The sequence below is a fragment of the Bufo gargarizans genome, chromosome 3 (assembly GCF_014858855.1).
Source record: "Bufo gargarizans isolate SCDJY-AF-19 chromosome 3, ASM1485885v1, whole genome shotgun sequence".
In the NCBI taxonomy this organism is placed as follows: Eukaryota; Metazoa; Chordata; class Amphibia; order Anura; family Bufonidae; genus Bufo; species Bufo gargarizans.
Window position 1 is genome coordinate 364900134 of NC_058082.1, and position 52093 is coordinate 364952226.

The 52093-nt window shown below is 42.3% G+C and overlaps 1 protein-coding gene across 2 annotated transcripts; it reads left to right on the forward strand.

Annotated features, from left to right (window-relative positions):
* The first annotated feature begins 618 nt into the window (after window positions 1-618).
* Window positions 619-38271, forward strand: WDTC1 (WD and tetratricopeptide repeats 1). Of its 2 annotated transcripts, XM_044288039.1 has the most exons (17): window positions 659-705; window positions 3340-3474; window positions 9565-9684; window positions 17235-17318; window positions 17418-17464; window positions 18684-18795; window positions 19135-19322; window positions 19408-19590; window positions 19677-19768; window positions 20930-21045; window positions 25425-25500; window positions 25665-25749; window positions 29050-29223; window positions 29312-29547; window positions 33058-33223; window positions 33609-33801; window positions 36748-38271. In XM_044288039.1, exons 3-17 carry the CDS (start codon window positions 9637-9639, stop codon window positions 36949-36951), a joined length of 2004 nt encoding a protein of 667 aa, XP_044143974.1. In that variant the 5' UTR covers window positions 659-705; window positions 3340-3474; window positions 9565-9636; the 3' UTR covers window positions 36952-38271. The 2 variants fall into 2 exon arrangements, with proteins under 2 accessions (XP_044143973.1, XP_044143974.1); XM_044288038.1 differs by lacking the exon at window positions 3340-3474 and having other exon boundaries at window positions 619-705.
* Window positions 38272-52093: the final 13822 nt, after the last annotated feature.

Sequence of the window (52093 nt, forward strand, 5' to 3'; positions counted from 1 at the left end):
AACCCCCTTTCAGATCCATCCAACATACAGCCCCATGTAAAATACATGACTCCCCCTGCCTTCAGCCCCATGTAAAATACATGACTCCCCCCTGCCTTCAGCCCCATGTAAAATACATGACTCCCCCCTGCCTTCAGCCCCATGTAAAATACATGACTCCCCCTGCCTTCAGCCCCTCGTAAAATACATGACTCCCCCCTGCCTTCAGCCCCTCCAGCATACAGTCCCATGTAAAATACATGACTCCCCCTGCCTTCAGCCCCATGTAAAATACATGACTCCCCCCTGCCTTCAGCCCCATGTAAAATACATGACTCCCCCTGCCTTCAGCCCCTCCAGCATACAGTCCCATGTAAAATACATGACTCCCCCTGCCTTTAGCCCCTCCAGCATACAGTCCCATGTAAAATACATGACTCCCCCTGCCTTCAGCGCCTCCAGCATACAGTCCCATGTAAATAACATCACCCACCTCTCTTCAGACCCCTCTAACATAGAGTCTCCAGTACAAGGACCGCTGTTCCTCCATGCAGCCTCCTTTCCTCTCTTCATCAACTTGCTCTGCAGAATCTCCTGTAAATCCTGAGGCCCCGCCCCATGGACGACGAGACTCCGCCTCTTCCTATGACATCATACCTGCCAGGAGCAACTCCATTCTAGTCACTACCGTTGGGAGGTTGCTTATTCTGAGAGACACCCGGAGAGGTAAACACGGGTAACTGGGCTGTCAGGGGCCTGTTCGCTGGTGTGTGCAGATACCTGGTTAGGGAACTGTACACACAAATAGAACGGGCTGCGGTTTATTCCTTCCGTAGCCTTTTAGCTTTTGAGTGTCCAGAGGCTGGAATCTTTGTGTATGCAGTCATTACTGTCAGTACCTGTAACGCAGCATAAACTTGTGTGTGTGTGTATGCGATGCAAGCATTCTCCGTGACTATGCGTTACCCAGCAGTAGATGAGGAAGCTAGTTACAGAAAGTTCCGTGTCTGACACATGACAGGGGCCTGGGTCCCTGCACTTTTTGCATTCCTTTGGGCTTACTCCTTTTACCTTGAAGTTCTACTCTGAGCAGTGTCCTAATATACTGAGTAAGTGGTAATACTTAGTCCATTGCCTCTGCTGGTTACAGGCAGCAGCCTGGAGTCAGAGATCCAGTACAGACTGCCACAAGCTGCTGTCTGGAGATGGTAAGGACTGGGCCTGCCAATAAAATGTAAAAATCCAGCAGTAGAGCAGTCAAAATGTTCTGATTGCTGTAAAAGTATTAATATGTAATAGTGGATCGGGATATGATACGAGTACGGCGGCACTTCCATAAAGTGACATGTGCTTTATTCCCCAATAAGGCGTGACGTTTCGGTTCACTCCATGGAACCTTTTTCAAGCAGGTTCCATGGAGTGAACCGAAACGTCACGAGTTATTGGGGAATAAAGCACATGTCACTTTATGGAAGTGCCGCCGTACTCGTATTTTTAATGGCTGTTTAGGCGGTAGGACCACTGCCTCAGCCGCTGGCACTCCACCTTGTACGTTTGGTTGGTGGTGCTGCCCAGGAGTGTTTGTTTAATATATATATATATATATATATATATATATATATATATATAGTACAATATACCCAAATATCATTGGTGTTTCTATGAGAGATATTAGCAGGATATGTGATTACAGCAGTGGATTCTGGCTCCTGAAAGGGGTCTTCCGGGAGTTCGGTATTGACGGCCAAAACTCAGGACAAGTCATCCATAACTGATCAGTGGGAGTCCAACTCCCATCATCAAGTAAATGTCCCTGGGCTACAATACCAAGCACAGCTTGTGTGGTATGCTGTGAGGCCTCTTCCAAAAAAACAGATCGGCAGGGGTACCAGGAGTTGGACCCTCACAGATCAGATATTAATTGCGTATCCTGAGTAGTGTTGAGCAAATTTGTTTTTTAAGTTCTGCTTCCAAAGTTCAGGTTATCGAAGAATCCCGTTATGGATTCTGCTACCACGGACTATAATGGAATTTGGAATTCCACAACGGGATTCTTTGATAACCTGAACTTTGGAAGCAGAACTTAAAAAAAACAAGTTCGCTCAACACTAATCCTGAGTAGTATTGAGCGAAATGAGCTTCGGATGCTTCATCCGAAGTCGCTTCGTTCAAAACTTCGTATACTGGACGGAGATCCGTCTCCGTACAGTATAAGGCTACTTTCACATCAGTGTTTTCAATTTCGCTCTTACGTTTCGTCCCCATTCATTGTCAGTGGGGACTGAACTGAACAAAACGGAGTGCACCAAAATGCATTCCGTTCCGTTTGGTTGCGCTCCCATCGCAGACAGAATAACGCTGCAAGCAATCTGGCACAATAGAAAACGGATCCGTCCCCCATTGACTTTCAATGGTGTTCATGACGGAGCCGTCATGGCTATAGAAGACATAATACAACCGGATCTGTTCATGACGGATGCATGCGGTTGTATTATTGTAACGGAAGCGTTTTTGCAGAGCCACAAAAAACCGCTAATGTGAAAGTAGCCTTAAAGTCTTACACGACTTCGTGAATAACTTACTCCATGGGAGCCCATACTTATACATATTTTAAAGGGGACCTGTCACCAGGATTTGATGTATAGAGCTGAGTACATGGGTTGCTAGATGGCCGCTAGCACATCCGCAATATCCAGTCCCCATAGCTCTGTGTGCTTTTATTGTGTCAAAAAAACTATTTGATACATATGCAAATTAACCAGAGATGAGTCCTGTCCCTGACTCATCTCGCATACAGGACTCATGTCAGGGTAATTTGCATATGTTTTAAATAGTTTTTTTTACACAATAAAAGCACACAGAGCTATGGGGACTTGGTATTGCGCATTTGCTAGCGGCCATCTAGCAACCCATGTCCTCAGCTCTGTACATCAAATCCTGGTGACGGGTCCCCTTTAAAATATGTATAAGTATGGGCTCCCATGGAGTAAGTTATTCACGAAGTCGTGTAAGACTTCGTTGAATAACTTTGGTAATTGATTATTACAGTAAGAAACCTTAGAACCAAACTCGGCTTCTAAGGTACCACTCGGAACAGAGGCTGAGATCCATTCCAAGTTTTGAAATAGTGTTTCACTATAATAATCAATTACTGAAGTTATTCAACGAAGTCACGCGTGTCATGTGAATAACTTACTTCGGCTCCTCAGAGCCCATACATTCTAATACTGTACAGAGACGGATCTCCATACAGTATTATTCCAAAGTTTTGAACAAAGTGACTTCGGATGAAGAGGAAAACTGCTTTAAATTACTTTCCAATTTTTTCACTGTCACTTCTTCATCTCCATCTTTCCTAAGGTTTGCAGCAGATATTCTTTCATCAATAAAGACCTTGATGAGATGTCCTTTCAATATGCCTCAAGAGTCAGCCTCTCGTCGATCAAAATTTTATGGCACATCCAATTAAAGGGGTTTTATAAGATTATAAAAAATGTAGGCTCTTTGTTCCATTCGTGCCACACCTGTTACTTGAGTGGAGTTAAACTGGCAATACTGGATACAACCCATGGTTTCTGAAAAAAGGCCGCCATGTTTTCACCTCACCCATGATGGCACCCATGCGACTAGGACCTCCCATCAAGGACAGGAAACCGGAAGCGATAAAATAGTTCACACCCCCACCACACCTCAGTTCAGGTTTCCTGTCCTCTGGATAGGAGGTACCTTAGGGGCTCTGGCTCCTACCGTTGCTTGGTTTTCACCTCGGGAGGCTGGGGAGTTCCAGGTCTACTACACCGTAAAGGGACCTATCCCTGGTGGCATCAGTCTCCTGGGGGAGCTGCTGCCCGACCCTGCTCTGCCTCCACCCAAGCCTAATTGGGGAGCCGCTGTGGCTGTGTTCAGGTGGCTCCCGGCCCATTGCAGTGGGGTGCTTGGCTTCCCGCTTCCATGATGGCGGCGCGCTTCTCTGGCGTTCTGAGCATGCGCGCCAGGACGGCCCCTTCCTGCTCAATGATGTCATTTCTGGGACACCAGGCCAGAAGAGGTGTGGGCATCCTCAGGCTTTGGATTAGGCTTTTTTGGGACTAGGGTAAAAAGGAGCCGAGACGCGTTTTATAAATTGGCAGCAGGAGAAGACATCCAGCCTTTTGTGCACACAGTGCTGTGCAGGATCTGGGTTTCCACCAGCATGTCGGAACCAGGTGATGCAGGACAACCCGACCCCCTGGAGACCTCAAGACCCACAAGCCCGGTATTGGCCATGAGGAGTGAGGAAGCTTGACTCTACTACTGGTGAGATTTATCCTCTCTTAATGAATTTTGGGTGTTGTTTTGCTTTATTGTTATAGGTAGCAAAAACACCAAAGAAATCATCCGGAAAGACTAAACATAAAGAATGTGGAGGATGTAGAATGGCCTTAGCAGCCTCTTATAGTAAACCTCTATGTCAAGCATGTTTATCCAGAAATATTAAGACCTTGGTACAGTCAGAAGTTAAATCTTCTATTTAATCACTCGGTCAGAGTCGCCCAAGATCTCCAGAAAGCTCTACCTATAATAAGGACTCTGATTCTGATTTTCTGGAGGACGAGGATAGAAAATCTGACCAGGCCTCATCAGATGATTTCTTCTCTTGGGATAAGGATTCAGCGGGGAGGGCTCTTTTTCCATCAGAAGATACCGAGCCTTTACTTAAAGCCGATAAAACCACCATGCAATTAGAGGATGTAAAACAACCTAAATCTATTGCTGACCAGGTTTTTGAGGGTTTTGGCCCTAAAAGGAAAAGAGTTTTCCCTGTTCATAAAAATATGGAAGCCTTTATCAGAAAAGAATGGAAAAATCCATTTATTTATTTATTTCTTTTTCATTCCTAATTCTGTAAAAAGAAATAAAAGTTTGAGGAGTCCGTAGCGGATGTCTGGGACAGGGCCCCCATGGTAGATGCCCCGGTAGCTAAAATAGCCCAAAAATCTGCTCTACCATTTGATGACTTAGGCTGCTCAGGAGATCCGTTAGATAAAAAAAGCAGATGTCTATCTTAGACGTGCTTGGGAGTCTGCTTCAACACGTCTTAGGCCGGCCATTGTGTCTCCAGGTCCTTACGGCTATGGTTAGTTCAGCTGGAGTTGCATATTAAGGACAAAAGACCTAGAGAGGAATTACTATCTTTTCTCTCTACCTTTTCTAAAGCCGCAGACTTCCTGGCGGACGCCCCTACTGATGTGATCCGTATTTTTTTTCTGCCAGAGCAGCTGCCATGTCTAACGCAGCTAGACGGGCTATCTGGATTAAATCGTGGAAGGGGGATCATGGTTCTGAGTCTAGACTTTGATCTCTTCCATGTGAGGGTTCTAGGTTGTTTGGTTCCTCGCTCGATGACATCCTAGAGAGGGCCGCAGATAAGAAGAGGGGTTTCCCGGTTCCTCAGAAAACTTCCTTTTTTCGTAAATCCCAGGCCAGTTTTAAAAGACAAAGGAGTAGGCAGGGTAATGGGAAACAGGGAGACGTTTCCTAAAAGATCTCTTTCCGTCTGGAATTCCTTTCTCATTCACCAGATTTTTTTGCCCAGACAGCATGTCCCAAAAATCCGAAAAGAAGAAATGCTTTGGAGTTAGAAGTTTACTCTCTCTTGGACAAAGGAGTAGTTTGCCCGCTTCACAAAACAGAGAGGGGCAAAGGGTTTTATTCCCCTCTATTCTTGGTGAAGAAACCCAGAGGAACATTTAGAGTGTTTTTAAATCTAAACAAATTAAACAAATCTCATGTTCCAATCCATGCTTCCTCCCAAAAGTTTTTAAGAACAGTAGTCTGGGTCCAGGGAGAGTTACTGCATCTCCAATACAGAGCGCTGCCCTCTGGGGTTTCTCAGGCTCCCAGAGACTTTACTAAAGTAGTAGCAGAAGTAGCGGCTTTTGTAAGACTGTCTGGAATTGCGTTAGTGCCCTATCTGGATGATTTTTTATAGTCTCTCAATCAAAATAGAGACTAGAAAAAGATATAAAATTCCTCTGCTCCACTTTGCAAAATCTAGGATGGAAAATAAATTGGAAAAAATCATACCTAAATTCTTCTCGAGTTTGCATTTTCTTAGGAATTCAGCTGGACTCCCACCTGCAAAGAAGTTTTCTTTTGCTTCCAAGGAAGGAGTCAATCAGGGAACAAGTATGGTCAGTCTTCCTTTCTTACCAGTGTACTTTCAGGGAAGCAATGGTGGCACTCAGGCAGATGACATCAGCGATTCCAGCAGTACCTTATGCACAGATCCACTCCAGAGAGCTTCAAGGCTTTAAGAAAACATCTTAAAATCATGGGACAGCTCCCCTTATTCCTTGGATCAGAGTTTCCACCTTTCTTCAAAGACAAGACTCTCCCTGTTGTGGTGGACAATTCCAGAGAATCTATCCGCAGTGGTTTCATGGACATTTGTAAACCCAACTATAATTACCACAGATGCCAGCCCTTGGGATTGGGGGGCCCAATCCCAGAACAAGTGCTGGGAGGGGAGATAGGACTTGAACATGAGGAAAGCATCATCCAATTTCAAGGAGTTAAAGGCAGTAGAGATGGCACTGAAGTTGGTGAAACACAGGCAGATTGTCTTCTATTCCGACAATTCTACAACAGCGGCCTACATAAACCGTCAAGGGGGAACGACAGTCCCTTCCCTTTTACTTCTACGGCAGAAGATCTTTTATTTAGCAGTGGAGAGAATGCTTTTTCTGTCATCAGTGCATCTGAAGGGGAAGGAGAACGTCATAGCAGACTTCCTAAGTCATGTCTCCTTAAAACAAGGAGAATGGTGTCTAAACAAAGACATTTTTTTGCAAATAGTCCAGAGGTACGGTCTTCCCACAGTGGACCAACAGAAAATTAGAGAGGCTCTTCTCCCTCAACCATTTGGATGGCCTGTAGCAATATACGGGTTAGCACAGGACTGTAGCCAGGAGTTAGGGTATGCCTTCCCTCCATTTTGCCTTATTCCCCAGGTATTGAAGAAAATAGAAAGAGAGGGGGCCTCTGTTATCCTGATAGCTCCAATGTGGACAAAAAGGTTCTGGTACTCCAGTCTGCTAAAGTTGGCAGTAGAGCCTCCGTGGCCCCTTCTGTTGAAAGAGGATCTTCTTTACCAGGGTCCACTAGTCCATCCCAGCCCAGAAATTCTCTGTGTGGATTTTGAAAGGGAAGTTTAGTCTAGAAGGGGATTATCCGCCAAAGTAGTCTCCACTATGCTGAAAAGTAGGAAGTTGGTTACCTCAAGAAAATATAAAGTTTGGAATGTTCTTTCAGCCTTCTTCGGACATAGCCCAGACCCCTTTTAAGGCTCCTGAAATACCAAAGATCCTAGCGTTTTTGCAAGCAGGTCTAGACAGGATTCTTAAAGCATCTACATTGAAAGTCCAGGTAGCTGCTTTAAGTTATTTCTTTGATTCCAGATTAGCAGATCATCCATGGATTAAAAGATTCTTGTCGGCAGCATCAAGAATGCACCCTTTTTTAAGACCCTTGTCTCCCCCCCCTGGGATTTGAATACTGTCCTTTCGGCCCTATCGCAAAAGCCGTATGAACCATTTAAGTGAGATTTTTGTGCTTACATTCAAAATGGCCTTCCTTTTAGCTATAACATCTAGACGGTTTTCAGAAATTCAGGCTTTCTCTGCCTTTCCTCCCTATACTCCCTATACTACCATTTTAGCAGACAAGGTGATTATTAGACTGCGTCCATCCTTTCAGCCTAAGGTGGTCTCCGATTTTCATAGAAGTCAGGATGCGATTCTTCTCTCCTGTCCAAATCCAACCAATATGTTGGAAGAAAGATTCCATTGCCTGGATGTCAGAAGGTGTTTAGTATTTTACCTAGACTCCACATCATCTTGGAGAATAGATGAAAATCTCCTTTTCAGTTTTTGGGTAAAGCTAGAGGGCGCAAAGTATCTACTAGTGTTATTGCTAGATGGGTAAAGAACGTTATTTCCCTGGATTATTCTTTCCTTAACCTGACTCCTCGTTCGGGGCTCATTCCAACAGATCTGTGGCAGCCTCTTGGGCAGAGAGAGAGGATGCTTCTCTGGCCAAATATGCAGAGCTGCTACTTGGAGATCTCCCCATACCTTTTTTTTAGACATTACAGACTGCATCTGGGCTCAGATGCAGCCTTTGGGAGAAAAGTGCTGTAGCCCCCCCCCCCCCTAATTTCTTTACCTTTATAGTTTTTTCTCGCATGGGTGCCGTCATGGGTGAGAGGAAAACAATAATTACTCTTGTTTTTCTTTAAACCCATAACAGCACCCCCAAAATTTCCCTCCCTACAAAAAAACTATATATATATATATATATATATATATATATATATATATATATATATATATATATAATTTTATATTATTATATATATATTTTTTTTTTTACGGTAGCTGGTAAAGTTGCTTTCCTAGAAGATATTAGAAGAGATATAATTTACCAGATTGGTTCTCTTCTTTACCACTTTTTGTGTTTTTGGTTTCTGTTTTCAACCTTCTTGTTCTTGGTAATTGCCACGCCTCCGGAGATCTGTTTATTAGGATCACTGAGGTGTGGTAGGGGTGTGAACCATTTTATCTCTTCAGGTTTCCTGTCCTGGATGGGATGTCCTGGTCGCATGGGTGCTGTCATGGGTTTCAAGAAAAACAATTACCGGCAACAGTAATTATTGTTCTCCTAGTTCTGTATAACCCCTTTAATATTCCATAAAAGACCCACTTTAGTAGTCCTTTTACCTCTCAGAGACTGAATGTTAAAGGGTTTTCCAGAACTTTAATATTGAATGCCTATCTTTACAATACGCCATCAGTATCAAATTGTTATGGGTCCAACTCCTGGCACTCCCATCACTCTGCTCTTTGAAGGGGCCGCGGCACTTGGGTGAGTGCTGCGGCCTCCTTATTGTTGAGTGGGCATAGTTTTGTAGCGGCTGTGCTCACCCTACATGTATCATGCTCTGTGTCTGGTTATGAAGTGGCCTCAGTGGTTGCCCGTGCTGTGCTGCCCCTTCAGCACAGCAGGTGGGTGGGGGTGCTGGGAGTCAGAAAAACTCTTAAGGGGGTTGTCTCACTTAAGCAAATAGCATTTATCATGTAGAGAAAGCTACTACAAGACACTAATGTATTGTGATTGTCCATATTGCTTCCTTTGCTGGCTGGATTAATTTTTCCATCACATTATACACTGCTTGTTTCCATGGTTACGACCACCCTGCAATCCAGCAGCAGTGGTCGTTCGTACACACTATAAGTAAAAGCACCAGCCTCTATAGTGGCCAGGATTGCAGGGTGGTCGTAACCCTTGGAAATGAGCAGTTTATGTGATGGAAAAATGAATCAAGCCAGCAAAGGAGACAATATGGACAATAACAGTACATTAGTAAGTGTCTTGTATTAACTTTCTCTACATGGTAAATGCCACCTGTTGAAGTGACACAACCCCTTTAAGGATAGACAATCCGTATTAAAGTCCTGGGCAACCTCTATATGTTGTAATGCAAGCACTCTATTGATTGAATCGTAACTGGAACTGTTGTAATTTAAGTATTTTATTATTTTGCAGGCTGTGTAATTAGAATGGCAGTGGAACTGTTTCAGTCTTTGGCATTGTGAGCTCTGTATTTGAACTCCCACGATGGATAGAGCCAACATTGCTCAGGATCTCCTCCACAGGCAGATCAGGGTACGTGGTGTATTGTCCAAAAATGGTAATTATATATGATTTATTTTAGTGGGGTATCTCTGGTGAGGACCCTTACAGCTAAACTTGATTAGAAGATTGGTTAATCAAAACATGTTTTGTTAAGGTAATTTTTACAAGGGCCAATTATCGTCTGAACGTTGACCCATGTAAAAGGCCTGCTGAGCAGCCAAGAGTAATGTAAATAAACGGCCGCACAAATTATCTGATCGTTCATGCGGCCATTTGGGCAATCATATGCCCATGTAAAGGTTTTTGATCGGTGCTAGTTGCCAGCCAATCTATGAGGAGTGGACCACCCTCATTTTCTTGCCATGCCTGTCTTCAGTTAGTTGGAGAATGACCGAAATGTTACTGATGCCTCCCTTCATTGATGTTTTCTGATCTATGACATGATCGTGCTGGAGTTATAAAGTTTAGGCTACTTTCACACTCGCATTTGGTGCGGATCCGTCATGGATCTGCACAAACGCATCCGTTCAGATAATACAACCGCATGCATCCGTTCGGAACGGATCCGTTTGTATTATCTTTAACGTAACCAAAACGGATCCGTCTTGAACACCATTAAAAGGCAATAGGGGATGGATCAGTTTTCTATTGTGTCAGTGAAAACGCATCCATCCGCATTGACTTACATTGTGTGGATCCGTTTGGCTCAGTTTTGTCAGACAGACACCAAGACGCTGCTTGCAAAGCGGAACGGAGGCCAAACTGACCCAAACTGATGCATTCTCATCTGTTCAGAATGCATTAAGGGCAAAACTGATCCGATTTTGGACCGTTTGTGAGATCCCTGAATGGATCTCGCAAACGGAAACCAAAACGCCAGTGTGAGAGTAGCCTTACTTTGGCATGCTGAAAATCTGAACATCTTGGCCTAACCAGAGGACCTCAGCATTATTGTTTGAAGATACGTCCTAGGCCTGAACTGCATGGCGGCTTTTAACATTTTCGCAGCCGGGGCTTTTGGGGCATTTTGCTGAACAGTTTTCACAGTTTTGGCATGTACAAATAAAACCTAAATTACAAAATAAAAAAATCTTACTAACCCCCTGTACCCACACACCTTTTTGGAAAGTAGACCACCAGCTCATTGCCAGAATGCTACTTATACACTCACATACCTTCATATGGTTTGGGATCAAATGTATATTTTTTTTTTCATGAAAATTAAAGTTGATGTAAGTGTGTAAAAGTGTGACCCAAGCAGAAAGTTATGTGCCTTATTCCTCTTAAAGGGGTTGTGCCATGAAAAACATTCTCCTTTTTTCAAACCAGCACCTGGATCTAAATACCGTTGTAATTGCATGTAATTTAAGGGAATCTGTCAGCAGATTTGTACCTATGAAACTTGCTGGCCTGTTACATGTGCATTTGGCAGCTGAAGACATCTGTGTTGGTCCCATGTTTATATGTGCCCGCATTGCTGGGAAAAATTAACTTTTACGGCCTCTTTCACACTGGCGTGTGCGCCCCGTTGCCGTATTGCGGATGACATTTGCGGATCCGCAATACACGGATGCTGTTCCGTGGGCATTCCGCATCACAGATGCGGACGTATTCACTTGAATGGGTCCGCACATCCGGAGATGTGGAACGGAACGGAACCCCATGTAAGCACTACGGAGTGCTTCCGTGGGGTTTCGTCCCATACTTCCGTTCCGCAAAAAGATAGGACATGTTCTATCTTTTTGCGGAACGGACGGAAGTCCGCGATCTGCTGCGGCTTCATCATGTACTGTGCTCGTCGTGTATTGCAGCCCGCATTTAGCGGGCCAAAATACGGCAACGGGCTGCACACGCCAGTGTGAAAGAGGCCTAATAGGTACAAATCGGGTGACAAATGCCCTTTTCAAAATGTAGTATAGCCACTGAGCTATTCAATAAAATGTATCTGTATATCGCCACCTGCTGTTTGTTATTTTCCTTTTTTCTCTGTCTCGCTGAGGTGGTCGCACACACTCACTTTAAATCTTTAACTGTCACCAGCCATATCTTCTGTTAAAATCTGTGGCAGTTACAGGAGAGCTGTAGCAGAAAATAACCATTCCCTGAGCTGCCAGCCTGAAATAAATCTAGCTGAACAATTAGAGCAATGAATGGGGAGATCTCGATCCATGTGAGGTACAGGGCTGGTTCTAGCTTTCTTATAAAGCAATTGTCTTGTACACTGCTCTGAAAAATAAAGGAATCACTTAAACAACACAATGTAACTCCAAGTCAACCTGTCCAGTTATGAAGCAAGTAGAGGTAGCATGAGGTGGTGTCTACAACCCACAGAAGTTGCTCAGGTAGTGCAGCTCATCCAGGATGGCACATTGCAAGCTGTGGCAAGAAGGTTTGCTGTGTCTGTCAGCACAGTGTCCAAAGTATGGAACAGATACCAGAACATGTGGAGGGGGTCGTAGGAGGGCAACAACCCAGCAGCAGGACCACTACCTCCTCCTTTGTGCAAGGAGGAACAGGAGGAGCAAAGGTGCCAGAGCCCTGCAAAATGACCTCCAGCAGGCCACTAATATCCATGTTTCTGCTAAACTGTCAGAAACATTCTCTGAGGGCCCGATGTCCACAAGTCGGTGTTGAGCTTACAGCCCAGCACCGTACAGGGTGTTTGGCATTTGCCAGAGAACACCAAGATTGACAGATTCGACATTGGCGCCCTGTCCTCTTCACGGATGAGAGCAGGTGCGCACTGAACACATGTGACAGACGTGACAGAGTCAGGAGACGCCGTGGAGAACGTTCTGCTGCCTGCAACATCCTCCAGCATGACCGGTTTGGCAGTGGGTCAGTAATGGTGCGGGGAGGCATTTCTTTGGAGGGCTGGACAGCCTTCCATGTGCTAGCCAGAGGTACCCTGACTGCCATTATGTATCTGGATGAGATCCCCAGACCCATTGTGAGACCATATGCAGGTCCAGTGGGATCTGGGTTCTTTCTGATGCATGACAATGCTAGGCCTTATGTGGCTTAAGTGTGTTCCTGCATAATAAAGGCTTTGATGCTGCGGACTGACCTGCCCGTTTCCCAGACCTGTCTCGTTCCATCCACCAACCCCACGTTGCACCACAGACTGTCCAGCAGTTGACTGATGCTTTAATCCAGATCTGGGAGGAGATCCTTCAGGAAAACATCCGCCGCCTCATGGGAGCATGCCCAGGCATTGTAGGGAAGTCATACAGGCACGTGGAAGCCACACACACTACTGAGCCTCATTTCCTTGTCTTGAGGCATTTCCACTGAGGTTTGATCAGCCTGAAATTTTATTTTCCACTTTGATTTTGAGTATCATTCCAAATCCAGACCTCCATGGGATATTAATTTTGATTTGCATCGATCATTTTTATGTTTTATTGTTCTCAAAGCATTCCACTATGTAATGAATAAAGATATACAACTAGAATATTTCATTCATTGAGATCTAGGATGTGGTATTTTAGTGTACCCTTTATTTTTTTGAGCAGTGTACCATATGATCTCAATAGAAAAAAATACTTCCTCCTGCAAAAGCTTATGCAAAACACGTGTCGAGGGGGCTGCCCATTGTATCTGGACAGTTATGTACGATTTTTATTATTTGATGTTTACTAGCATGCAATCTCTTTAGATCCGGTGGTGTTGCGTACCTGTGTATAAACGAGTATCCATAGTGTGGCTAGTGATGCATATGGGATGGGAGGCTTATTTAGCCCCACTATTTTGATATTATATAACCCCATAGATTTTAGGTGTTTCACTGGTATTTCAGTGGCAGGAGGTTCAATAATATAGGGGTTCTTCTCACTAATAGGGTTTGTGACAGTAATAGCTCCACCACTTTTACATTGGTCAAGCAAATAACACATAGGGCATTATTATTATTATTATTTTTTGCTCTGAGATGAATTGCCTTATTGCATGGCTTCACTGTCAGTAATTTTTTTACAGCATTAACTTTTGGATCCCAGTTACGGTTTACGTATTTTTTTTATGGATTTAATAAAAAAAAAATTAATGGGGAACTATAAAAACGTTTTTTTTCTGTTGAGATCTTAAACTGAGTTAGTTACGTTATATATATAAGGCAAGTTCGAAAAGTGGATATTTTTTTGTGGTATTGTACTGTATGATGTTTGAGTAATTTATTTTTTTACATCAGTCATGGCATAACCCCTTTAAATAAAAGTTCAATATGTGCAGAGTTCATACATGCCACAATTACCAACCATGTCCACCTTCATACAACTTGTGACAAACAGGAATTATTTTTAAAAAATCCACCTAAACAAACATTTGCATCTAAAACGCTCATCCAAGCAAAGGTTTACATATAAAACCAATGTAAAAATATCATAATTTATGATATATCAAGGTGTGCAAAGCTCATATATCCCAGAAGTGTGCTCCTAAAAGGGTTATCCCACAAATTCAGTTTTTTACTTGCCCGCGTATCTGGAGAACTTTCGTCCCTTTCTGTTGGTGGACAGTAGCATACATGAGATAGTTAAGAATCTGAATCTCCCTAAAAGCATTGCGATTAGCTCCTGTTACCCTCTTCCTCCCCTGCAAAAAAAATATTCCCCCACAGCCCTAGAGATACATATGGGATGTAATGCCTGACTAGAGAGAGATATAGCTATATATTTCTATGAATTTAGAATTGGGGCTATTTCACACGAGCGAGTTATTTTTTTACTGATGGTTGCTGAAGTTGTATATTGTTCTTATTTATTTATTTATCTATTTATTTTTTATGTGCGTGAAAACCGCATACAATCCGGAAGGAATAAACACACACACTGAACGCAATTGTGCAAAATCAACAGTTTTTCCCTCAACAGATCCTATTGCTCGTGTGTAAGAGCCCTTAGGGGTGCACAGATGAAAGGTGTCTGTACTGCTTCACTATGAGATCACTATACCAGCACTAAGAAGAGTAAGGCCCTTTTCACACGGGCGAGTATTCCGCGCGGGTGCAATGCGTGAGGTGAACGCATTGCACCCGCACTGAATCCGGGCCCATTCATTTCTGTGGGGCTGTGCACATGAGCTGTGATTTTCACGCATCACTTGTGCGTTGCGTGAAAATCGCAGCATGCTCTATATTCTGCGTTTTTCACGCAACGCAGGCCCCATAGAAGTGAATGGGGCCGCGTGACAATCGCAAGCATCCGCAAGCAAGTGCGGATGCGGTGCGATTTTCACGCATGGTTGCTAGGAGACTATCGGGCTGGGGACCCGATCTGTATTATTTTCCCTTATAACATCGTTATAAGGGAAAGTAATAGCATTCTGAATACAGAATGCAAAGTAAAATAGTGATTGAGGGGTTAAAAAAATAAATAAAAATTAACTCACAGAGTCCACTTGATCGCGTAGTTGCGGCTCTCTGTCTTCTTCTGTAATGTTGAGCTGCCGGCTAAGGACCTGTGGTGACGTCACATCACATGATCCAATCACATGGTCCCTCACCATGGTGCTGAACCATGTGATTGGACCATAGTGACGTCACCACAGGTCTTTTGCCAGGTCCTGAAGATAGAACAGATACCGGCAGCTATGGAGCAGGTAAGTTAACATTTTTTTTTTTTTTACCCCTCCATCCCTAATTTACTTTGCATTCTGTATTAAGAATGCTATTATTTTCCTTTATAACCATGTTATAAGGGAAAATAATAAAATCTACACAACACCTAACCCAAACCTGAACTTCAGTGATGAAGTCCGGGTTTGGGTCTGGGTACCAAACACGATTTTTCTCACGCGCATGCAAAACGCATTAAAACGCTTTGCACTTGTGCGGAAAAATCGTGCATTTTACCGCAACGCACCCGCATCTTATTGGGCCCTCACACGCCACGCTCGTGTGAAAGAGGCCTAATACTTTTCACGGGTTAACCTGTATACTAGATCTATATGATATGAAGAGTTCACACATACCACACATGTCTATATTTAATACTGCATGTTTTAAAATGCAAAAACTGCAAAAATGAACCAGCCAACTTTTGCATCCCAGCACTGGGAATTATACAGTATATAATTTTCTATCCTCCCTATACTTACTGTAATCCTAACTAGAAATGTATCATTTTTCAACATAGTGGATTATATTAACTAAGGCTGCTTTCAGATGGATATAATATGGGTGCTTATTACTCTCAAATTGTGGACACAACACCTGAACCTTCTGTGGTTCATCAGAACTGTAGTTTCAACCAATAATTTGTTCTCTAGTAAATATCATGGCATCAATGAACAGCCTAATTAGGAACAGAGGCGTGACTAGATGGGCACTCTTTTCATTTTCTCCTTGACTCTTTCCTTTTCTTAAAAAAATAAAATAAAAAATCCTCCACCTATATGTTAAATCAAGTATGCTTTTTGATGGGGGTCAGGAATTGATAACATGCACAGAAGTCCATGTTATCCACTCCCTGGGGTCATGTACAGGGACAGGATGTCTATCCTGCTCTCTGTGGCCCCCTTTTCTTCTTCCACCCTGGCTGAGATCACAGTCGGCTGAAGGGGAGGGGGCTGTTTAACTTGATAAATATCAGGCTGCAAAGCAGCTAAATATATGTACTAGGTTTTGTTTTAAAGCTGACAGCCGGTCTTAATAAACCCCTAAGTTAGCGGTGGTTCTGCCAAAGTTATGAAGAGGCGCTGGCCTCTTGATAACTTTGCGATCCTCCGCCAGGTCTAAGTGTAAGAAAGATTCAGAGAGCTATTACATTTAGACCTTTTCTATGCCTGAAACAGGTGTAGAAAATGGTAAATGAGATGTTCTTCGCCCACACCACACCCGTTTTTTTTAGACCTCCCGTGAGCGGGGAGAAGTTGCAGATTGAAGCGCAACTATAATATAGGCATATTGCAGCTTAATAGGGGATCATTTATGTTCATATATGCAAAAGCTATATTTCAGAAGAAGGGAACCTTTACTAAATTTGAGAAACTCTGGGCCCTATGGCTTAACATTCCAAGTTTGGCTACTGGTGTTTAACTACAAGACAAAGTATTGGGTTTGCCTGCCCATGGGTTTTTAGGAGGGGATGTGGCTTGATACTTAATGAGTGTTGGGACAACCCCTTTTTTTTTCACTCTCTTTGTGCTCTTGTGGGTGGGACAGATTGGGGGAGGGATGAATGGGCTGTGGGAGTCAAGGTGCTATTTGGGGTGTTTTTAGAGTGGAGGAGGATGGGTTGCAGTTGAACATCTTGGATTCTTATTTTATCTCTGGGATCTTATTGACTGTAATTGGGGGGGGGGGGGATTCTTTCTGGTATGTTATGTTTATCTTATATAATTGTACTGTACCCTGATGAGTTATGGTTATTATGTGACTTGTTTTGAAAAAAAAAATAAAAAAAAATAGGCTAATTAAAAAAATGTGCCAAACTGCACTAAATATTGGTACCATCTACAACCAGGTCTAGATCACGTTAGTAAACTTGGGCCAATGTGCTGTTTGCAATCTTGGATTTCCTCATCAGGTTGAGGTACCTCACAGGAAGGTGTGACAGTCATAAAGTTTGGTTTTCTTTTAGGAAAGACAAGCTGGAAGCTTTCAGAGACGGCATCATGTAACAGATCCTTTAATTCGTCGCTTAGGACTGGAGGCAGAGCTTCAGGTATGTGCATAAGGATATGCCCTTTGGAATCCTATAAGAAGTAACATTAAAATATAGCTTTGAGTAGAAATAATGTAACTCCTCTTGTTTTGTTTGTAGGGGCACTCTGGATGTGTCAATTGCCTTGAATGGAATGAGAAGGGAGAGTGAGTATGAATTTCCCTTTTGTATAGTAGTTATATTGTTGGAAGCATTTGATAACTCTACATTTACTGGAATTTTTATTTATTTTTTAGTTTATACGGTACTTACATGCTTATATTTTTACGTTTGCTGTGTAAGAGTAACTGTGGATTCACAAAACTTCTGACATGGCTGTAATTTTGATCTTTGGGGGTCCAGGGTGCTGGACTGCTGGAATGAAGGGGTTCAAGCAGTCTGCTGAGAACTCTGCCTTGGAATTTGTCAGCTCTCCTAGGAGAGATTTGTACAGACACTTTCTATGTGTGTTCTCCAGTACATACACTGCTTTCCAGGAAAAGTTTTATGAATAACAGCGCCTCTTTAAGGCTCCATTCAGATGTCCGTAGTGCATTGCGGATCCGCAATACCCCCGGCCGGCACCCCCATAGAAATGCCTAATAGGACATGCTCTGTTTTCTTGTGGAGCTGCGGACTGGAAGATCGGGGCCGCGCTCCTAGAAATGTGGATGCAGAAAGCATATAGTGTGCTCTCCGCATCTCTTCCGGCCCCATAGAGAATGAATGGGTCCACACCCATTCCGGATAATTGCGGAATGGATGCAGACCCATTCTAACGACGTCTGAATGGAGCCTAAAGGTAAAAACTTTCAAATAAAGAGATTAGGTTTAAGCAATGCTCTACGTTTTGCATGTTGTGATTCGCATTGTAGGCCGAAGCATAAATGAAATAGAAATAGATATTATGAGTGTGGGAAATATAAAGTACAGGTCACACATGCATTTTTTGGTACTGGCATTCTATCTTTTGTTGCCTTTTTTGTGTCTCTGGTGCTTTATTAAAAACACTGAATGTTGAAGGCATGGCCATTCAAATACCACACAAAAAAAGGATGCAAAAAACGCTAGCAGTTCTAGGGCCTTTTTTGGGTGCTAAAAAATCACCAGAACTAATTTGTGTTTGAAGGAAGCCTAAGGGTCTATTCACACGTCCGTAGTGCATTGCGGATCCGCAATACACCCAGCCGGCAGCCCCATAGAAATGCCTATTCTTGTCCGCAATTGACAAGAATAGGACATGTTAAAAATTTTTTGCGCATGCGGAGAGCACATAGTGCATCCCAAAATTGCGGAACGGATGCGGACCCATTTGCGGACGTGTGAATGGAGCCTTATAGTAAATTGTGATTATGGAATGGTTATTTCTTTTTTATCTCTGCCCAGCTTGTTGGCCTCTGGCTCAGATGATCAGCACATGATGCTGTGGGATCCTTTTCGGCACAAGAAACTGCTGTCTATGCACACAGGTCACACTGCCAACATCTTTTCCGTTAAGGTGAGCAGCGTGCAATGAATTCTCAGTGGCAAGTGCCTATGGGCCTGTATAGATGTAGCAGAACTAAAATAGTCACGTGCTACATCTGAGCATAATGTGTTATCTGTAGTTCTCCGTAGGTCAGCAGGCACCTTTTGTTCCTTTTAATATGGCCTCTGATAATGCAGCACTTGTTTCCTTAGTAGAACTGCAAAAAATGTGAACTTTCACAAGATCTGAAGCTGCAGTATGGACAGAGAACCAAATATGTACTTCTCTATGACAGCCCAATAACCCAAATTAAAGAAATATTACTATACATATAATTTTTCTATATTTTCTGTATGTCTTCCCTATCAGTTTCTTCCACACACTGAAGATCGCATCTTGATTACTGGAGCTGCAGATGCCAAGGTTCATGTCCATGACATTAACTCAAAGGAAACACTCCATGTTTTTTCTGAACACACTAACCGAGTGAAGCGAGTTGCCACAGCCCCTATGTGGCCAAACACTTTTTGGAGTGCAGCAGAAGATGGCTTGATCCGGTAAGGAAAAGGTTGTTGAAAATGGAGAATTTATTTTCAGGGGTTGCAACCATATACGATTTAGTTGTGTTTTCTGTTTGTTCAGGCAGTATGATTTAAGGGAAAGTAGCACCCACTCTGATGTCTTGATTGATTTAACGGAATACTGTGGGCAGCTGGTGGAGGCAAAATGCGTAAGCATCAGCCCCCAGGATAACAACTGCTTAGCTGTAGGAGCCAGTGGACCTTTTGTGAGACTGTATGATATCCGGATGATCCACAGTCACCGGTGAGTGATTGTTGGTTGGGATTAGTGACTACTTGGGATTATTCAAGGTTTGGTAGATTACCTTTACGATATATTCTCCATTACAGAAAGAATCTCCAGACGGCACAATCTGGACTGCACACTTTTTGCTCAAGACAGAAACCCATTCCAGAGGGAGCAGCACAGTATTATGTGGCAGGTAACATTTCTCATACTGAGACCACAACTGATCACTAAAATAAAAGGGCTCCCACCAGTCTCTTCTAGAAGAGACTGGAGACAGTAATGTCCACTACTTAGAAAGCTGAGGGTCCAGAATCTATCTCTGCCTATTAGAGGACTGGAGAAAAACGGAGACCATGAGCAGTTTATGGAGAGACAAAGCTATAGCGTTGTCTTCTCTGCATTATTCCTTAACCTGATGAAACATTAACCACATATTCTAAGGATTTTTGATAAAAGTTACTCAAGAGAAAACCTGGATTATGGTATAGGTGACATTTCTGGTTGGATATTCATAGAACGGATAATCTGTAGATGTCTCCACTTATACAGAAGCTAGTTTGTGAAATTGTGCCATTACCAGATGGCTTTTCTACAACACAGATCTGGCCTCAATGTCTTCTTTGCCAAACCCACAGCATAATTTATGTATTTGTCACAGACAGGAAGTTTATGCAGGTTGAATATATATTCAAGTCCTACTAACTGCAGCTATGATCAACGGCTCTTGTCTCACAGAAATGGTTGACATTTGCAAAACATCTGAACCCTTTAGAGTAGCGTAAACTAAAGGGTGGTGCTCCTTTAGTTTCCTCGCTTTCAGGGCTCGGTCACACAACCGTATGAAGCCCGTGCCGTGGACCGCAAATTGCGGTCCGCAATGCACGGGCACCTTCCGTGGGGCAGGCTTTTGGGGATCGCAGACTCATTCACTTGAACAGGTCCGCGATCCCTCCGTTCCGTAAAAAGATAGAGCATGTTCTTTCCGATTGAAATGAATAGGTCCGCATCCCTGATATGGAATGACAACGGAACGGTGCTTGTGTATTGCGGATCCGCAAATGTGGTCCGCAATACGGGAACAGGACACCAACGTTCGTGTGCATGAGCCCTATGATCATCAAGGTGCAGCATGTCACCCAGGCAGTCATTCACCTACAGTAATTCTTGCTAGGACATACTTTATGCAGAGTCATTGTTTGTAAGTGAGTGTCTGGAGGGCTCAAACATATATTTTAAAATGTTTCACCCTGGGCCTAATTTTTTCCTGTTTCCACACTTATATTTATATACTTTTTTTTTTTTCCCCACTGTTGCGATATGCATGTCCTCACAGATAGGTGAATTGTTTCCACAGGCCACCTTCCAGTCAAGCTGCCCGATTACAATAACCGATTGCGTGTATTGGTGGCAACATACGTAACTTTCAGTCCTGATGGCACTGAGCTGCTTGTCAACATGGGAGGGGAGCAGGTAAGTTCACATGTGGCAATAGTGTACTGGGTTTTACCACAAATAGCCACAGTTGTTTTTCTTACAGTTTTTGGGAGTGCATTTTTAACTGGTGATATATCCTATCTGCAAAATCAGCACAGCCACAAATATAAAAATGTTTGTGGGTATTCATACTACTACATAATTTCCGCAAAAAAATCTCCAGCCAATATATTTTTAATCAAGCCTACCTTTATTTTACACTGTAATAAAGAAACCTTTTGGGGGGGAATAAAAAATAATCTAGTTTCACTCATCCCCCCATAGTTAACGGGTAACATTTATGCTATATGGTCAGATGTATGTGGCTGCCTCTCCTGTTGAGTTTAAAGGTGTTGTCTCATTTTGGCAAATGGCATTTATTGTGTAGACAAAGTTAATACAAGGCACTTACTAATGTATTGTCATTGTCTATATTGCTTCCTTTGCTGGCTTGATTCATTTTTCCATTGCATTATACTCTGCTCGTTTCCAGGGGTTACATAGGCACGCATGCGTAGTAGCTCCTGTCCCAGCCAACTCATATCTGCGTTGAAGCAGTGGGCGACACAGGAGCTGCTTCGCATGTGTGCCTATGTGTGCCCCACAGTCCCAGCTTCCAGAGAGTCTGGCATTTTTTCCTATAGTGTGCAAGCACGGGTACCTCTACTGGACTGTAGGGTAGTCATAACCCCTGGATACAAGCAGTGTATAAAGCGATGGAAAATGAATCCAGCCAGCAAAGGAGACAACATAGACAATAACAATACATCAGTAAGTGCCTTGTATTAACTTTCTCTACATGATAAATGCTATTTGTTGAAGAGAGACAACCCCTTTAAGTGTAACACAGTCATTACACACAGATGCATAAAATCAAGCACACAGACATGCAGTCTCCTCTGTGGGTCATACTGGAAAGCTCAGTAGTGGTACTGCCATACAATGCCACCTTGGTCACAAGTCAAAAAACAAAGGCCAGCATGTGCAAACAATGTGAAATAAATATGCAGGTACATGTTGCTATAGCAGAAACACAAAAGCAAACAAAAAGTACAGCTGGACACGCTAGGACGTGTGTAAACATTAATTACATGAATATTTGAATTGCATTGCTGCTATAGTCACTATAGATATATATTTCAGGTTCTTGGCAAACTTTTTGCTCCGATTGTGTGACCCTATCTGGCCTAGCAAGGCGACCTAATCAGATTGAACCCTACACTTAAAGGTTTATCTCTCTTAGGCCTCCAAAAGGATCTCGGGTGGGTAGCGTCCAGCAGTATTCTGCTATAATTAAAACCCTTGGACAGATGGGTTGGAGTGCATGGCTAAGATGGAGGAAGCCAATTTTTCCAAATGTACATTGGAAAAAACAGTGTAGTCCAGCATATCCCAAAAAGTGCAGCTGCAGACTCCTAAAGCTGAAAGGCAAAATGAGCACAAAGTGCAGTAGCACAATACAGTACTAAGACACACGCAAGCATTGAACATATGGATTACTTTGAATTGTATTGCTATATTTACTCCACAAAGTCAGTTGGTGACATTTCTGATCTGCTAGATATACTGCGCTCAGCTGTAATATTATTGAGAAATGAAAGCATTTTGGAGTAACCACAGCTCAACCATGAAATGGTAGATGATGCAGATGCTGCCGTGTGTGGTATCGTCTGCTACATCACCCACTGCTGAGTTCAAAATGGAAGTAACATCATAAGAACTGTGCATTGCTAGCTTTATGAAATGGGTTTACGTGGTTGAGCAGCCGCTCACAAATCCTGCGATCACTGGTTGGATTGGTGTGTGATGCACACCATCACTGGGCTTTGGAGCAATGGAATTGTGTACTTTGGACTAATGAATCCTCTTTTACCATAGGAATAATTCTCAAATCTGGGTTTGGCAGAGGAGGGATAATGTAATGGGGCTGTTTTTCAGGCTTTTAACTAGACTCCTTTTTTTACCAGTGAAATTGGATGCTTCCAACTTTGTTTCAACAGTACTGGGCCCTTTTTCCCGTTGCAGCATGACTACACCCCTGGGTATAAAATGAGGTCCCTTAATACCTGGTTTGAAGAGTTTGGTGTAGAAGAACTCATCCCACATAGAGCCCTGACATCAACACCATTTTTGTGGTGAATTGGAATGCTGATTACAAACCTCAGTGACTGACCTCACAAATTCCCCTATACATACTCCAGAATATTGCAGAAAACCTTCCCAGAATATTAGGGGCTTTTTTTAAGGCCCACAAGTAGGCCGTCCAGCAGACTCATATAGATGAGATGGTCAGATGTCTACACCTTTTTGGCCATGTAGTATACAGTCATGTGTAAAAATTAGGACACCCTTTGAAAGCATGTGGTTTTTTGTAACATTTTTAATAAAAGGTTATTTCATCTCCGTTTCAACAATACAGAGAGATTAAAGTAATCCAACTAAACAAAGAAAACTGAAGAAAAGTCTTTTCAAGATCTTCTGTAAATGTCATTCTACAAAAATGCCTATTCTAACTGAGGAAAAAGATAGGACACCCTTGCCCCTAATAGCGAGTGTTACCTCCTTTGGCTGAAATAACTGCAGTGAGACGGTTCTTGTAGCCATCTACCAGTCTTCGACATCGGTCTGAGGAAATTTTACCCCACTCCTCAATGCAGAACTTTTTCAGCTGTGAGATGTTTGAGGGGTTTCTTGCACGTACAGCCCTTTTCAAGTCACCCCACAGCATCTCAATGGGATTCAAATCTGGACTTTGACTTGGCCATTCCAGGACTCTCCATTTCTTCTTTTTCAGCCAATCTTTGGTTGATTTACTAGTATGTTTTGGGTCATTGTCATGTTGCATGGTCCAGTTCCGCTTCAGCTTTAATTTTCTAACTGATGGTCTCACATGTTCTTCAAGCACCTTCTGATACACAGTAGAATTCATCGTGGATTCTATGATGGTGAGCTGACCAGGTCCTGCTGCAGCAAAGCAGCCCCAAACCATGACACTTCCACCTCCATGCTTCACAGTTGGTATGAGGTTCTTTTCTTGGAATGCTGTGTTTGGTTTACGCCAAACATGTCCTCTGCTGTTGTGTCCAAATAATTCAATTTTGGACTCATCTGTCCAAAGAACATTATTCCAGAAGTCCTGGTCTTTGTCAACTTTATCTCTGGCAAATGTCAGTCTGGCCTCGATGTTTCTCTTGGAAAGCAAAGGTTTCCTCCTTGCACACCTCCCATGCAAGTTAAACTTGTACAGTCTCTTTCTGATTGTAGAGGCATGTACTTCTACATCAACAGTAGCCAGAGCCTGCTGTAGTTCTCGAGATGACACTTTAGGGTTTTTGGAGACCTCTTTTAGCATCTTGCGGTCTGCTCTTGGGGTGAACTTGCTGGGGCGACCAGTCCTGGGCATGTTGGCAGTTGTTTTGAAAGCCCTCCACTTGTAGACTATCTTCCGGACAGTGGAATGGCTGATTTCAAAATCTTTTGAGATCTTTTTAAATCCCTTCCCAGACCCATAGGCTGCTACAATCTTTTTTCTGAAGTCCTCTGACAGCTCTTTTGCTCTCACCATGGTGCTCACTCTCACTTCAACAGTCAGGAGCACACCAAACTAAATGTCTGAGGTTTAAATAGGGCAAGCCTCATTCAACATGCAGAGTAACGATCTACTAATTATGTGCACCTGGTGTGATATACCTGTGTGAGATCTGAGCCAATTTAAGAGGGAATACATGTGAGGGTGTCCTATCTTTTTCCTCAGTTAGAATAGGCATTTTTGTAGAATGACATTTACAGAAGATCTTGAAAAGACTTTTCTTCAGTTTTCTTTGTTTAGTTGGATTACTTTAATCTCTCTGTATTGTTGAAACGGAGATGAAATAACCTTTTATTAAAAATGTTACAAAAAACCACATGCTTTCAAAGGGTGTCCTAATTTTTTCACATGACTGTATATGCTAATATCTAATCTCCTGCTGTGATTTAAAGTAAATCTGCTTACTTTTTGAATTGATTATCTTCCAATTTTTACCACACTAGGAGAACTCTATCTTTTATTGCTTGGTGCTGTGTGAATGTGAAGGTGTAGCATGATTCACCATGTATAGGGAGGCAGCCACTATGTCTACATCATTTTGTAGCAAAAGTATATACTGCTCCACTCAAGCAAGGTAACTACCGCATCACACTGAAATCTGAGCATAAAGATAGTGGTCACTGCGTTGTTAAATGGACTCTTGCTATACAGTGACCCTTTAGTCATCTAATAAGAATGCAAAGCAGGCAACTATAGTTGGGTACATCTGAAAGGGGTGGCGTATCATATACTGTAAACTGCCTGGCTTCTTTCTTTGGGGTGTTTGAAATGATATATGTATTTTTAGGTATACCTCTTTGACTTAACTTTCAAGCAAAGACCTTGTACATTCCTGCTTCCTAAATCTCATCATACACCTGGAGGTAAGCATATCCCACAATACCTTTTGAGAAATACTCGCATTTTATTATCAGTGGTTGCATAAAGCATTTCAGATTTTGGCCCTTAAGAGTTAATTACATTGGTACAGTCTTTCCTACTTTAGTATGTTGTTTAAAAACAACTAAAGAAAGTTTTGCTTCTCCAGAAGTCCAGAATGGTAAGACCTCAACCAATGGACTTCGTCTTCACAGTAACGGAATCCGTGTGAGCGATGCCAAGAGCATGGTTGGGTGAGAAAAGCTAAATCTTACCTTTCTAGTTTCTGTAGTTCTTAGCTACTTGCTATTACTGCATTTATTTGTCATATGTGTACAGTATTGCTAGTTACTCCAGCGTGTAAACACGTCCAACAATTCCCATCAATCTTTTACGTCACAGGCTAAAAGTTTAGTCCGTTCCAGGCTACAGAACTTGTTAAAGGAAATGGGTCATCAGAAGATGGCCTGTTGTTTAAAGGGGTTATCATATAGGATTACTATACAATGAATAGGGCATTACAATTAAAGTACTATTGCAATATATAGGACATTTTAAAAAAATATGCATTTTTTTTAAATGTATATTACATATTCTTCTCTGGTAATGCCCCCTGCTGTTAAACCTCCTGGTCTACTTTCATCTGCATTCAGAGGTGGTAACATGCTCAGTAGCTTCCCCTCCCCTCAGTGCTGAAGAGGTGATCTTATAGTGACGCAGCCGAAATATCATTCATTCGTGTATCCCTACTGCTAAATTCATAGAAATGTGAAGCCGTATCTCTCTCTAGACAGTGGAAATTAGATGGGGGAAGATGGACATTGCATACAATAGTGCTATTTATTAGTTGGATTGCTGGGGTTGTGTGTGAGGGACTATTTCCTATGCAGGAAAGGGTTAACCAGAGCTGACAGCAGTGCACTCTTGGATGATGCAGGTGCTTGATGGTCACATGGGATGGATGGACTGCTGCTCACTCACAGAAAGGAAAGAGTCCAGATATGTGAGTTGGGCTACTTTCACACTTGCGGCAGAGTGATCCGGCAAGCAGTTTCGTCGCCGGAACTGCCTGCCGGATCTGGCAAAACGTATGCCAACTGATGGCATTAGTAATACTGATGAATCTTAAAAAGGCCTGAACAGTCAGAAAAATGCATTAAAATGCCGGATCCGTCTTTACAGTGTCATCTGTCAAAACAGGTCCGGCATTATTCATTTTTCACCTTTTTTTCGGATCCGGCATTCAGGCAAGTCTTCAGTTTTTTTCGCCGGAGATAAAACAGTAGCATGCTGCGGTTTTCTCTTTTGCCTGATCAGTCAAAATGACTGAACTGAAGACATCCTGATGCATCCTGAACGGATTGCTCTCCATTAAGAATGCATAGGGATATGCCTGATCAGTTATTTTCTGGTATTGAGCCCCTAGGACAGTACTCTGTGCTGGAAAAGAAAAACTAGTGTGAAAGTACCCTTAAGTAAAGGGGAACATTACACTGGAGAGCGCAACTTTTTTCTTTGCTATAGTTAATATCTGGAGTACTGAATACCATTATTTAATCTTTTTTTTAATTCAGGGGATAACCTCTGATTAATTTAACTCTAATAAAATTTTAAGATTTTTTTTTTTCATTTTCCATGTTAAGATATTTAAAATTAACTCTGAAATCATGCAATTTTCACTCTAAGCCTTTGGCCTTCTAATAGGCTGACAATTCCAGTGCTGTAGAGATCACTTTTCAGGAGTCATCTTATTATTATCACAGACAGGATTCTAATGAAAGGTTAAACATATGTACAATAATAAGAAAAAAGGACAAAACAGCAGGTGGCGCTATACAGATATATTTTCTAGAATAGCTTACTGGTTATACAATTTTTTTTATTGCATGCAATTATGGCAGTATTCAGATCCCAGTGCCTGTTTGAAAAATGTAGAATACGGTATGTTTTGAGACACAATCTTTTTAAAGTTCATCTATCCCCTGACAGAGCACTACATATTGATTATATTATATCTGTAAGATCCGCTGCATAAGTAGAGATATTGGGTAATCCTCGTTTTGAGCAATCACAGGTGCTCTCTTGCACCAAACTGCTCAAACGCCACTATTTCCATACAGTACATAGGTGTCCAGGTCTCAAAGCAGCAAAGCTTACCCACATTATCCCACCACCATGTTTGATTATTAGTAGATGTAGTGACTTTCACATCAGCTTAATATAATTTAATAATTACATTTTGGGCTTTTGCTTCATCTCATCAGTGATGTGTCTTTTGGATCATTTTATTAATTATAAGGGGTCACCCAATCCTGTTTGCATCCTGAGGCTGAGAGCCTTATATCCAGTTTAAGCAATCCTTTGTGAGCTAAACATAGCAGCACAAATCTTTCCCCTGTCCTTGTCTACAGGCTTATAGACCTTTCCTACACTTAAACTCCTAGCGGTGTCAGTAGGACCATGTTTAGGGTATGATTTCAGCCTTTGACTGCATTTCAGCTGCTCAACGTTTTTGAGACCTCTGCTTGCAAAGTATTAAAGTATGAAAAAGTTGTAAAATTGTTCTTGTCCACCTGACCTGTGCATGACTCATTATAAGTGAGAACTGATGCATGTACCTTGCCACAAACCTGTCAGATGAGAACATAAGGATCTTGAAAGTGGTGAGGTATTGAAACAAAGTAGAAATTTGCATAACTTTTTATTAGTGAATATACTCTATTTCCATAAAAAGCGGCGCAAGATTTCCCTAGGGCACAGGGCAGGCAGAAAGATGCGAACAATGCCTGGCCCTGTCAATCAACACTTGGAAGGTGTGACTTGAGGTGGGAGATGGGAGCCTCTAGGTGCAGGAGCAACCCCCTGCTCCTAGAGGCTCATTTACATATTATAAAAGTAAGAATTCTACAGTAACGGGGGCACGGATAATCATTAGAATAGCAGAGTTAGGTGCAGCTGACATTAGCACATCACTAATGTCAGCCAGTTTAATACGGACAATTCTAGTGACAGAAACCCTTTAAAGGCTATGTATACCTTTTGGGGACAATTTCTTTTATTATTGCATTGTACTCATTTTTCAGCTAAAAATAATTTTTTAGATTGGTCTTTATAAAAAAAAATATATATATATGGCGTCCTTTTTTTCTGTACAGAGCTGACATGCTCTAGTAGCACCCTTTTGAATTTTCTGTCTTTTCCGTCAGACCAAGAGCAGAAGAACTCCTTATCTCTGCTCTCTGACATTATAAACACTCATAGCTCAGTTCTCATCTTACTGATAAGAATTTAGCTTAAGTAAGTGTTCGACCTTTCAGTAGTTTAGAGATAAGGTGTATTAGATGATCAGCAGAAAGTGAAAGTACGAGTCACACAGCTAGAAAAACTGTTAATCCTTTGTGACAGACCAGCTCAATATTTTGAATAAAGGCCAATTGAAAAAAAAACTTTTAGCCAAAAATGAGTAACATGCAATCATAATAAAAATTGCCTCCAAAGGTGTACATAACCTTTAAGTTACCTACCATTTTATTAATTCATAGCTTTTTTCCTAGGTCAACAAATGAGCTTCCTCCACATCTGGAAAAGGTAAAGCAAAAAGCAAATGATGCTTTTGCTCGGCAGCAGTGGAGCCAGGCAATTGAACTTTATAGCCATGCAATGCAGAGGGCACCTCGTAGTGCTATGTTGTTTGGAAATCGAGCCGCAGCATACATGAAGCGGAAGTGGTGAGATAAATAGATACTGGTGTTGGACAATGAGAGTGGTGCAGAGCTCTATCTGGTGTTTTCTCATGTATTTTTGTTATAATTTTAGGGATGGGGATCACTATGATGCATTGAGAGATTGCCTGCAAGCACTGGCACTGAACCCAGCCCATTTGAAAGCACACTTTCGTCTGGCACGCTGCCTGTTTGAGCTGCGATATGTCTCTGAAGCACTGGATTGTTTGGAGGAATTTAAGACAAAGTTTCCAGAACAAGCCCAAAGCAGTGCATGTGATGCTCTGGACAGAGACATAAGGGTTGCCTTGTTCTCCAAAAATGAAAATCGTAAGTCTCCCTCTGCCACACAAAATTTCTCTAATGATGTTTGCATTGTGCTTATTAGGGTCCATTCACACATCCGCAACTTGCGTCCGGATCCGTTCCGCAGTTATGCGGAACGGGTGTGGACCCACTAATTTTCAATGGTGCTGGAACGGATGCGAACAGCACGTTATGTCTATTCTTGTCCGTAACGGCGGACAAGAAAAGGCATTTTCTATTATAGTGACGGCGATGTGTGGTCCGCGACATGCTGAACGCATTACCGGTGTCCGTGTTATGCGGATCCAAAATTTGCGGACCGCAAAACACCTACGGACGTCTGAATGGACCTTAGTGGTAGCTGTCAGTATTTCATATGAAGCCTTTTCTAGTTGTACCAGGACCGTTCAAACTTGTGTGTTCTATGACTTCCTCCATGGATTTTTATTGCCCAGTTAGGCCCTATCTAATTCCTAAATGGTGATTAGGTCTTCAATGTAATAACTCTAAATATCTGTAAATCTTCAGGAACTTCTAAGTGACCAAGAATTTTTTTTATGTAGAGTAATGTAGCAAATACAGAGGAGGGTGCAGCTGCAGTCTCACTCGTGTATGTGAGATTGTATCTGAGCATAGCGCTAGCAGGACTTTCATTTAAGTCAGGCTAGGTCATCAGTATAAGGCCTCGTTCACACTTCAGTGTTTGGTCAGTGATTTCCATCAGTGATTTGTGAGCCAAAACCAGGTGCAGCTCTAAACATAGAACAGGAGCAGATCTTTCCCTTCTACCTCATGTCTATGTAGGCTCCACTTCTAGTTTTGGCTCACAAATCACTGATCAAACACTGAAGTGTGAACGAGGCCTAAGATTGGGAGTCCAAAATCCGACAACCCTGTGATCAGCTGTTAGAAGAAGTTGATCGCTCAATAAGCGCTGCAGCTTCTTCCTGGGCCATGTGACATCGCTGTACATTGGTCACATGGCCTCGTTGCAGCTCAGCCCTATTAAAGAGTACTATGTACAGCCCTTTGCCTGGAAAGCTACCGGGAGTCGACTGAGCTCCTCAGAGCGTAGGGGAGCGTGGTGGCTCCCTGAAACAGCTGATCTGATAACGATAACCTATCCTCAGGGTAGGTCATTATTATAATATCACAATTAACCCCTTTACTATACATCTGTGGCCATTTCTGGTCATACTCTAGTGTTTTGTCATGCTGTCCTGTGCAAGGGAAGTATATAACGGCTACCAGTTTATATTAGTAGTAGATTAAAAGGCACAAAAATGGGCTTTCTCTAGATACTAGGAGTGCTGAAAGAATACATTGGGCACATACCTTGAGTCTTCCCTATTCTTGAGGAGAGGAATTCCCCATCAGGGCATTGATTGACCAGCTGATGTGGATTCATATACACTCAGCATCCTGAGAGTGGAGAACGCTTTCCTCAGGAATACAGCACAGTCATAAAGTATGTGCCTAGTTTATTCTTTCAATGCCCATAATAGCCATTTAGAACATTTTCTTTATTTTTTTTTATTTTGGCTTTTAGTAGTATTATTTATTTAAGTTCCATTAATTCCAGCAGGCTGTACATCTAAGGCTACTTTCACACTGGCGTTTTGGTTTCCGTTTGTGAGATCCATTCAGGGCTCTCGCAAGCGGTGCCAAACGGATCAGTTTTGCCCTTAATGCACGCTCAATGGATAAGGATCCGCTCAGAATGCATCAGTTTGGCACTGTTCCGCCTCCATTCCGCTGCGTCTGACGAAACTGAGCCAAACGTACACTGTGTGTCAGGACAGATCCGTTTTCACTGACACAATATGGCACAATAGAGAACGGATCCGTCCCCCATTGACTTTCAATGGTGTTCAAGACGGATCAGTTTTGGCTATGTTAAAGATAATACGAACGTATCTGTTCTGAACGGATGCAGATGGTTGTATTATCTGAACGGTTCAGTTTGTGCAGATCCATGACGGATCCGCTTCAAACGCGAGTGTAAAAGTAGCCTTAAACTAGTTTCACACTAGTGCTTGTACATCCGGCTAGGAACAGCCTGCTGGTTCTCTCTGTATTTTGCATTGCCGGAATCTGCAGCATTGCCATCCAGCCCCAAGACAATGTGTATGAACTTATTAATAGACCCCTACAGAAGGGGAGAGGACCCTGCAAGAGAGGGCTTACAATCTACAAGGGAAGGAGACCATAGGTGAGGGTACCAGCTGCTCATGGCAGCAGGGTTATTGGGTAGGTGGTAGGCTCTCCTGAAGAGGTGAGTTTTCAGGTTGCTTTTGAAGGTCTGGATGTTGGAGGGGAGTCTGATGTGCTGTGGTAGTGAGTTCCAGAGTATGGGAGATTCATTAGAAAAATCTAGGAGACGATTGTGTGCGGAGCAGATGAGAATTGGAAATGAGGTCTTGTGAGGATTAGAGCTTAGTTGTGGGTTTGTATCGGGAGAGTTGGTCAGAAATGTAAAAGGGGGACAAGATTTGTTCACAGCCTTATATGTAATTGTTAGTATTTTTAACTGAATTTTCTGGCTAACAGGGAGCCAATAAAAGTTTTAGCAGAGAAGATAGGCAGAAGAGTAGAAATGTAGGGAGAGGTGGATTAACCAGACAGCGTGGTTGAGAATGGATTTGAGAGGCGCAATGGGAGACGGCAGAGGAGGGTGTTGCAGTAGTCCAGGAGGAAGATGATGAGGGCGTGCACTAGCATTTTAGTTGACTCGGGGTTGTCCGAGCTATGGTCTTTGCCATAAACAGCAGTCACGGACAGGAAGAGAGTGCACACATGCCGTCTCCTTCTACAGCTGATCGGCGGGAGTGCCGGCTGTCGGACCCTCGCCGATCTGATATTGATGACCTATCATGAAGATGGGTCATCAATAGTAAAAGCCCTGACAATTCCTTTAAGGAAGGAACGAATACAAGAGATGATAAAATAGCTAAGGATGCATCACAATATTATTCCAGTAAAATATCAGAATCCATTATAAGTAAATAAGGTCTGACGGGCCTCATTGGAGTCCATTGACTGCTGGATCTGGCAAAACAGGAAATGGCTAAACAGTTGTAAACTCTGCCTAAGCAGCATGTGTGCTTTAAGGTAGATCGGTCATGTCTGTTGTCATCCAGATGAGAATCCATACAGGCCAACTGTGAACCAGTCATTCAGGAAATGACTGTGTATGGCTTTACTAGGGTCCATTCACATTAGGGTCCATTCATTTCTATGTGCTGCCCGGACACGGAATTGCGGACCCGCACTTCCAGGTCCGCAATTCCGTTCCCGAAAAAAAAATTGAACATGTCCAATTCTTGTCCGCAATTGCGGACAAGAATAGGCATGTTCTATTAGTGCCGGCAATGTGCGGTCCGCAAAATGCGGAAAGCACATTGCCGCCCGCCGTGTTTTGAGGATCTGTAAAACGCGATGCGGACGTGTCAATGGACCCTTATACTTGAGAAAGGAAATAGTACATCAAGTTTAGGCAGAGATGGATCATTCTTTTTTGCATCTCCCTGACAGAAGATGATAAGAAGGGGGGCTCTGTTCGCCTGCGATCTGGAGGCAGGAAGGATTCACTCTCAGAAGATGAGCTGCTGCTTAGAGAAAGAAGCTTGGATTATAAACATAGATATTGTGGTCACTGTAACACTACTACAGACATAAAAGAAGCCAGCTTTATGGGAAGGTAAGACAAACTACCTTTTCTGCTTTTTTGTCACTGCACGAAGTATGTTACTGTGATAAGCATATTGCCTGCATTTATTCTGCAGGTTGAGCATCACTGTTCTAAAGCACATATTAAATAGTCCTATCTTCTATTTAACTTGCTTATATAGCGCTAACGTACTCCGCAGTGCTTTACAGACATTAGCATCACTTGTTGTCCTCAGTGGAGTTTGGTAGGAAACCAGAATGTCAGCAGGACAAGCAGGAGGAGACCAAACAAACTCCATGCAGGTGTTGTCCATGGTCAGATTTGAACCTAGGGCCCCAGCGCTGCAAGGCACCAATGCTAACCATTGAACCACCATTCTGCCCTTTTAATTATATATTTTTTATTTCCTTCCTAGTAATGCACAGTACATAGTAAGTGGATCAGATGATGGCTCATTCTTTATTTGGGAGAAGGAGACTCGTGCTCTCATCCGGGTCCTGCAAGGAGACGAGTCCATAGTTAACTGTCTGCAACCACATCCAAACTACTGCTTCTTGGCCACAAGTGGTATTGACCCTGTTGTGAGACTATGGAGCCCACGTTCTGAGGTTTGACATCAATTTATTATAAATGTGATGCTGCACTTTTTGCTGTACTCTAAAGTCATCTGCTTCACAGGAGCAAACGGACAGCAGCCATGTCATGGCTACTGTTATATCAACAAGATTTTCCAAAATCTACACTTTTTTGGGATGTGGCCATTCCAGAGAAATGAATCATATAGTGTACAGGCAACCAATACAATGACTGGCACATGGAGGAAGCACCAGAGTAGCAGTTAGATGAGCCTGACTGTGGAAATTAAGGATAGATTGGAGAGGGGACTGTTTACTGAGGGGAAGACAGATTAGTAATGAGTTACAGTAATCAAGATGCGAATGGATCAGGACAACAATGATTTTTTTTATTTCCACAGTAAGAAAAGGGCAAAATCTAGAGGTGCAGGCAACATGAGCAGGCAAGCAATTGAATATAGGGGGTGAAAGAAAAATCTGTGTCAAACATAACACAGAGGCGGCATGTGTGCTGTCACACACTGAGAGGAAGATATCAGGTTTAGGTAAATTAGCAGATTATGAAAACACAAGTGAGAGACATGATGTTAGAGAACGCAGACAGTGACTGGTATTCTGTAGTACAGCAGGGGGGATGTCACTGGATCAAGTGTATAGTTGGGTGTTGTCAGCATAGAGATGGTACTGGAAACCAAATCTGCTGATTGTCTGTCCAATTGGGGCTGTGTAGAGAGAGAAGAGGAAACCTGGGACTGACCCCTGAGGAACCGCAACAGCCAGAGGGAGAGTAGGGGGAAGTATAGCCAGCAAATTATAAACTGAAAGAGTTGTCAGAGAGGTAAGAAGAAAACCAAGAAAGCAGTATCCCTATAGAAGTTCTCCAGGCTTTTAATAAAAACTGTTCTTCTAACCTGTGGGAGAATAATCGTTAGGTTAATACTTACCCATACCTCGCTCTGTCAATCACAACATTTCCGCTGCACTCCTACAGGCTGTGGTCTCTTTCACCTGGGTCCTGGCCAGAAATGCACTTTTTTCCTGTTCAATTGCATTTTCCACTGTGCTGCTGAATAGGAAAAATAAATGCACACATATGGTCAGCACCTGGGTGGGAGAGCCCAAGGCCTGTATGAGTGCAGCGGGGACAGTGGCATCAGCAGAGCGAGGGACAGGTGAGTATTAACCTTACAGTCTTTCTTACACAGGTTAGAATAAAGAACTGGAGAACCCCTTTTAGGTCAGTAGATTAAAGCATGCCAAGTAGAAGTTGGTGGTTGGCAGTGTCAGATGAAGAAGAGCGATCCAGAAATGAGCAGAAAGTAGTCACCATTGCTTTTAGCTGTCTAGAGGTAATTTGTCCTTTTGGAAAGGGCATTTTCTGTAGAGTACGGAAATTAGATTGCAAAGAGTCAAGGACAACATTTACAGAGATAGCGGATGAGGCGAGCGTAGGTAAGAAGATCCAGGAGTTTAGAGATGAAAGGGAGAGTATAGATAGGTTGGTAGTTAGTTGTACGGGACAGGTCAAGAGATGATTTTTGTTTTAGCAGTGGGGTTATGACCGAATGTTTGTAAGAGGGAAAGATACAAGAAGAGAGAGAGTTTGAAAAATGTAGTTACGTGAGTAGTGACAAACTGGGAGAGAGACTGGAGGAGGTGTGAGGGAATAGGGTGAATAGTGCAGGTAGTAAGCTCAACAAGAGAATGCCAAGAGTGTGCAAAGCAGTAATCAAAGCAAAAGGTGGCTACTTTGAAGAACCTAGAATATGACATATGTTCAGTTGTTTCACACTTTTTTGTTATGTATATAATTCCACATGTGTTAATTCATAGTTTTGATGCCTTCAGTGTGAATCTACAATTTTCATAGTCATGAAAGAAAACTCTTTGAATGAGAAGGTGTGTCCAAACTTTTGGTCTGTACTATGTATGTATGTATGTATATGTGTGTGTGTGTGTGTGTGTGTGTATATGTGTGTGTGTGTGTATATATATATATATATATATATATATATATATAATATAGCACTATATTCTAAATCTTCGCAAATTCTTGAAGTTGCAATATTCGCGACTAATATTTGCATGGCATCAGGGCATGGACTCTTTTGTTTATCATAACACACTGGAAGTGTGTTCGGTGACATCACTGGCTTTGATGGGCGGGCTTTAGCGCTGCCCTAGCCGTTTTACTGGCTAGGGCAGCGCTAAAGCCTGCCCATCAGTGCCGATGATGTCACCGGGCTTCCTGGCAGCCATGACCCGTAGGTCACCGGAACACCTAAAAATGAACTGCTCCAATGCTCATATCAGGGGGGCTGCCTGGGTGAAAATAGGGTGAAAACAGCTCTGAACCTGGACAACCTCTTTAAGTGGGAGCTAGGGGTGGCTGGACTTATGGAGACATCCAAGAGTCCAGTGTTCTGCTGTTTCTGTAGCTCCCATAGCTGTAAAAGAGAGCTACACAAGCTGCATAGCACAGCAAGCAACATGTCTTAGTAAATTGGTACTTACAGAAAGAGCGTTGCTACCATTAACTTCTTTGAGGGTTACGGAAATGGCGGACCACCGGCTGCTCGGCCATTTCCATAACTCCGGCAACCCCTATCTGGCAATGGTTATTCCTATCTTGGCCATTACAGGCAGAGGTAGGATTAACTTAAGAGTAACAAACAAATGTTCATACTGTAAAGCTGGCCATACACATAGGATAACTCGGCCAATTGTCCCATACACATGCATGGAAGAGGGTAGAAAGCTGCTGTCCGACATATCGGGTATTGGCTATTCTGAAGGCAATTGTCCACCATTTACTAACTCTGTATGGACCTAATGAGCTGGGTCAATCATCTTTCAATGTGCTGTCTGGAAAGATTACCTATTTTTCCTAGGTTATTTGCTGATGCAGTCCAGTGGTCCAATGGTATTAGTTATGTTAAGTATACTATACCCAAGGCAACGCTCTCTCTCTGTTTGCAGGATGAAGGGCCAGACAGACGAGTAGTACAGGACATGGAGAGCGCTTGTCAAGCTAACCAAAGAAGAATGAATGCTGACCCACTGGAAGTAATGCTTCTGAACATGGGTTACAGAATTACAGGACTGAGCGGAGGAGGTCCACCATCTGGAGGCTCAGATGATGAGGATTCTTCAGAGGGACAAGTGCAGTGCCGGACCAGCTAACCTTAACAAGAGGGATGGGTGTGAGATATGGGGTATACACACCTTTTATAAAGACAAGCTTGACCATATTTTAATGGCCATGCATCTTGCTTTAAAAAAAATTCTGTGTAGACCAATGTACCTCATAATAACAATGGTAGATGTGGAAGTACAGAATCCATCCTTCCACGTCAACATCACCAACACAACAACCAGGCATTGTGTCACCTCAAGCTCCTAAAATTAATTGGATGCTGATCACTGCACTGCACAACCCATCCTCTTATGTTTTCACAGGGGTAATGATTTAAAAGGACACTAAAAAAGGCTATAATGCCGGTGTGCGCTATTTTTCTGGATTCTCAGCATTTTTTTCAAGATTTACAAGTTGGACTAAACCTGCATAAAATGAAGAGTTACTATGAATGCTTGAGGCAGCTAACAGAATTATAGAAATCGCTATAACCGCTATGACCTAAAAGGAGTCTGTCACCAACGACATTCCTATGTAACCAACCCCAGTGCCGAATAGGTGTTGCTCACCTGATTACTCTTCCCCCAGACTGTTGATTGCACTGGTGGTTTTCAGATGGGCAAATGTGTAGTGCACTCATTTCTTCCAGGCAGAGACTTGGGGCTGCATTGCTCATGTGCCAATGTGAAGACAGTGGGGTGGGATTACGTACTTACTGCCAGGCCCTGTCCGTCAACGATCTGAGTGAGGGGCTGGGCAGAGAAAGGAGCTTAGGTGCAACCAGAGCAATGCTTTATAGACTAAACAGCTAATATGTATACTGATAAAAAGTGCATGGTAGCCACAGAGCAACAAAACAAGAGTGAGCAATACCCATTTGACACTGGGCTTGATTACATAGAGAATGTTGTTGGTGACAGATTCCCTTTTAAGATGATTTACTAGGGTTTAGAATACTTGCCATGGGAATACATTTTCAGCTTGTCAAAATGGTTAAACGCAGAAGTATGGTAGGCCTTTATGGTTTTTTCTTTTCTTTTTGAAGCCCATTTTTTCTAGATTTCACCATCTAGAAGTGTGGTCTGTAGATATTATGCCTAGTTTTTAACTAATGTGAAGACCTCTTTTGGCGGTCTAGAATGTGGCCTAGACTGAAGTAGTTGGCTTATTACTATAGGTTCAGAATAAGGCTGCTCTGTTTGACCTCTCACTACTTTGAGAGTTTTTTGTTTTTTTGCTGCCAGCACCATTTCTCCTCAACATCTGATTTATTTTTTTTAATAGGGAAGCTGTCTTTGCCTCGTGAGTGACTCTGCTCAATTTGTATTTGATGTAAATCTACAAATAAAAAAAATCTTTATTTCTGAGCAGAAGTGATATGCATTCTAATTCATTATGACACCTGCATACTCAGAACCTAGTTTGTGAAAATAGACTATTTCCACTCCTGTGAATGAAAACCACTGGTTAAGAGGTATCATGTCAGGAGCAACAGATGAAATGGATTGGATGTTGTAAGTTATCTAGCTTAACCCCTTAAAGGGGTTGTGCAGCCAGGGTATTTATATCAGATAGGTGGGAGTCCGACTTCTTGAAGGGGAGGCAGCGCTTGTACAAGATTACAATATGCGTCATCTTGCTTGCGGCAGTGCAGTGTAATTACAAGTGCTCATCCCATGCAGGTGAATGAACTTGTAATTACACTACACGTCTGAGACTTGGAAGAGGAAGCAGTGCTCACATAAGCGGCACCTCCTCTTCAAACAGCTGATCGGTGGGGGTGCTGGGAGTCGGACCCCACCTCCCTCCCCCTCATCAATATGTACTGGCTTATCATGTAGAGAAAGTTAATACAAGACTAATGTATTGTTATTATCCATATTGCCTCCTTTGCTGGCTTGATTAATTTTTTTATCACATTATACACTGCTCGTTTCCATGGTTATGACTAGTGTTGAGCGAACTTGTGGTTTCATGTTCGACGTACAAGGTTCGGGTTATCTAAGAATTTTGTTATGGATTTTGCTACCATGGACTATAAGTTATGGTCCGTGGTAGCGAAATCCATAACGGAATTCTTAGATAACCCAAACCTTGTACGCCGAACTTTAAATCACAAGTTCATTCAACACTAGTTACGACCACCCTGCAATCCAGTAGCGGTGGCTGTGCTTCAACACTATAGGAAAAAGCACCAGCCTATGTGCGCGCCCACCAGAGAGGCTGGCATTTTTTGCCTACAGTGAACAATCATGATCACCTCAGGGGTTGTCGTAACCATGGAAACGAGCAGTGTATAATGTGATTGAAAAATGAATCCAGACAGCAAAGGAGGCAATATAACAATATATTAGTAAGTGGCTCGTATTAACTTTCTCTACATGATAAATGCCACTTGCTGAAGTTACAAAACCCCTTTTAAGCTTTTTATTGATTATTTTTTTTATCTGTGCATTTCAAAAGCTGTAACTTTTTTTTATCTTTCCACTGACATAGCTTTATGAGGGCTTCTTTTATGCGTGGCAAGTTTTATTTTTAATGCCATCATTTTGGGGCACCTCTACTATATTGTTTAACTTTTAAAGTATTTTTGGGGTGACGGCATGAAAAAAGCAATGCAATTCTGTCATTGTTTATGTTGTTCACTGTACGGTAAAAATGACTTGATTAACTTTATTCTGTGGATCAGTACGATTATGGAGATATCAAATTTCAAATAAAAAAGCTCTTTTAAAAGACTTATTTGTGTCACCATTTTTAACGCCCATAACTTTTTCATTTTTCTGCCAACGGAGCTGTGTGAGGTGACAAAAAAAATGACAATTCTGGCATTGGGCTTTTTTTTTTTTTTAAAGACATTTGCCGTGCTGATTAAATAATGGAATATTTTTATAGCTTGGGTCGTTGCGCATGTGGTAATATAAAGTATGTTGGTTATATATATTAGTTATTTTATAAAAAAAAATGTTAACCTTTTTATTCATCTGAAATTGCAGTCTTTTGATCACTTGTACTATACACTGTAATACTCCTATATAACAGTGTCATTCGGACAGGCAGTTTTCTACATCCTACCAGAGGCAGAATATAATGGCAGGCCTGGTGAATTCAGAAGGCCCTCGGATGCTATTACAAGTTCTTGGGGTGCTGATTGGAGGACAGCTCCTGAGCTTGATCCATGACGTATTATTATGGCACAGGGCGTTAAGTATCTATGCTCTGTGACCTAATAGCATGTGACTGAAGAACAGAGTGGTCAACATCAGACTTGAAATTCAGGAAGACAGTCGGCACTCAGACCCAATGCGCGTCGGCACGGGGAGGAAAAAGATCCACAGTATAATGAAGAAATTCCCAGCGAGCGCCTGCAATCTTCAGTTCATAAGCTCTTTATTTCATAAATACATCTAAATACGGTAATGGACGCGTTTCGGCCCATCCAGCCTTTATTAGACTTGAGACAGTGGCTGCTCTTGCCCCATGACAAGAATTGAACAGAATGTTGACGTGGGGAGACACAAAACCTGTGGTTCTCAAAGGGGAGCCACTGATCCGGAACGAAGCAGTGGGGGATCAGGTAAATACAGGGTGGGGGGTTAAGTGTCTGCAGAAAAGGTCCCCAGAGTAAACAACCCCTTTAAAGGGGTATTCCCATCTTGAACATTGGGGGTGTATCGCTAGGATATACCCTCAATGTCTGACAGATGCAGGTTCCACCTCTAGGACCTGTACCTATACTTAGAACAAAGCCCCCAGGCACTGTCGCCCCACATTAATTTCTAAAATCCGTACCAAAATCAGCCAATTTGCGCACTCTGCTATTTTCAGAAGTGCCATTGAAATTAATGGGAAATGCACCATGCAAGCGTGGGCACCGCTCCATTCACTTCTATAGGAGTCCATTCACTTCTCTGAGCCAGCGCTCAGCTATTTTCAACACTCCCATAGAAATGCACATGCAGGCTGGGTCCACTCTGCCTTTTACCATTTTTGGTGCCATAATGGCCTACATTAAATCCAGGGAATGCAGGTACCAACATGCATGCTGAGCCCACTCTATACCTCTCCTGGTGCCAGACGGCTTCCAATGAATGCAATGAGAGCAGGCTACAGCTTTATACTTACACTAATTAAAATCAGCCTAGGAGGCAGACATTATAGCACCAAAAATGATAAAAAGCAGAGTGGACCCAGCATGCATGTGGAACCTGGACTCCCTGAATTTTATGGTGGCCATTATGGCACATAACGGGTAGTATTTAGTGTTAGGTTCCCGTCTTACAGAGATCGCCTTGGCGTTTGGCAGATGGGCCCAAATAAATTTGTACAAAATGTATTTGCTAAGAATTTCAAATTTACAAAATAAGCGTAGCATTAGTGTCCATTCACACGTCCGTGTGTGTTTTGTGGATCCGCAAAAACACTGACTCCGGCAATGTGCGTTCCGCATTTGGCGGACCGCACATCGCCGGCACTTAATAGAAAATGCCTAATCTTGTCCGCAATTGCGGACAAGAATAGGGCATGTTCTATTTTTTTTTTCGGGAACAGAATTGAATGGGTCCGCAATTCCGTTCCGCAAAATGCAGAACAGAATTGCTGACGTGTGAATGGACCCTTAGAATACTTTCTATAATTATGGCATTATTGTACTTTATTTGTGTCTGCAGAGTGCTTTTTGTGTGTGTTTCTAGCTATGGCAGCGTGCACGTACACATTGGAATGTGCTCATTGACCCCCTTTTATTTGCAATTATCAAAAATGATATTCACCCCCTATTGACATCCCTGGTGCTGACATAACATCCGTTCTCATGACTTTATCTATTCCGACAGTTTTTTTTAACTATGCTATTTCTGATGAGGAAAATAGACTGTCCATAACCACTTCCAGGCCGGGCCATTTGTCCCTTTCCTGACCAGGCTTAATTTTGCAACTCATGTTTCACTTTATGTGGTAATAACTTTGAAATGCTTTTACTTATCCAAGCCCCTTTTGAGATTGTTTTCTGGTCACACATTGTACATCATGTTAATGGTAAATTTGAGTCAATATGTGTTACCATTTATTTATTTTAATCTAAAAGTTACAGAAAATTTGGAAAGATTCACCATTTGAATCTCTGTTTTTAAGACCCCTCATAAAATACTTATTAATTAACATTCCCCATATGTCTACTTTATGTTAGCATCATTTTGGTAATGTAATTTTAATTTTTTAGGACGTTAGAAGGTTTAGAATTTTAGAAGCAATTTTTGAAATTTTCTCAACAATTTCCTAAATCAACTTTTTAAAGGACCAATTCAGTTCTCAAGTCACTTTGAGGAGCTTACATAATAGAAACACCCATAATTTACCCCATTTTAGAAACGACACCTCTCAAAACTGGTTTTAGAAACGTTGTTAAAGGGAACCTGTCATCAACTTTATGCTGACCTCGCTTAGGGCAGCATAAATTAGTGACAGAAATGCTGATTTCAGCGGCATGTCAGCTAAAAGTAAGTGGTTGCTGAGAACCAGCATCATAATCATTGCAGCACAGGCCTTGAAAAGAGTCAAATCTACCTGAGAAGAGTCCTGTTTATTCATAATCTCCTGTTCTCCTGCCCATCTGCTGATGATTGGCAGTTCTCTCCTAGAGAGAAAGGGAGAAAACTAGGTAGAAGACTGTCAGACATCAGCAGGTGGGCAGGAGAGCAGGAATTCATGAACAATCATGACTCTTCTCAGGTGGCCATGACTCTTTTCAGGTAGATTTGACTCTTTTCAAGCCCTGAGCTGCAATGATTATGATGCTGGTTCTCAGCAACCACTTACTTTTGTGACACACCGCTGAAATCAACATTTCTGTCACTACTTTATACTGCCCTCGGTACAGTCAGCATAAAGTTGGTGACCGGTTCCCTTTAACCCATTAAGTATTCCACAGGAATTAAAGAAAAATTGAGGTGAAATTTAAAATTTTCTCCTGTAACACATCAAGAGTTAACAACAAAACGAACCTCAATATTTATTACCCTGATTTTGTGTTTTGCATAAACACCCTATATGAATTAATTAGTACTGCAGTTCAACTGTGTAAGGGCTCTTTCACACTTGCGTTGTCCGGATCCGGTGTGTACTCCATTTGCCGGAATTACACGCCGGATCCGGAAAAATGCAAGTGAACTGAAAGCATTTGAAGACGGATCAGTCTTCAAAATGTGTTCAGTGTTACTATGGCAGCCAGGACGCTCCCGGGGCGCTCCAGAATTACGTCAGAGCGCCCCATGCGCATGGATGACGTGTCCATGCGATCACATCATCCATGCGCGTGGGGCGCCCTGACGTCACTCTGAAGCGCCCCGGGAGCCGCACGGACGGTAAGTATACTGCTCCCCCGCTTCCCACTACACTTTACCATGGCAAACAGGACTTTAGCGTCCTGGCAGCCATGGTAACCATTCAGAAAAAGCTAAATGTTGGTAATGCGCCGAAACGACGTTTCACTTAAAAAAATCTCATTGGAATAGAGATGTTTAATGTTGAAAAGCACAAAGACATTTGGGAAGAATAATCAATTTAGCTTGGTAAAAACGTCCCATGGAGACCAGAGTATTCTCCAAATCTACTGATTATGTTAATCAGATGATGTAGTGGGATGACAGAGAATCAGATCACCAGCATAAAGCCTTCCAGCAAAGCAACTTTCAAGTCAACGTTCTGCCTTTGTCCAATTTGTGCTTCAACTTGTCTGATACTAATGATGTGCACTTATTATTAATGTCTCAAAGCAGTATAATGGCTCTATTTCAGGGGGTCACAACATGGGGCCCTTGATACCATTCTGTGAGGCCCCCGACCATATGTCTTGTGGCTGCTCACATGTATCTTTCATGTATTCTCCATTAGATGGGAGTCCTGGAACTGTAACTAGACATTTATGCTATATACGATAAATACAGGGTCAGTTGTTAACCCCTTCCCGACCTATGACGTACTACTACGTCATGGGAACTACTGTGTTCCCGCAATTTGACGTAATAGTACATCATAGTGATCGCGCGGGCACCGGAGCAGTGCGCGCGCGTGATCACTGCTGGGGCCCGGCAGTCCCTGGTAGTATCTGCCGGCATCGCTGTAAAAGCAGATGCCGGTGGATTAACCCCTTCTATGCCGCGGTCCATGATGACCATGACATAGAAGAGGTTTGTGTCTGGTGAGCGATTGCATAGAGTTCCCGCGCTGCTGTGGCGGGGACCCGATGTGACACAAGGCAGCCCGATGCCATGCAGAGGCTGCCTAATGCCTTGCACGGCATTGGGAACTGCCTTCTACGGGAGCCGAGGAGATCCAGCCTGAGGCTCGGTCTCCTAGGCAACCTGTTTGTGTACTACTCACTGTAGTACACGAACAGGCAATGCATTACAATAAAGATGTATTGTAATGCATTGCAGAGTGGATCAGACCCCCAAAAGTGAACATCAGTAAAAAAAAGTAAAAAGAAAAGTGTTTTTAATAAAATTAATAAAGTAATAAAATCAATAAAGTAAAAAAAGAAAAAAACGCCCCTTTCCCCTTATTTTATAATAAAAAACAAAAACCCACACATATTAGGTATCGACGCATCCATAATGATTGGCTCTATAAGTGTATCACATGATCCACCCTGTCTGATAAACACCATAAAAAATAAACTGTAAAAAAAGCTATTTTTGTCACCTTACATCACAAAAAGTGCAACACCAAGCGATCAAAAAGGCGCATATCCCACAAAATGGTATCAATAAAACCATCAACTCATCCCGCAAAAAATGAGACCCTACCTAAGACAATCGCCCAAAAAATAAAAAAAACTATAGCTCTCAGAACATGGAGACACTAAAACATCATTTTTTTTTTGTTTCAAAACTGCTATTTTTGTGCTAAAGTGAAATACATTAAAAAAAATATACATATTAGGTATCGCCACGTCCGTAACAACCAGCTCTATAATAATATCTCATGACCTAACCACTCAGGTGAACACTGTAAAAAAATAAAATAAATGTTTAAAACAAAAAGCCATTTTTGTCACATTACATCACAAAAATTGTAACAGCAAGTGAGCAAAAAGGCGTATGCCCCCCCAAAGAGTACCAATCAGACCGTCACCTGATCCTGCAAAACATGAGACCCTACCTAAGAGAATCAGTCAAGAAATAAAAAAAGCTATGGCTCCCAGACTATGGAGACTCTAAAATATAATTATTTTGGTTTTCAAAAATGCTATTATTGTGTAAAACCTAAATAAATAAGAAAAAGTTGACATATTAGGTATTTCCACCTTCTCTATAAAAAAGTCACATGACCTAATCCTCAGGTAAAAGCTGTAAAAATAAAAACTGTGCTAAAACATCCATTTTTTTGGTTACCTTGCCTCACAATAAACGTAATATAGAGCAATTAAAAATCATATGTACCCCAAAATAGTACCAATAAAACTGGCACCTTATCCCGTAGTTTCCAAAATTTTGTCACTTATTTTAGTTTCTACTGTAGGAGTGCATCAGGTGGGCTCCAAATGGGACATGGCATCTAAAAAACAGTTTAGCTAAATTTGCCTTCCAAAAACCATATGGAGTTCCTTTCCTTCTGTGCAATTCCGTGTGCCCGTACAGCAGTTTACGATCACATGTGGGGTGTTTCTGTAAACCGCAGAATCAGGGTAATAAATATTGAGTTTTATTTGGCTGTTAACCCTTGCTTTGCTACTGGAAAAAAAAATATTAAAATGTAAAATCTGCCAAAAAAGTGAAATTCTGAAATTTCATCTCCATTTTCCATTAATTCTTGTGGAACACCTAAAGGGTTAACAAAGTTTGTAAAATCAGTTTTGTATACCTTGAGGGTGTAGTTTCTAAAATGGGGTCATTTTTGGGTGGTTTCTATTATGTGAGCCTCACAAAGTGACTTCAGACCTGAATTGGTCCTTGAAAAGTGGGTTTTGCAAATTTTCCGAAGATTTTCAAGATTTGCTTCCAAACTTCTAAGCCTTCTAACGTCCCCAAAAAATAAAATGTAATTTTCAAAATGATCCAAACATGAAGTAGACATATGGGGAATGTAAAGTAATAACTACAGGGAGTGCAGAATTATTAGGCAAGTTGTATTTTTGAGGATTAATTTTATTATTGAACAACAACCATGTTCTCAATGAACCCAAAAAACTCATTAATATCAAAGCTGAATATTTTTGGAAGTAGTTTTTAGTTTTAGCTATTTTAGGGGGATATCTGTGTGTGCAGGTGACTATTACTGTACATAATTATTAGGCAACTTAACAAAAAACAAATATATACCCATTTCAATTATTTATTTTTACCAGTGAAACCAATATAACATCTCAACATTCACAAATATACAAAAACAAAACAAAAACAAATCAGTGACCAATATAGCCACCTTTCTTTTCAAGGACACTCAAAAGCCTGCCATCCATGGATTCTGTCAGTGTTTTGATCTGTTCACCATCAGCATTGCGTGCAGCAGCAACCACAGCCTCCAGACACTGTTCAGAGAGGTGTACTGTGTTCCCTCCTTGTAAATCTCACATTTGATGATGGACCACAGGTTCTCAATGGGGTTCAGATCAGGTGAACAAGGAGGCCATGTCATTAGATTTTCTTCTTTTATACCCTTTCTTGCCAGCCACGTTGTGGAGTACTTGGACGTGTGTGATGGAGCATTGTCCTGCATGAAAATCATGTTTTTCTTACCTTGCAGACTTCTTCCTGTACCACTGCTTGAAGAAGGTGTCTTCCAGAAACTGGCAGTAGGACTGGGAGTTGAGCTTGACTCCATCCTCAACCCAAAAAGGCCCCACAAGCTCATCTTTGATGATACCAGCCCAAACCAGTACTCCACCTCCACCTTGCTGGCGTCTGAGTCGGACTGGAGCTCTCTGCCCTTTACCAATCCAGCCATCTGGCCCATCAAGACTCACTCTCATTTCATCAGTCCATAAAACCTTAGAAAAATCAGTCTTGAGATATTTCTTGGCCCAGTCTTGACGTTTCAGCTTGTGTGTCTTGTTCAGTGGTGGTCGTCTTTCAGCCTTTCTTACCTTGGCCATGTCTCTGAATATTGCACACCTTGTGCTTTTGGGCACTCCAGTGATGTTGCAGCTCTGAAATATGGCCAAACTGGTGGCAAGTGGCATCTTGGCAGCTGCACGCTTGACTTTTCTCAGTTCATGGGCAGTTATTTTGCGCCTTGGTTTTTCCACACGCTTCTTGCGACCCTGTTGACTATTTTGAATGAAACGCTTGATTGTTCGATGATCACGCTTCAGAAGCTTTGCAATTTTAAGAGTGCTGCATCCCTCTGCAAGATATCTCACTATTTTTGACTTTTCTGAGCCTGTCAAGTCCTTCTTTTGACCCATTTTGCCAAAGGAAAGGAAGTTGCCTAATAATTATGCACACCTGATATAGGGTGTTGATGTCATTAGACCACACCCCTTCTCATTACAGAGATGCACATCACCTAATATGCTTAATTGGTAGTAGGCTTTCGAGCCTATACAGCTTGGAGTAAGACAACATGCATAAAGAGGATGATGTGGTCAAAATACTAATTTGCCTAATAATTCTGCACGTAGTGTATTTTTGGAGGTATTACTATCTATTACAAAAGTAGAGAAATTGAGGTTTGGAAATTTGCTAATAATTTGGATTTTTTTTTTATAAATAAAATTATTATTTTCTTACTCAATTTTACCACTGTCATGAAGTACAATATGTGACTAGAGACAATCTCAGAATGGCCTGTATAAGTAAAAGCATTTTAAAGTTATCGCCACATAAAGTGACATGTCAGATTTTCAAAAAATGGCCTGGGCAGGAAGGTGAAAACAGGCCTGGGGTTGAAGGGGTTAATAACCCTTTAAAGGGAACCTGTCACCAGTTTTATGGTGTCCTAACTAAGGGCAACATAAATAAGTGACTGATTCGCTTAGCAAAATGCTGGGTCACTTTCTTTAATTGACCCAGTCAATCTGCCAACATCTTGTATTGAAAAGCTCCAGCTGATAATGATGAATCATGAATATTCATGAGCTCCTGACTCTCCCCGCCCACCTGCTGCTGAATGACAGTTTGTTTCCATATGAATCAGCAGCAGGTGGGCAGGGGAGTGGCTATAGCTCTGAATTAAATATACGCTGGACTCACTGACATCACGCTGGACTCGAATCAGCTCATTAGCATGCGGCATCTTTGTGTATATATTATGAGGTAACTATCTGTCACACCAGTAAGTGAATACATCTAAGGCACTTTTTAGTAGTTAATGATTGTATATAATTAGTTAGATTATAATCAAATATCCACATGACAGGTTCCCTTTAAGTTTTATTTTTGGCCCTTGTCATTGGTTTAGTCTGACAACGTGGCCCCCAACTAGAAAACATTGTGCACCCCTGCTCTATTTATTTATTCCAGCACTTTTTGGCCCAATTATGGAGCTTTGAGAAATATATCCCTGATGCTGGTTAGCCACTGTGCATAAAAAATTACCACAGGCTCACAACTTTTTGGCTTGCTTTCTATTGATAACTATGAAAGTTCTAGTCCCTTTCAAAATGTGGGCCTCAAATCGATCAGCTGGTTCCCCCACCCCTCAGTTCCTGCTCCCAGTGCCCCTTAAAAACAGCAGTTTTTTCCAGGTAAAGCCACAGCCGGTGCTGCATCAACAGCATTCCTGCTGCCTCGTGTGACTGTTGAGGCCAGTGATTGGCTGCAGTGATAATGTGCGGTAGGTAGTCAGAGACATCATCACTGCGGTGCTGAAAAAAGAGCAGCAGCGCTGGAATGGATGGGGGTAGACAGGTGAGCAAGTATTCTTTTAGTTATTTTATAACCATCCCTGTTATCTAAAATTGTGGGGGTCTTGGAATACCATATATACTGTGTATATTCCTTACGTCAATTAACATTTCACTGTCTGAATAGGAGTGGCTGGTGATCGTTAATGTGAGCATGGCTTATTGTATTATCTTACACCTTTCTGAGGCACTGAACAACCCTATTACAAGTGATGGTCAATCCTCAGGTCAGGTCATCACCATCTGATCAGCGGGGGCCCGACACCTCACACCCCCACCAATCAGCTGTTCAGCATTAACTGCCAAAGGTTGTTACTATAACTACACAACTCAGTCCAGGGTGTTGTGGACACGGGGCTGGTTCCTGCATCTCTGCAGTAGCCAGCTCTGGCCACTACAGATTGGACTGAGTTGTGTAGTTATAATGCCAATCACAGACATTTAATCCCTCAGATGCCATGCTCGATTGTGACCACAGCATCTGAGGCGGCTTTCTCTGGGAGCAATTGCGCTGTGTGGGGGGCCTAAACTGCTCCCCCACACAGTGATCGGTGAAGCCAATCATTGATTATGATAGCTTTGCCTTCTCTGAAGGATCCGAGGCCAGGGTTGGCAAACATCCAGAAATTTCTGGAAAATCTGTGTGTCCGTGAAAAAAAATAGAGGCATCCGTAATTTTTTTTCAGGTTGGTGGTACCTGACTAGATTATTTTGGAGGTAATTATCATCAATTTACAGCTCACAGTAAATGCTGATAATGAGTTCTTATCAGTATATTGAGGTTTAGACATGTATTACTTATAATCTATATCATTCATCATGGTTTTCCAATTTTTCTGTAAAATTTTTTAGCTGTCTGTGATTTGGGGATAAATTGTCCAGAAAAAAAAGAAAAGTTCTTGTTGGCAACACTGTCCGAGTCTATTATTGCATCAGTTCTTGTGGAGGCCTGCAGCTGGCAGGGCTCCATAGGAACACAATGAAACGCCCATAGGCTGGAAAGGTAATTCCTTGTAGTCTATGGGACAAAAGATTTAACAATTGCTTGTTAACGCCCCCTAAGGGGGCTTAAAATATGTATATAAAAAAAAAAATCAAATCACCCCCTTTCCCTATATTACAAATAATAAACGGCCCAAAATGCAAATATTATTAAAATATAAACATATTTATCCCATACTGTGAACAGTGTACCTGAAAAAATATCAAAATGACCGATTTGCTGTTTTTTTCCGTCACTTCACCTCCCCAAATATGTAATACAAAGTGATCAAAAAGTCATACACACTCCAAAATGGTATCAATAAAGACTACAGATCATCCCACAAAATAATGTGTCCTTACAGCTCAGTAGATGGAAATATAAAAAAAAGTTATGGGGTCAGAATATGGTGATGCAAAGTGCCTTCTCAAAGAGCTGATTGGCGGGGGTCGTCCCCCCCCCCCCGGACACACACACCTGGACCTGTGAAGACCACTATACTTACCTGCTTTCTGCCGCCGCACTTGGGTTCCATGGCTCCCAAGCTGTCTTCACCAGACTTCTGGTCCCCACCTTTAGGCTAGGGCTACACAACGACATTTTGTTGCACGACAATTTTTATAATGATAGTCTATGGTGTCGCACTGCGACATGCTGTGACTGTGACACGGCAGTAGAAAAAAATCCTTCCAAGATGGGTTTTTCTGCGACTGTCGCAGTCACAGCATGTGTAGTTGCGACTTATTGTCGCCGTGTAGCCCTATCCTTAAACTCCTTACACAGATGGGGTCATGTGGGCCACTGCAGCAAATGACTGGCCTCAGCAGTGTCTTGTATCGAAGCGACATGTGACTGCTTGGTCTCTGCTGAGGCCAATGTGACACGTGAACCCATCTGCGCAGAAAATTTACAGGCAAAAATCTGAAGTCCAGTGAAGACAGCCCGGATCTACGCAACCTGAACGGAGCAGGTAAAATATAGCTCTCTTCACAGGTCTTGCTGGGTGGAGAGTGTGTTTGTGTGTGAGATTAAATAAAATTCCTGGATCCTGAATAGCCCCTTTAACTGTGTGTGTGTGTATATATATATATATATATATATATGCATACATACACAGTACAGACCAAAAGTTTGGACAGACCTTCTCATTCAAAGAGTTTCTTTATTTTCATGACTATGAAAATTGTAGATTCACACTGAAGGCATCAAAACTATGAATTAACACATGTGGAATTATATAAATAACAAAAAACTGTGAAACAACTGAAAATATGTCATATTCTAGGTTCTTCAAAGTAGCTACCTTTTGCTTTGATTACTGCTTTGCACACTCTTGGCATTCTCTTGATGAGCTTCAAGAGGTAGTCACCTGAAATGGTCTTCCAACAGTCTTGAAGGAGTTCCCAGAGATGCTTAGCACTTGTTGGCCCTTTTGCCTTCACTCTGTGGTCCAGCTCACCCCAAACCATCTTGATTGGGTTCAGGTCCGGTGACTGTGGAGGCCAGGTCATCTGGTGCAGCACCCCATCACTCTCCTTCATGGTCAAATAGCCCTTACACAGCCTGGAGGTGTGTTTGGGGTCATTGTCCTGAAAAATAAATGATGGTCCAACTAAACGCAAACTGGATGGAATAGCATGCCGTTGCAAGATGCTGTGGTAGCCATGCTGGTTCAGTATGCCTTCAATTTTGAATAAATCCCCAACAGTGTCACCAGCAAAGCACCCCCACACCATCACACCTCCTCCTCCTCCATGCTTCACGGTGGGAACCCGAACCAGGCATGTAGAGTCCATCCGTTCACCTTTCTGCGTCGCACAAAGACACTGTGGTTTTTGGAACCAAAGATCTCAAATTTGGACTCATCAGACCAAAGCACAGATTTCCACTGGTCTAATGTCCATTCCTTGTGTTCTTTAGCCCAAACAAGTCTCTTCTGCTTGTTGCCTGTCCTTAGCAGTGGTTTCCTAGCAGATATTCTACCATGAAGGCCTGATTCACACAGTCTCCTCTTAACAGTTGTTCTACAGATGTGTCTGCTGCTAGAACTCTGTGTGGCATTGACCTGGTCTCTAATCTGAGCTGCTGTTAACCTGCGATTTCTGAGGCTGGTGACTCGGATGAACTTATCCTCCGCAGCAGAGGTGACTCTTGGTCTTCCTTTCCTGGGGCGGTCCGCATGTGAGCCAGTTTCTTTGTAGCGCTTGATGGTTTTTGTGACTGCACTTGGGGACACTTTCAAAGTTTTCCCAATTTTTCGGACTGACTGACCTTCATTTCTTAAAGTAATGATGGCCACTCGTTTTTCTTTACTTAGCTGCTTTTTTCTTGCCATAATACAAATTCTAACAGTCTATTCAGT

Bases quoted from the DNA above. Each gene is read 5' to 3' on its own strand.
- WDTC1 (XM_044288038.1), top strand. From the start codon at position 9,637: ATGGATAGAGCCAACATTGCTCAGGATCTCCTCCACAGGCAGATCAGG. The intron at 17,465-18,683 runs GTGAGTATGAAT...ATCTCTGCCCAG, and splicing joins GAATGGAATGAGAAGGGAGA to CTTGTTGGCCTCTGGCTCAG. The intron at 19,769-20,929 runs GTAACATTTCTC...TTGTTTCCACAG, and splicing joins AGCACAGTATTATGTGGCAG to GCCACCTTCCAGTCAAGCTG.